This window comes from Syngnathus floridae, chromosome 22 (genome assembly GCF_059516105.1).
Source record: "Syngnathus floridae isolate MCC-2025c chromosome 22, RoL_Sflo_1.0, whole genome shotgun sequence".
Lineage (NCBI taxonomy): Eukaryota > Metazoa > Chordata > Actinopteri > Syngnathiformes > Syngnathidae > Syngnathus > Syngnathus floridae.
Genome location: NC_142434.1, coordinates 8,305,408 through 8,377,496, shown reverse-complemented (window position 1 = coordinate 8,377,496; position 72,089 = coordinate 8,305,408). Strand labels below are relative to the sequence as shown.

Below are 72,089 nucleotides of genomic sequence, written 5' to 3'. Positions count from 1 at the left end.
GAAGCAGCTGCAGGGAGACATGGCCATGAATTTTTTTTAATGGGTTCAGAGGACACACAACTCATAGATAAGACTATACTGGCAGATATGCAGGGCAATGCTCCAATGGTGGAGAAACGAATGTGGACGACAAAAGGTGCAATAGTGGATACAGATAATATCCACCGCATCAATGACAAACCTGTTTTACCAAAATCACTTTTTAAGGCAGCAGCGCTTGCGACACATGGGCTTTGCCATGTGTCGACAGGAGGGATGAAGACCATCATAGATCAACAATTCACTACCTTTGGTTTAGATGCTTACTTAAAAAATTTTTGTAAAGCATGTCCTGTTTGTGTGAAACATAATCCACAAGGAAACATGAGACCTAAGAGAGGCTCATTTCCAAAACCCTCTTATCCATTTCAAATCATGCATATGGATTTTATTGAACTCACACAAAGTGGACCTCACAAATACTGCCTAGTGATGATTGATGCATTTTCCAAATGGGTGGAAATAGTTCCATCCAAACGCGCAGATGCCTTAACAGTGGCAAAAGCCATCTGCAAAACCATCATACCAACTCATGGCATCCCTCAAACCATTTACAGTGACAATGGTCCACACTTTGTGAACCAAGTTGTGCAGAACATGGCTGTACACCTTGGAATAACGTTAAAAAACCACTGTGCTTGGCATCCTTCGAGCGCAGGCCTGGTTGAACGGGCAAATTTTACCATCAAAAGCAGGTTGAAAAAATGCATGGAAACAACAGGCAGACCTTGGCCAGAGTGCCTTGACTTAGTGAAGCTCTATATGAGAATTACTCCCACTTCAGAAGGACTAACACCTTTTGAAATCATACATGGGAGACCATATAGACTACCAGTGTTCCCTGCAGATTTGCAAAAAGCAGATGAAGAACAGACCTTGGCAGATTATCTAATCAGGACGCTCAAACTGAAAGATGTGTCAAATGCAAATTTACTGCCGCCTGATCTCTCTCCTTCACAGGTGGACAACCCCATCAATCCAGGAGACTGGGTCTACATCAAGGTCATCAAAAGAAAGAACTGGACCAGCCCACGGTGGGAGGGACCGTTTCAAGTCTTGCTTGCTACTCCCACGGCGATTAAAATTTCTCAACGGCCCAGTTGGATTCACCTCAGCCACTGCAAGTTGCAGAGAGTGCTGGACCCCTAATTCGGAGCGGTGGGGATGTCCCGGTGTCTCTGCCATCCTAGTAGCAACGGGGCTCCATATGCCAGATGGATCCTCTGCTGCGTTGTGGTTGGAGCGTGCTATGGTCTATTGACTCATCTGAACAGACCAAATGACAATGTTGCCCGTGGTAAACGATGGTCACATGATGAGAACTTTGAGGACTGGTCATGGGACCCCAGAAACCCATACGAAACCAACACTTGGTACCGGTATGTCAGGTTCACTGTGAGAGCTCACACACAGGAGGGATGCTATGTGTGTTCGAAACTCCCCCCTTCCTCCACGCAAGTTCGCTTGGAGGCCAGAGCAATGAATGTCACTGAAGCAAAATGTATGGCATCCATGGGAGGAGTTGGATATCAGCACCGTGCCGTCGCAGTCAAGGATGCCGACCCTTACCGCCCTGGGCTTGCTGACGGTGCCTGTGATCAGCTATTCTGGACAAATCTCAATGTGACTGTTAAAGGACGGACAATACCACAAGTGGCCTACACGGAGAGACCAGCCGGAGTGAACTACACATGTTACATCCAAGGTAACAAGACCCACGTCTGCATTAACGACGACTGCTCTCCAGGAGGAAACTGGATGGGAGCTCTGGACATCACCGATGAGTGTCAAGATAAGAGAGCCATTTCAGGTGGTGAGGGCTCTCCCACCAACATGGCTACACCATCGAACGGAACATACTTCATTCAGAATGGCTGGTGGCTTTGTGGTCACAAGGTTTATCCGATGCTGCCCGCCAACTGGACAGGAGTGTGTGCACCAGTGTGGGTGACAGACCACACCTACAGGATACGACACCATTTGTTGACAGGAGCACATAACTCTACTGGACGTCGACGCAGGGCAGTTGCAACCTTTGACCCTCATGACCCTGTCTGGGGTGCGAACGTTCCGGATGACCATAAAGTATGGTCCGTCGGAGACAAAGTCGTCCTTGCGCTCTTTCCTCAGATTGGGGTTGGGAAACTATCGCTCTTCATCGAGACACTGAACTATCGTTTTCAATCCTTTGTGAATCTCTCACTGCAAGTCAACGATGGACAAAACAGAGAGATTCAGGCTATTAGACTGATGGTCTTGCAAAACAGGATGGTTCTGGACTTGTTGACGGCAGCACAAGGTGGTGTGTGCCACATCATTGGGACTTCCTGTTGCACATACATACCAGGAGAAAATGACACCCACATCAACGACGCCATGAATTCGCTGAAGAACTTACAGCAGGCCATGTCTAAAGACAAGGTCCCACATCAGTTTGATTTCTTTTCATGGCTGTTCTCTGGCAACTGGTGGCAACTGCTGTTGAAATTGCTGTCTCCTGTGCTTGTTGTGCTGGTGGTGTTGTGCTTGTTTACGACCTGCGTTATCCCATGTTTGAAGTCTGCTGTGTCGAAGTTTGTGTCCTCTACTGTAGCCCAGGTTCATATACAACTTCTTAGAGATGACGGATGTGATGACGATAATGAAACATGGATTGCGTAGATGCTGTTCTGTTGAGCATGTTTTACAGAAACTTGATGATTTGACCATCGAAAATGCTTCGCAAGTGATGGATACAATGATGTACTGTTTCTGTGTTTTTCTTTTTATTTTTTTTATTATTGATAGCATTCTGGTCGCCTAGGCCAAAGGGACCGTGTAAGAATTTTCCTGCTAATAAAGTCTGGCCAGCAGGTTTTTCGCTTACACATTAAGTTTGATTTGGGGTATTGAGGTAATGCCTCATCTTCACTGGAAGGTGTTGCTATCATTGTTTCTTGTTTTTATTTTTACCATTCTGCCTTCTTCATTATACGTATATATGTTTTCTTGCTTGTCTTTGTTGTTTGGGGTGACATAATCATATGATAAATCAGGAGGGAGATGTTAGGGTTTTCTGGTTAGTTTGATCCTATGATTATGTTGGAATGTAACCTGTAATAATTAAACTCGCTTGTCCTGTCTTAACAAAAGTAGTAGAACAAAGTGCTAAGATCTTTTGAACTGATTGACTAGCTGCAGAGGAAGCAACCAAAGTGTTTTGTTCACACAACATCGTGAAGGACCCCCTGCTGTGCTTTGATCAGTCAGGGGCTTCGACCATTTGTCTACTCTGTCCCCCACTCTGTGCTTTGATCAGCCAGGGGCTTCGGCCATTTGCCCACTCTCAACCCCCACTCTGTTTCTCTTAATAAATATCCCCTCGCAGGAACAAGGGTTCAGACTTCATTCTGGAGTGAGTGAACTCTCCACCTGCAGGTGTCAAAAAGGACTTACTTGTCTCCGTGTGGTTCTTGCAAGATATTGTTTGAGTGAACAAATCTCTAACAGTGCGCATAGTAAAAAGTGCTCTTGGCAGCTAGAGAGTGCCGCGTTGACCACTGCGCATGAAGAAATAACCACCTGCAACGTTTGGTTTAGGTTTTAGGTGCATTTTTAATGTATTGCTTAAATCACATTTTCTCGACGAGCTGAGCACGTTTTCTGAAATGTGCTCCTCCCGTCACTCTGGTTGGGTGTGCATAGTAAAAAGTGCTCTTGGCAGCTAGAGAGTGCCGCGTTGACCACTGCGCATGAAGAAATAAGCACCTGCAACGTTTGGTTTAGGTTTTAGGTGCATTTTTAATTTTATTACTTAAATCGCATTTTCTCGACGAGCAGCGCACGTTTTCTGAAATGTGCTCCTCCCGTCACTCTGGTTGGGTGCGCATAGTAAAAAGTGCTCTTGGCAGCTAGAGAGTGCTGCGTTGACCACTGCGCATGAAGAAATAACCACCTGCAACGTTTGGTTTAGGTTTTAGGTGCATTTTTAATTTTATTGCTTAAATCGCATTTTCTCGACGAGCTGAGCACGTTTTCTGAAATGTGCTCCTCCCGTCACTCTGGTTGGGTGTGCACAGTAAAAAATGCTCTTGACAGCTAGAGAGTGCCGCGTTGACCACTGCGCATGAAGAAATAACCACCTGCAACGTTTGGTTTAGGTTTTAGGTGCATTTTTAATTTTATTGCTTAAATCGCATTTTCTCGACGAGCTGAGCACGTTTTCTGAAATGTGCTCCTCCCGTCACTCTGGTTGGGTGCGCATAGTAAAAAGTGCTCTTGGCAGCTAGAGAGTTCCGCGTTAACCACTACGCATGAAGAAATAAGCACCTGCAACGTTTGGTTTAGGTTTTAGGTGCATTTTTAATTTTATTGCTTAAATCGCATTTTCTCGACGAGCTGAGCACGTTTTCTGAAATGTGCTCCTCCCGTCACTCTGGTTGGGTGCGCATAGTAAAAAGTGCTCTTGGCAGCTAGAGAGTGCCGCGTTGACCACTGCGCTTGAAGAAATAAGCACCTGCAACGTTTGGTTTAGGTTTTAGGTGCATTTTTAATTTTATTGCTTAAATCGCATTTTCTCGACGCATTTGACAACTCGTGGTCTTTAGCCAAGACACCGGACAGTGTCAGGGACACTGTCTCCCGGTCGGCGAACCGTTTGGAATAAGCGCACAACGTTGAGCTGGTACGACGTCTCCTCAACCCTGAGCTCATCACCGATAAGGTAAGCAGAATACCTGTTACTTACTATAAGTCGAAATGCTGCAAATTGAAAGAGGAAATTTAAGAGGAGACTGTCGTTCAGATCAAATAAGGTGTGCATGAAGTTAAGATACATACGGTGAATAAGTTTGGAACTTACGTGTGTAACGTGTACGGTAAAGTCAGGGACTTACGCGTACTACGGATAGGTCAGGGACCTGGTGGTTCGTCGTGGCGGACAAGGGTGCGGTGACGATCGTATTCAAATAGCTGGGTTTTTTTAGAGATCCCCGAGGGGAAGTGAGGCCTCCTCAAAAAATATCCGGTGGTAACAGTTCCTCCTGTGAGAGATCAGACCGCTAAAATATCCAAAATAAACCAAATTGGGGAGAGAGTGTGTGTGCGCGCAGAGGATCCTCATGAGTGGGTGTTTATATGAGTGTGTGTGAGTGAGATGTGTGTTCTATAGAAGAAATCAGTAATGGAGAATGTTTAGGAGGCTTTTGAGCGCTAATAGGGAAATTGAGAAGTGGACAATGGTGTGTTTAAATTGGTTAGAGAAACTAAGATGAGCAAAGTGTGGCAGTAGAGAAAATAAGGCGTGTGACAGAAAGTTACTAGAACGGTGGCTTGATAGGATGAGAATAAGAGACAACAAATGTTGTGTAGAAGACATTGAAAGATGTCGAATGTGAACATGATGAAGGGCGCAACAGCAAAGTTGGCCTGCCCTTTGAGAGGTCGAGACTGATGAGCGTGCCTGCACTCGCGCGTAGTCGCGGGTCTGGGCTGTGCGCGTGGGCCTGTGCTATGCTCGTGCGGGCTGTAGGCCGGCATCATGATTGTTGCAGGAAATGGCCAGCCTGTAACCGGTCAACAGTGATGCCGCGCCCCCCTCGCACGGGGGGTGCTATGGCTGCGGGCGGGGCAGGGACAGTGTGAGTTTCTCAGTGAATGTTTGAAGCAGTGAGATTGAGCGGTTGTGTGCGCGCTCGGTGTGTGCGTTTATGTGCACACCCTGTGTGGGTGCGGGCGTGTGAGGAGGGAGACGGCATGGATCAGAGAATGTTCAAGAAAGAGGGGCCCACTCGTAAATAATGATAAAGATAGGTTAGCAACACGAGTAATTTAGAGGTTCAAAAGAAAGACAATTAAAAGAAAATAGCATTTTTGATTTGGACAATTGCAGGCTAACAGGAGCATTAGAAAGAAGAGCTGAGAAGCGGGATCCAATTTGATCGGAGAGATTGGAAATTAACAACACCATATTCTAAGGCACATTTTTGAGTAAGCATGACACAGGTAATAACGTTTGAGAGGTCAAGACATAGATCAGGGCTAGATGTAGAACGCAGACCTTGATGAGTTAATTTTGAATAATGATACTGAAGACACAATGTACTGTTGCATTACATTGGAACTATAGACTAAACGTAGCTCGGAAATAGGATGAGTTGCAGGACTTACAATATAAAGACGAGATCGCTGATACTAGGAGAATTTGACATTTGGTAAACAAACGTTACTAGTGAATTAATGGCAGCAGCTACATTTGGAAATAGTCTTACAAGTTTGATGTCCCAGTCTGTCACTCTCAGTGCCAGGATCCCTGAAACTCGATCCCGAGACTCCGCCTGCAGCCGTGGACGACTACAAAACGGTGCCTGGCTTTGAGGCACCTTTGACCTTTGGCAAGGACAAAGAAAGACTGTTGTTGTGCTTGGAGGGGGCAAGTACACCCCGGAGGAAAGACAACATCCTCGGGGACGAGAAAAGACAGTGAGAAACGGAGGAACTCACAATGATGAAAATGGACTCATTTGAACAATGGACTCATTCGAGAGTGATGGATGGGTTTGGTCTGAAGCAACCACAAAAGAACACCAACTTGAGAGTGTGAGGTGCTGCAAAAGAAGTGTCCGACGGCCAAATCGCACTCCTTGCTGTGGCGTTACCAAACTGGGTGGAGCTTGGGTCAAGGTGGACAGGAGCTTCATTGTGCACTGAGTTTGACAGAACTGAGGAGATTTGATAAAAAATTGAATAATGCGTAGAGCTACAGAGAAAAGCATCATAGTCAGAGATTGAACAGATTTGGATAATACAAATAGGCTAAAAAGGTAAGAAACAAGAGCGAGATCTGATATTTTGGCTCGTCAGGCTTAAGAAGTAGAAGTCGAGTTAGATACATTTTAGAATAGGACATTTGGACTAAAGTGGATTCAGTCAAGAGGAACAGGGGCATTTTGGCATTTTAAGAGGGGTTGACAGCAAAGGAGATTGAGGATAGAAGATCTGGACAGCAATGACGTAAATTACATTAAAAACTGCCCATTCTAGGGAGAGGGCTTGGCGCTCCCTGTGTGGAGCTGCAGCTTTGCAGAGGGGGGCAGACCGCGTGAGGGAGTGGATGAAAGGAGTGGAAATAGGTGACGACTTAAGGAAGCAGGGAGAGGTGCTGGATGGTGTGACAGGCAGGATTTTTAGGAAGAGGAAAAAGGGGGGAGTGAGACTCGCCAAGAGGGGCAATAAAGAGAAGCAGACTGAGAAACATATTTGAGCTAGACAACAGGAAAAAGGGGGAGAGCCAAATGATGACGTAAAAATCCAGAGGGAATAGTCGGACCCATCTTTATTGAATTTAATTAGGATAAGTAATAGAGGTCGAGTTTGTAGGAGCAATCTGAGGTTATGGAGGCTCCCCTGACACGCGGGTCTCACAGTCGGACCCCCAGATAGACATATATGACAATTTGCGATGAATCTGATGGGCGAGTTTATGGAAAATTGAATTGGAGATTTTACAATAGGTCATGTTGACAAGTATGTCCAAATGTGAAGAGTTACTATTAGGAGTCAATGTTTGCCTGCACACTAACATACTAACTTTGAGTGTGTGTGCGCAGTATGATTGGCCAGAGAGGTCTGAAGTTGGGGTGATGTGTTTGCAATTGAGGATAAAATTCCTCTCACCTGAAGGGGTGGTACAGACTGGAGGGTCTGGAACTGGTAAGTGATGAGTTCTGACCGGAACCATGGCTCAATGATCAATCAGGGGCCCCATCGACAACAAAACGGTGTGATGGAGAAGGCCCATTTCAGTGATATGGTCAGACAAGACAGAACTAGTATCGAACAGCAAGACTTTGGACGATTTGATGTGTGACGACTTTGAGCTCACCCGACGGGGTGACGGACTAGGTGGACAGTGACCAATTGTTTGACGCTTGAACGTGTTTGCGACAATAGCACGCTCTGCTTTGTTTTACTGTGTGACTTGATTTTTTTTGCAGCATCAGCCACCAGCCAAGGAGCGGATTGCGCGTTGCTTGCATAACTTGTTTTCATTCTTGCAGGTTGTCGATTGCGTTCGTGGAAAGTTTGTGTTGGATTTACAAGAATATGTTAACCCTTGCCCTTTTGGTTTTTATAATGAACTTGTTGATGACGTGGTTTTCAGGACATGATTCGCGGGCGCCGGGATTCATTTTATGACTGTTTTTGTTTTTATACTTGATGTCTGTTTTTGTTTTTGTGTGTACAAATGTCCGCTGTCAGCAGGGCTATAAGCTCACTGACAGGAGTGCGATGATTTTTGTTTGTGTTGCCGAGTGTGTGGTGGACAGTCAAGTTTCAAGGACTTGGGGTAATGGTCCCGGGGCCCAGATGGGAGCTAGAGGTTCCGCGGGCCTGGCTACAATGAGAATGGTGATGAGGGGGGACGCCTCCTTTTGATACGTAATGACACATTGGGTGAATGTGTCAAACGGGGAGTGGTAAAATAGAAATGGGTGAGTAGGTTTCAATTTGTAATTGTGATATACAAAGTTTTTTCCAAATTCACTTTTTTTCAAGCTTTAACAGGACATGCCAGTATTCACCCAGCAGTGATGGAAGGAGCAGAGGAAGACCAGTGACATCTGGTTGTGGTGTGGTGATGACAAATTATAGGATCGCTTGCCGAAGAATGCATCAGGTATCTGTGCCCTCGTGTCTTTGATAATGCCTATGGTGGTTGTCCCCATTGAAATACAGAATCTCAATTGGAACCTAGAGTCCCCACTGGCGGGGCTCCTGAAGCGAGCCAAAAGAGACGCTTTGCCCCCGTGGTTGAGCGACGACGATCCAACATAAATTGACACTATAGGAGTGCCCCGGGGTGTGCCAGATAAGTATAAACTCGTTAATCAAGTGTTCTCGGGATTCGAAAGTATCTTCCTATGGATCACCCCCAATAAAAATGTAGACCGTACTAATTACTTTCATTACAATGTCCAACGACTGGGTAATTATACAGCCGAATCATTTGCCGCAGTTCATAAACAATTGGCTGCAACGTCGTTAATGGCGTTCCAAAATAGAATTGCGTTGGACAGGCTATTGACTAAGGAACATGGTGTGTGTGGAATGTTTGGTGATGCATGTTGTACTTTCATCCCAAACAACACGGCACCAGGAGGCCGACTGACCAAGGCGTTGGAAGGACTGAGGACACTGAACAAAAAGATGAAAGATCATTCAGGTGTACACACCGATATTTGGTCTGATTGGATGAAAACGTTCGGAAGCTGGAAAGGCCTCATCATGTCTGTGCTTGTTGCTGTGGCTATTTTTACTACAGTTATGATTTTATGCAGTTGTTGTTGTATTCCATGTATTAGGTCACTCACTGTCCGGTTGATCGAGAAAACCGTTGGCCCGTTGCCACCGATGGGCCAATATACCCTGGTGACTCAACATGAGCAGCGGGGGGAAGGAAGGACCGACAGTGCGCTGGTAGCTGTTTGCTAGAGTAACGGGTGATGACCTCATAAATGAGGTCATGAGAGGGAATAAAGGGAAATGTGCTTTCGGGAGTTTGCAAACATATTTTTTAAGGTTGTGTTAAACTTATAATCATATTAATATCTAGTATTGGAGTGCTCGTGTGGATTGGTGGGTGGTGAAGAATGTGCAGGCAAACTGCATGAACTTGTTTTCTTCGAAGTGTTGTGGAATAGGCCCAGATAGGGAGGACCGGACGAGAACACCTCAAGGTCGGTGAGAAATGAGAACAACAGCACGTCTATGTAGCCAGGCTTCGCGGGGAAAACCCAACCGTCTGACCTCAGCAACACCTGGACGGGGAGGAGATGGCCATCGACCAATCATCTCACAATGTTTTGCATGCTTTAATATTCATATTGTGTTTCTTCAAAACTGGGCAACCCGGAAGAATGTGTCGTCTTTTGGTGGTCACAAAAACGCACGAGCTTTAGTGTGAGGGACCCGGGACCCAGGCCTGTATTAGTGCGCTTTGTCAGGAATAAACAATTGGTAAATTTGGTCTGATTGATCTACTGGTTCCCCGGCTGCAGAAGCTGGCTCTTAGGACATGGAATGTCACCTCTCTGGCTGGAAAGGAGCCCGAGCTGGTGTGCGAGGCAGAAAAATTCCGACTAGATATAGTCGGACTAGCCTCCACGCACAGTTTGGGTTCCGGTACAAGCCCTCTCGAGAGGGGCTGGACTCTCTTCCACTCTGGAGTTGCCCACGGTGAGAGGCGTCGAGCAGGTGTGGGTATACCTATTGCCCCCCGGCTGGGCGCCTGCACATTGGGGTTCACCCCGGTGAACGAGAGGGTAGCCTCCCTCAGCCTTCGGGTGGGGGGACGGGTCCTGACTGTTGTTTGTGTCTATGCACCAAACGGCAGCTCAGAGTACCCACCCTTCTTGGGGTCCCTGGAGGAAGTGCTGGAGAGCGCTCCTTCTGGGGACTCCATCGTTCTACTGGGTGACTTCATAGCTCACGTGGGCAATGACAGTGAGACCTGGAAGGGCGTGATTGGGAGGAACACCCCCCCCGATCTGAACCCGAGCGGTGTTCTATTGTTGGACTTCTGTGCTCGACACGGATTTTCAATAATGAACACCATGTTCAAGCATAAGGGTGTCCATGTGTGCACTTGGCACCAGGACACCCTAGGCCGCAGTTCGATGATCGACTTGTAGTCGTGTCGTCGGATTTGCGGCCGCATGTTTTGGACACTCGGGTGAAGAGAGGGGCGGAGCTGTCAACTGATCACCACCTGGTGGTGGGTTGGCTCCGATGGTGGGGGAAGATGCCGGTCCGACCTGGCAGACCCAAACGCTCTGTGAGGGTCTGCTGGGAACGTCTGGCAGAATCTCCTGTCAGGAAGAGCTTCAACTCCCACCTCCGGCAGAGCTTTTCCCACATCCCGGGGGAGGCGGGGAACATTGAGTCTGAGTGGACCATGTTCCGCGCCTCCATTGTTGAGGCGGCCGACCGGAGCTGTGGCCGTAAGGTCGTTGGTGCCTGTCGTGGCGGCAATCCCCGAACCCGCTGGTGGACACCGGCGGTAAGGGATGCCATCAAGCTGAAGAAGGAGTCCTATCGGGCCGTTTTGGCCTGCGGGACTCCGGAGGCAGCTAACAGGTACCGGATGGCCAAGCGGAGCGCGGCTTCGGCGGTTGCTGAGGCAAAAACCCGGGCGTGGGAGGAGTTTGGTGAGGCCATGGAGAATGACTTTCGGATGGCTTCGAGGAAATTCTGGTCCACCATCCGGCGTCTCAGGAGGGGGAAGCAGTGCAACGTCAACACTGTTTACAGTGGGGATGGCGTGCTGCTTACCTCGACTCGGGACGTCGTGAGTCGGTGGGGAGAATACTTCGAAGACCTCCTCAATTCCACCTACACGCCTTCCATTGAGGAAGCAGGGCCTAGAGACTCTGAGGCGGATTCTCCAATCTTTGGGGTCGAAGTCACTGAGGTAGTTAAACAACTCCTCGGTGGCAAGGGGGTGGATGAGATCCGCCCGGAGTTCTTAAAGGCTCTGGATGTTGTGGGGCTGTCATGGCTGACACGCCTCTACAACGTTGCGTGGACATCGGGGACAGTGCCTCTGGATTGGCAGACTGGGATGGTGTTTTCCCTCTTTAAGAAGGGGGACCGGAGGGTGTGTTCCAATTACAGGGGAATCACACTCCTCAGCCTCCCTGGTAAGTTCTATTCAGGGGTGCTGGAGAGGAGGGTCCGTCGGGAGGTCGAACCTCGGATTCAGGAGGAGCAGTGTGGCTTTCGTCCTGGCCGTGGAACAGTGGCCCAGCTCTACACCCTCGGCAGGATCCTCGAGGGTGCATGGGAGTTCGCCCAACCAGTCCACATGTGTTTTGTGGACTTGGAGAAGGCGTTCGACCGTGTCCCTCGGGAGGTTCTGTGGAGGATGCTTCGGGAGTACGGGGTGCCGAGCCAACTGATAAGGGCGGTTCGGTCCCTGTATCACCGATGCCAGAGTCTGGTCCGCATTTCCGGCAGTAAGTCGGATTCGTTCCCAGTGAGGGTTGGACTCCGCCAAGGCTGCCCTTTGTCACCGATTCTGTTCATAATTTTTATGGACAGAACTTCTAGGCGCAGCCGAGGCGTTGAGGGTGTCCGGTTTGGGAGCCTCAGGATCGCGTCTCTGCTTTTTGCAGATGACGTGGTGCTGTTGGCTTCTTCAGGCCGTGATCTCCAGCTCTCGCTGGAACGGTTCGCAGCCGAGTGTGAAGCGGTCGGGATGAGGGTCAGCACCTCCAAATCCGAGTCCATGGTCCTTGATCGGAAAAGGGTGGAATGCCCTCTCCGGATCGGGGATGAGATCCTGCCCCAAGTGGAGGAGTTCAAGTATCTTGGAGTCTTGTTCACGAGTGAGGGGAGGATGGAGCGTGAGATCGACAGGCGGATCGGTGCAGCGTCGGCAGTAATGCGGACCCTGTACCGGTCCCTTGTGGTGAAGAGAGAGCTGAGCCAAAAGGCAAAGCTCTCAATTTACCCGTCGATATACGCTCCTACCCTCACCTATGGTCACGAGCTATGGGTCGTGACCGAAAGAACGAGATCTCGGATACAAGCAGCCGAAATGAGTTTTCTCCGCAGGATGTCCGGGCTCTCCCTTAGAGATAGGGTGAGAAGCTCGGTCATCCGGGAGAGACTCGGAGTAGAGTCGCTACTCCTCCACGTTGAGAGGAGCCAGATGAGGTGGCTCGGACATCTTATCAGGATGCCTCCTGGACGCCTCCCTGGGGAGGTGTTCCGGGCATGTCCCACCGGTAGGAGACCCCGGGGACGACCCAGGACGCGCTGGAGAGACTATGTCTCTCAGCTGGCCTGGGAACGCATTGGGATCCCCCGGGATGAGCTGGACGAAGTGGCTGGGGAGAGGGAAGTCTCGGAGTCCCTCCTAAAGCTGCTGCCTTCGCGACCCGACCCCAGATAAGCGGAAGAAGATGGATGGATGGATGGATGGATGGATGGATGGATGGATGGATGGATGGATGGATGGATGGATGATCTACTGGTCTTCTCTTTGACAGAATGAACTCGCAAAATTGTTAGGTGCGCCAGTGTGTGGATTAGGACATACCAATTTATGTGTTAAGTGTTGATCGCAATTTGGAGTCAGATCAATAACTAAAATCCGTAACCGAGCACCCCCCACCTCTGTCCAAAATGTGCATTTGACCGTTTGGCCCAAACTTTAGAGCCGCACCCTTTTGAAAACAAAAATGGTTACAGTTTAACCCCACCACACAATGGGATATAACCTTCATGCTAATTAAATATACTATATTCTTTATCAAATTCTTGTTAAGCCATTTTTCTGACTCCAACTCTCATGCGAAATCAAAATAAAATCAACAATTTTATACAAATCAACTTATTGTTCTTCATGAACCACAAATCATCACTTCCATCCCATGAACAGCACCACAACTAATCACTCACTTCTTCAGCTGCGCCGCTGTCCCATCTGACAGCCAAGCCTGCTTTCCACACAATATCATCATCGACACACTTCAACAATTAAAGTTAAAGTTAAAATCCCAATGATTGTCACACACAACTGGGTGCGGTGAAATTTGTCTCTGTATTTAACTCATCCCCGAAGGGAGCAGTGGGCAGCAGCGGTGCCGCGCCCGGGAATCATTTTGGTGATTTAACCCCCCAATTCCAACCCTTAATGCTGAGTGCCAAGCAGGGAGGCAATGGGTCCCATTTTTATAGTCTTTGGTATGACCCGGCCGGGGTTTGAACCCACAACCTTCCAGTCTCAGGGCGGACACTCTACTACTAGGCCACTGAGCTGGTTATGTAGCAACCTGGTCAACCCAGTTACCGTTTGCGCTAGACAACGATATAAGTCTCTAAGGTCGCACTATTGAGGTCGCCAGGCATCCGTCCTGCGATATCAGCGATGCCTTCACCATTTTTTTTCTTTTTTTTTTTTCTTTTCACGAGTCCCCGACTCATATTGGTGGCCTGGCCGAGCCAATCGACCCCAACCTTAGGCAACAGTATAAGTTCCTAAGTGTCTACTATTGAGGCCACTCAGTTGCCCATATGCTAGTCACTGGCATCCCACAAGTTCCAGCGGTGTGAGCGCCCTTTGCTGGTCAGACAAAGTCCTCACCACCTTTCTCTTAATTCACCACGACTCGGACATCCCAGATGTCCCTCGCCTTAGACAGCCCTATAATGTTCTAAGGTCACACTATTGGAGTCGCTCGGCATCCGTCCTGCTATATCAGCGACGCCTTCACCTGTTTTTGTATTTTTAATTTTTTACCACAAATCACTTTTACCAAGTTCAACACAAACACACACTTCTATACAACCACCATTCCTGAACAAAGAGCTGAAATTATTAATTTTTGTATTCCGCTTTCACTCCACAACATTGCTGCACTGGGAGAGAGAAAAAAGGTTCCCCTTACCTTTTGTGCCGATCGGACTGCAATATTGTTGAGCAAGAGCGGAGAAGGAAGAATCCTTTGTGCAGCATGCACTTTCCCTTCTGAAGAAATCACGTCGGATGGTCACCATTTGCTGGATTCTGTCCACAATTTAGGGAGCGCGTTATCTGCGCCTCACGGCAAAAGCCATTGCCAATCACCTCTTATCCAATTTACTCACTGCAGAGAGATGATCAATATATATTATATATATATTTGATGTCTATTCATATGCAAATGAGCTAGGGGTCATAAAATTTTATGATCCATTGATGTTAAGATTTATGGCGTTTTTTTATTTGGGTTCATAAATTCTTTAGTCCTTTTATGTTAAGATTTATGGTAGTTTTTATTGGGGGTCATAAATTCTTTAGTCCTTTTATGTTAAGATTTATGGTATTTTTTATTTGAGGGGTTATAAAATCTTATGATCAATTGATGTTAAGATTTATGACGTTTTTTATTTGGGGTGGGGCAGGGTTGGGGGCATCAAGATGGCGCCAGTCGTGACGGCGCCATCTTTGACTGTCGCCATTTTGGTTTGCTGGCGCCATTTTTAGATGTGGATATGTATGGGCATGTATTTTTATGAATCAAAACAGGTGCAGCATCTGAGCTAGCTTTGCTACCACCCCTCTGAGCTAGCTTTGCTACCAGCCCGTACGTGTGGGTTGAAGGGGCCCGTTTTGTTGAGAAGGCGAAGGGGAGGGGGTTTGTGTCAATGTGTCAATGTGGGGGGTCATCATTATTGGTGTAAATGTTGTCTGGAAGAGAGTCGCATGTAATTTGTAAAACAATAGTTTAGCCAAAGCTATCTGAAAGAGAGAGAGACGCGTGTAATTTGGCAAACATTAGTTTGGAGGATCAAGGGGGTTTTGTTGAGAAAATGTGTCATCAGCATGGCGCCAAAGTTATCTGAAATGTAATTTGATAAACAATAGTGGAGTCGGTATTATTGGTGCCAAAGATATGAGCTAGAGCCTTTGATGCGCCATCAACGTATGTTATCTGATTTCCCGCGACACGTGATCCCATAGGCGTGGTCTTATCCCCGCCGAATTTAAAGTTTCGTGTGGACGAGCATCATTTTGGAGAAGACAAGACAAGACAAGCCATCGCTCTGAGCAACAGAGTCGAAGCGCGTCAAAAAGCTGTTTCGAGAATGGTTAAAGGTAAGTCATTTTACTACATTTCTCACAATAATGATAATAATAATAACAAATAATAATAATAATAACAAATAATAATAATAGGTTATTTTATAAAACAAGATGTAATGTTTATATAATATTTGCAGACATCATCGTTTTTGCCGATGTCCACGCATCTTTTGACGACGATTTTAGCGACGTTTACCTAACACAATCAGACTACGGTGAGTCAATCGCGCATCTAAGATAGTTAATATAGAGGGTATTAGTTGCTGATTTTATTTTATGTATGTAATAGATCCCGTGGCCGCGGCCACTAGGAAAAACAATCAGCCGACACAAGCTGCCTTCGACCGCCATATTGGAGCAGTCGAAACGACAGAGCCAGCGAGACCAGCAACATCAGAGTCACGTGCTACTGTTGAAACCAATCCAATTGCATCCCACACCGCTCAGCCGGAAGCAACGACGGACTTCGAGCTAGTTGAAGCTCTATCTACTTACGAGGGTTTAAACCATCACCATCAAGAGTCGACAAACAAAGTTGGAGGTATTCCTATTTTTTCTCTCTTTGTGTGCTATTATCCGACTTGCTATTTTCTGTATTATAAACGATTAACTTGCAGGTGAACATCGTGACACGGAGGCACAGAGAGAGAGGAAGAGGAGGAGGAGGAGGGGGCAGCCCTTCTACAACACGCGCCACTCAACCAGCAGGGGGCCTGTAAAGTGCTGTGGTAACTGTATCTACAAAAGACGGTTACAAGAATGTTTTAAGATTGTTCGTATCCTTACAGATTTAGCCGAATCAAAATAGGTTTGTGTTGTTTCTGCTGTGTTTTGTAAAAGAAAATATAATGGATCATTCAAACCTTACGTCAACGGAGTCAGATTTCTTAGCAAACATTGATGAAATAGATTTGCTACCATTTAGCGAAACAAGCCAAAGAAGTGACACACCAGAGCTAGATTTATCAAACGTTAACAATACGTCTACGCGTCAAGTAACAGATTTGCTCAACAATGTGAGCACGGCTTTGTTAGAGGGGGAAAGACCAGACAGTCCTGCTATTCTTACACATTTACAAGCTGTCATAGATGAATTGAACAATCAAAGTCCGAATGAGGGGAGACAGAGTCCTACACAAATCCCGTCACAATTGCTAAATATGATAGCAGAATTAAACAACCAACCTAATGACAGCAACGGACGTATCAGTCCTGATATTCCTGTCCAGTTGCTAAACATTATCCAAAATCTAAATACACAGCCTCTGGTTGACCCGTTGACCGTTAACTCTGCCGATTCATCACCGGTTGCTATTGATGACGTTCCGCCGATATTTCAGCCTAACAACTGCTCTGTTATAATTGATCACGAAATAGATGTTATTGATGACAACACACCAGCATTTCAACACACGCCCCAGCAATCTAACAGCGGTTCTGTATTAGCTGATCAGCGCGGTGGTTCTGTTGTAATCAATAGGCCGCATTTCAATAATGTAGAGGTAAGGTGACAGCTAAATATACCATCGCAACAGAACATTAACATTTTGCAACCTTCTACCTCCAGATTGAAGATAAAATAGATGATGTCATGCAAGAGGTAGCTAGCAGGGCACAAACAGGTGATGTAATTCAGATCGAGCTAGCTGGTGGTAACGATCGAGCTCACATCTACCAGCAAACTAGCGATATAAACTCTATCAGAGATAATGTATCAGACATGCTTGAACGTTTAGCCCAATCAAATACAGAGCTTCTGGCTGATGAGGGCTTAGAGCTCATTGTACAAATAGTCACTCCATTGCGTGGTGGAATGCGCCGCAGGCTGTTGAACACTACCAACAGAGAGATTTTGAGGTTGAAAAAACGACACCTACACATACTAAAGACAACAATATTTGTTTCGCTCTCTTACTAACCTATCTGCTAAATGACACACTCACAACAAAACAGGCCACAAGACAGGCACGGCTCTTACATGAGAGTGTAGGATTGGATTGTCAAACACCTGTGAGTCTGGGCGAGGTCCATAAATTTGAGAAAGTCCTCAAACGGAAAACAACTGTAATGTATCGAAAAGAGGACTGCCGCCCCATGACCTTTTTCGACACGCGTTATCCCAAAACAGATAACGACACTTTATTTGTCTTACACCTCGAGGGTCATTATTACGGCGTGAAGGCGATAGAGGCATTCGTTGGTAATGCATTCTTTTGCAGGCTTGTTACAAAGGGCACGAGAATTGGCAACAGCATCAGTGTGAAGGACACTGTACCGTTTGTCCCGATCCATGCTGTAAACGGCGACGGATTAAACCTGTCATCTGCCCCGACTGTAACAAAACTTGTCGCAATGAGGAATGCTTTACCAAACATAGAGAGTTTCGATCAATGAGTCGTGTGAGCAACTGCGCTTCATACAAAAAATGCTTGCAGTGTGGTCTTCACTATTATGTGAAAGCTGATGGTACCGGTGCTAAACATCGTTGCCCAGTTAAAAAGTGCACAGTGTCTGATGAGATCTTAAATCAAGATGACGCCTTGCTGAACCCCCACATGTGCTACATTCAGCCCATCAAGCCTCAACCACCGTGCAAAAATGTAGTCTACTACGACTTCGAAACCTATGTAGATACAGACGGCCAATGGTTTGGCACAGATTGTGTTGACGAATTTCTCAGATTTTTTCGAAGGCCACGGTTTAAACAAACTACGTTTGTTGCACATTATGCGAGAGGTTTTGATTCATACATACTGATAAGGAGAATGCTTGAATTAGGTCTCAAACTTGACATTCTGATGGAAGGGAGTAAAGTTCTATCATTTGTCGATTTAGACACAAAATCACGATTCATAAACTCTCTCTCATTCTTGACGATGCCTCTAAGTGCAATGCCTAAGGCCCTGGGGTTTGAAGACAAATCAAAGGGTTACTTCCCACACAAATTCAGCTCTTTAAAGCATCTAAACTACGTAGGGTCTCACCCTGACCCCGCGTGCTAGGGTACCGAGCGAATGTCACCCTCCCAACGATCAAAGTTTGACGAGTGGTATGCCAAAGAAGCTAACAATGTGTTTGATTTTGCTAAATAGGCAATAGCCTACTGCGAGAACGATGTTGATCTGTTAATGCAAGGGTGTGAAAAATTCAGGAGCGAGTTTTTTGAGGCCACCGGAACAGATCCATTCAATGCGGTAACAATTGCGTCGGCGTGCATGAAAGTTTTTCGCACTAATTTTCTAACCCCACAAACGCTAGCCATTACACCATCAGACAATTATATGCGTCAGCACAAAGCTTTCTCGCATGATTCTATTCAGTACATGCAATGGATCATGCACAGCCAAAATATCCAAATTAGACATGCATTGAACGGGGGCGAAGTTACATTAGACAACTACACTGTAGACGGCTATTCTGAAATTGGGGGTGTAAAAATAGTGTTTGAGTATTTTGGTTGTTATCACCACGGCTGCGCAGAATGCTTCAACCTCTCTAAAATATGCCCGACAACCAAACGCCCTTTTCAGGAGAGGTTTGATAAAACACAAAAGAAAATTCAGGATCTACAGCTTAGACAGGATGTGTACCTTGTAATTATGTGGGAGCATGAATGGTTGCAAATGAAAAAGATGGACATAGAGGCGAAGGAATTCCTTAAAAAAAAACAGATTTTCTACACCACTCAAACCGAGGAAGGCTCTTTTTGGGGGCCGAACAAACGCATTCGTTTTAAGATACACGGCAGAGCCAAACGAGCGTGTGTTGTATGTTGATGTGACGTCATTATATCCTTTCATCAACAGTACAGGTACCTACCCTATCGGTCATCCAATGATTATCCACGGTGATTTTAAAAACCCTAGGTCGTATTTCGGTTTCATCAGTGCCACAGTCAACCCACCCCGTGGTTTGTATTTCCCCGTTCTACCCTTCAAAACAGCTAAAGGTAAACTCGTCTTCACACTGTGCCGTACATGTGCCGAGTGTAACAACCAGCAAACTGATTGTACACATAATGATGAGCAAAGATCGTTAACAGGTGTTTGGACAACCCCTGAATTTGTTAAGGCACTTGATCTCGGGTACACGGTTGCAGGAATTACAGAAGTGTGGCATTACACAAGAACGAGCGACACAATTTTCCGTGATTACATGCGAACATTTCTAAAAGGTAAACAGGAATTTTCAGGTTATCCGGCTCACATGGTCAACCAGGCTGATAGAGAAAGATATATACAGGAGTACGCCATTCATCAGGGTATCCAACTAGACCCTTCCAAAATTGCTGTAAACCCTGGCAAAAGGCAAGTGTCAAAACTCTGTCTTAAGTCAAAGTCAGCTTTATTGTCAATTTCTCCACATGCCAAAGACACACAAAGAAACCGAAATTTCGTTTCCCCCTATCCCACGGTGACAAGACATGGCTCACAACAGACAAACAGTAAACAAGTATAACAAAAGCGTGCTGAATAAATAATGAATAAATAACACAACAATAAATAAATAAATAAATAATTAAGAGGAGCACAAAAAGAAAAAAAACAAAAAAGAGCAAGCGCGCGTACAGCAGACATTCCCGAAAATAGCGCAACAGTGCCGCACGCTACGCAGAAGGGGGTAGCGAGTTCAGGGCCCTAACAGCCTGGAGAAAGAAGCTGTGGGGAAAACTCGCGCAACGTGACAACATGGCAAACACAAAAATTGTGACAAAATCTGAGGATTTTTTTGAACTTCTGTTTTCAGGTCTGTACAATGTGAAATTCTTCCATTTTATCAGTGAGAAGCTTTCAATTGTGCAGTATTGTATCAACATAAACAATGAGATCCCCGCCTCAAAAACATCAAACGTGGGTGCAGCGTGTTTCACAACAGCCTATGCACGCCTAAAAATGTACAGCTATTTAGAAATTTTAGAGAGGCGTGTCCTTTACACCGATACAGACAGCCTTGTGTACACGGTTAAACCGGGCGAAAATGTTCTCCCTCTAGGGGATTATCTGGATGATTTGACAGATGAGCTTTCGAATGACAGCATTTTAGAATTTGTCTCAGCCGGCCCCAAAACATACGCTTACAAAACACGACGATCATCTCAGACGGTCATGAAGGTAAAGGGGATCACACAAAGTCACGGAAGCGGTCAGAGCATCAATCTCGATAGCATGCTCAGTTTGGTTCAAGGGTACATCGATACAGCAGGTGCAACCTCAAATGTGCTATACGCTCCTCAACATAATATCGTTCGCGATAAGAGAGGGTTTCATCTCAGAAACATGTCATTTTCCAAGCGGCTTCGTGTGGTGTACGATAAAAGAAGGCTGCTAGAGCGAGGCACCACTGAACCGTTTGGCTACTGATATTTCTATCTATCTATCCATACGTGTGTCTGTGTGTGTGTGTGGAAATGGCTTTTAACCAGATTGAATTTGACCCTAGATTAGAACTTCCTTTTTCATCTCTAGTAGCAGGGCCTTCAGGTTGTGGCAAGACTTTCTTTGTAAAAAATGTATTGGAAAATCCTGAACATGTTATGAGAAAAAAAACCTGATAATATTGTCTGGGTTTATACTTCATATCAACCAATGTACGATGAGCTCAAACACCTGAATAAAGACATTGTTTTTAATCAAGGGGCTGCCTGAAGCTTTTGATGACGAGAAGCTGTTCCCGCCACAGCAGCAGCATCTACTGATTTTGGATGACATCATCTTCCAAGCTTCGGATAACCCAGAAGTGGTCCGAATATTCACCCAATATAGACATCATAAAAATTTAAGCGTTATAATGCTAACGCAGAATGTATTCCATCAGGGCAAATTCAGCCGTACTATTAGTTTAAACAGTAATTATTTGATTTTGTTCAAAAACCCCCGCGATAAACTACAGGTGAGTGTCCTGGCAAATCAAATTTCACCCAGCAACCGGACGTTTTTCCTGGAATGCTTTGAAGATGCTACAAGAGAGCCGCATGGGTATTTACTGGTAGATTTGACACCTTCATGCCCAGAACAATATAGACTACGTACAGGTGTACTACATAACCAGTGGCCTGTCGTTTATATACCCAAACAATAAAACGGTGACGAAGCTGTTAAAAACAAATGCACCGTTACTCAAATCTCTGTTTACATCCAAACTGGCCAAACGTAAGCATTTGCTACTCAGAGGCCCCAATAGTTTAGTGAAAGCATTATGTGAGATTGCTCTAAATCTTCTTAAAGGACATGTACCCTTAAAATCAAAACTTTACAAGAGACTTAAAAAGCAAAAGAAAATATCCGCTTTTTGGCTGATATGAAAAATACTTTGAAGAAGAAAAGAGCTGTGTTAGTTCAGAAAGGTGGTTTTATATTGCCGTTACTGGCCGCTTTCACACCTGTTCTCGGAAGTGTCATTAGTGGCTTTATGAACAAATCATAAAATGAGTTTGAAAACGGCTCAGAAAATGTTCCTGATTTCACCTTATCAGCTCGAGAGGCTGAATCGACCCGCTCCGACCATCCGTGATACAGCAGAGCATTCTTTGGATCAAGAGATGAAACAGGTTTTGGATAATAAAAGTTTAAATCAATATGAAAAGATTAAAATTTATCAAACCTTAATGCAGCGTTACATGGGGTTGGTCAAACAAAAAGACTCCGAGCAAATTCCTATTACAATTCGCAACGAAGCCAATGAGGGGTGTGAAAGAAAGACCGCAGATGAGACCGCAATTGAGGTGACAGGTAGACGCTATGAGGATATTTTGGACGCCATAGGTCCACGTTTCCGCCGCAACGCCAACTATGTGCTGAAAAGACTGTCGGCAGAAGATGTAAGCTGGACGCCGTTAAGGGAATTTATTTTTAGAGGAAAAACTATCAAAGGTTCCCATATGAGCGATTTGTTGAGACATTTGTGTGCGAGTGGGAAAAAAATCAACGAGAAACCGGTAGGATGGAGTGAATTTCTTCGGACGCTAGCCCGGTTAAACTTACCGGAAACAAGCATCTCCAACCCCTTGGCTCGCGCAGATTTTAAACGTTTAAAATACGCTACAGGTGAAGATGAGGATGTTTCTTATGTAGAAGATGTAAGCGTGATGAATAAAAAAAAAAGAAAGAGGACATCGCCGGTTGTAAAATGGGTTAGTTATTAGATGATACTCTATTGTTGTTAGTGGAAAAAAAAACCGCATGACTCTGTAACTCTCTTTAACAATGTTTATTGAATAAAAGAGATTTTTATAAAACATTAACACGGTTTCAGACAATGACATTTTTTAAATTTATGCAATGAACATGATGTTTGCCCGCCGCACATCCGGTCTGGCCTTCGACATTTTTTGACAAACTCACTAACCATGGCGTTGTTATGGAGAGGATCGGAATTGTAATGAGTCAGCACTTCACGATAGATGAGCCCCCACCCACGTTGACTTAGATAATACACACAGTGTTGACCACAGGTGTCTGTCAGCTCGTGTTACAGTTGGCCGTTCTGGTATTCTACCCGATTCGAATGCTTCTTTAAAAATTTGTATATACTCGATGGGTAGTACGGGCTGTCCGGTGGCAGACCAAAAGGATCGAAGAATGTGGCCGAACCGTCCGATTCTAAAGTCAAAGCGAGCCAGTGCTCTCCGGGTAGATGTCTTGGGTGCGTATTGACAATGTAATATTTTGGAGGCGGGTCTTTGACGGCAGCTAACTCATCCGATGCGAAAACACCTCCAAATAAGGTTCTCTGCATCCGAGTCATAATCATGTCCAATTCACGACCGTTCATAGCGTTAATAATAGTCCATCAATACTTCCCTCTTAGCATTAATCTCAATAAGCGAATCGTATGCAGCGTGTACGATGAGTGTTGCTGTGTGTGGCAGCGGCGCACGGAAACGCAAATCTAGTCTTAAAACCCCATTGTTTATGGGCGTTAATGCGCCAGAATCATCTGCCTGATTTAAATTGAAAACAAAAAGTGAGTAGCCTTGACTAAAATCTTGTTGATCGATACAAAGAGGTAGATCTTTCAAGAAACGCCCTGTTGCTGTGTATAAATTATGAAATTCACGTGTACATATCCCAGCTTCGAAATTGGGCTGAAAAGCTTTGGCAGGTATCTGTCGACCTTCGTGGCTGAGAGCTAAATACTCTATGTTATAATGCAAAGAATTAAACGGGTTTAAATCTCTCCGTCCCATGCAACTGTTGTGGTTTACTAGGGCTATTACATTTTGTTTAGGGATACGTCCGAGGAAGAGCTTATCCTGATGACAAATCCGTGAGTTTTGTGGGATCGAGAAAGTCTTCATGTTTATTCGAGTTAACGGATATAGTGCATTACCTTTCTGTAAAGCGGCGGCGTGACCTATTGCTATGGCCGGTGAGACTGTTACTTTTTTCACAAATAAGGATGCTCCTAGTATTTTGAGACACAAATCGCTGTCTGGAGCGCTCATGAGACAGAAATCATCAGAAGCTCTAGTTAACTTTAGACGCAGATCCACATTATTCAATAGATGGCGTTCGGAAAAGAAAATATCTCCATAAAGCGGTCCCGTAAGGTGGAATTCACGTGAGCCTGCAATCTGCTGTGCGCGCTGCACAAAACCATCGTTGGCCCCACCCCTTCGAGAGCGATGGAGTCCATGCGCCCCCTAGTGTCTTTTGCGAACATTCCTGCTGTGAATTGTGACTCCAAAGAATCGTTTGAAAAGTTTAACAGCAGCTCGATGATGGATCTGTATGGATCTAGTGTGTAACTAGATTGTGAGATTAGCCGCCCGCCCAACGAAATATCTAATTGACTAAAAATTGTGTTTATAGGGAAATTCACGATGCCAACTTGTTCTTGCGGTGGAATATATGTCCCATCCCTACGCGTCACCTTTAAACGGAGATGTAGTAAAGTGTCGGATAAATCTAAATATTTTGAGCCGTCCCCAGGTATAAAGAAATTCTATGGGTCCCTGGTCCACGATTGCGGACAAAGGTTGAAATTCGACATATGAACTATCTTCTATGGAGAATTGCGTCAAAGGGGCCGAAAACAAATTGAGACTTGATAAAGTTGCCTCTTGACTTTTAAAATGTAGAAGGGCCATTTTTTTTAAGAGAAAATATCTGCCTAGCGTCTTCGCTTTTTCTTAACAACTGACCTGAGACCGGCCGAGCGCCTTTGCCTTTTAATGCTCCTTTTTCTCCGCCCACCAGGATGGAGCCCCCCACGTGACAATACAGCTAGCCCGGAACCTTGTTGCTCGGGGCCTTGTTTCTGGTGGATTTTTTGAATGACGCGCCCTGCTGCATCCGTTGCTATGTTTTTAGCGGCGGCTTGAAGATGCGGCTTCGCCAAGTTAAACCCGTTTTTGAACATAGGCATCACGAAACGGAATAATTTTGCAAAAATAGACCCCAGGCCACGCCCATATTGCACTGGGCTTCCGGAAAAACCCTGTAAATTCCCGCCAACTTGTGTTTCATAATAATCGATAAAACGATACAAGTCGGGATGTGTTGCTGATGTCGTCATTTTATTTTATTATTATTTCAATCTAAAATGCAGAATGAGAATGACCTTCCCGTATTCGAAATCTATCGGATTGTTCTGGTCTGTTCGCAGGTAAACCGAAATGGTTTCAATATGGCTTCTGCATACATCTAAATAGTAAACAGGATTAAAAGTTTTGTTTATAAGGTCGCCATAGCTATCCTCAAGAGGCAGGGTCCTAAGCATTGGAGCGTAGGCGTCACCAACTGTCTGATGATGTATGACGTCAGCGTAGATGAACATGAAATATGATCCGGCTCGTCTGTCGGCAGGATGTTGTGCGTTTACGCCTTCCGGCTTGAGTGAGAGCCAATGTTCAGGGTCCATTCCAACAATGTACGCTAGGGGGCTCTTGAACATAATTCTCAATCCTTCTTCGCCCGAAAACATGAACCTCTGTTTATGTTGATCAAATTGGACGTCAATCATTTTGTTACTCGCTTTAGTTAATAGAGTTTGAATGTCCACAGCTAACGAGTCATGATTTTGATAGACCCCTCCTTTCGTTTTGAGCATGGTTCGAACTTCTGAGTCATCTTGAAACGTGTCCCCTCTAGGAACCGGATGCTTAGGCTGTTTCAGGTAGAAATTCCGTTTTTTTCTCAGGAATGGTGGGTATTGAGTTGATGTATGAAATCTCACATAAACCGACCTCCCACGAACCTTTTAAATCGATATGTTGAGCCAGTTCGGTTTTAAATTCTGTGAGGCTGTTTGTGCTAAATAGATGTATACTAGCCTTTGACGCTAATGTTACATAGAATTCTCTCTGGCCATCACCCATCTTGTAATTTTCGCAGAATGGCCGTTTTACCGATCGTCAGATGTTTTTAATACTCTTTGCGGGTACCCAACTGTCGAATTTGGCTGGCCAGCCCACCCAGTGGACGAGGGATTCGCGTTTGCCTGACACGGTGCGTGATTTAAGAATTTTCTGTATGCGAATTTTTTTTTTTTTTTTTTTACTTTTTGTAATTCCGCTTCGTAAAAGCTGCCTTCTATAGGCATACCATCCAAGTCCGATATTTTATAGACGGTCTATTTTATAGACAATATTCTTATTCTCTTCGTTAACGGCGTTCGGTGTCATTTTTATACTGCTGTGAAAACTGTCATTATAACTGGCAATAAAATCCTGAATTACATCCACGTATCGTTGTGTGTTCTTAGCTGTGAAATAGCGCCACAGTCGTGATTTTAGAGTTCGGTTAAATCTTTCAACGGTTTGCGCCTTGGTGTCGGACTGGGGGGGGGGATGTGTAATGTTGTATTTTCTCATTAATTTCTGGAAATGTTTGTTAAAAAACTCTGCCCCTTTATCTGTTTGAAGGCGTAATGGTGAACCGCTAACTGATAGGATATCTTCAAATGCTTTGGTGACCTCCGTACCTGTTCTAGCTTTCAAAACGCGTACATATGCACATTTTGAGAAAATCTCAATTACGGTTAGTAAATATTTATATCCATCGTTGTAGCATGCTAGTGATTGCATATCGCATAAATCTGCTTGGAATTGTCTCATAGGACCTCGAACAAAAACTTTATTTCTAGGAAAAGTTATTCTGGCTGGTTTGTGTAAAGTGTAAGCATCTTGATCGGATAAAAAAGCTTTCACTTTTTTAATGTTAGTGTTTTTACAGCTAATAGCCGCTGTTCTGTGTAGGCGTGTCTCTCCAGCAAAACTAGCTGGATTCTTAGCACAATAATAGAGTCTCTGAAGACATCTCTCGCCACCCATTGTTAGGTAAATTCTGCTGGATATCAGAGTGTGACGCTGTTAATAAAACAAGCAGGTATGACATCTTGTGATTTTAAATTGAATAAACACAGAGAAACAATTGCTTTTCCGGTCACAATAGTTTATTACAGAAAAAAATCAAACTAATTCTTAAAAACATTACTAATAAACAGAAACAAGTATAAAACATGGTAAAAATAAAAACATGGTAAAAAAAAGTTTTTCTATAAACCCTAAGGTTTAACATAACACATGAATGAAGATAACATAGATGGTGTTACTTTGGACCCTATTAGAGTTTTAAATTTCTTTAGCTGCTCCCCTGTTAAATCTAGAAGTACTGTTAGGAAAGTCATCAATTGGCCCCACATTTTTTTCACAATACCTCCCATTGTGTCTTTCCAAACGTTCTAAATAATAGAGCGACTTCGTTGCTACTCAACACAGTGTCACGCGCTTCTTGTTTTATCGCACGGAGCCGCGTAAAGATCTTGCACTTGTGAGCTAGGTCATGTAGAATGGCAGAAACAGAATTGCGAATGTTTATAAGAGATGCAGAGGTTTTAAAATAGAAAAGCATTGTCGACAACGTGTGGAGGAAGTCAGCATTGCGCATCTCAGCCGTCACTGCTTCATAATTCACGTAGAAATAAAAGTTTCGATCCTCAACATACAAACACGTATGATGCATCTGGCTGAGATCATCAAGAGCACATCCGTCACACTTAAATTTAGCATGCTTCATTAAGGCATCATACAAAAGATGAACCACCATCAACTTCAGGCATGTATAATCTTCGATCACCAACCATTTAAGAGGCTCCACCGTCATATTATACTCTGCGTCCTGCTGTGTGTTGATTCTCACAGGTGTCGACGTCACCGTAGGAACGATGCCATACTCAAGGTCCAGCGGAGGGTCGTTGTCAACGACTGTATCGTCAGCCTCCTCAAAATCACCGGGCACCTGTGCCTCTGTCTCTCTGAGCATGACTCTAATGTCAGCAGCAGACAAGCAGGGCAAATCCATGCCATTTTCAGGATAGCGTGCGCAGGCATCGTCAAACAATTCGATGGCTCGTGACGAGGACCATGGTTCATGTTGTTGCGGCCTCTGCTGCTGCTCCTGCTGCTGTTGGTGCCCCGTCGTGCTTGCTAGGCTGTACCCCGACGTTTCAGGGGTTTCAAACACGTCAAAAGTTGATGACAAAGCTCCATAGAGAGAATCGGGTTGCAGATCGTTGAGGCAGATCGGTGACATGCGTTCGGTCGGGTCGGGAGTAGGCAGTGGAAGAATCTCAAACCTTTCCGCCCTTGTCTCAGGCCCTGCTGGCGTTGGTTCCGGTTGTTCAGCCGCCGTGCTTGGCCGTGGTGTTGCTATGAAGGCTGTATTCGCATCACCATCATCTGTCTCTGCATCAGAGTTGTCAGGGCTGGACCAGAATGTGATGCCTGGCTCATTGCCCATAGGTACAAAACGTGGTAAAAGTCTTCTGGCAAGCATTTGACTTTGACTTTGACTTTTTGAGCCATCTTCTTTCTCTCTTGTGCGTGTGTGTGAAAAAGGCGTCTGCAAGTCCGCTCTTATACATTTTAGATAGTTATGCTAATGACTACAACCCCACCTTTCTGTGACTGCAGGTGAGAAAAAGAAGGGGGCTAGGAGGGGGGGTAGGGGGAACACAGTCTAGTGTGTTGAGAAGGGGGTAGTTTAAAGTTAATTTTTTAATAAGGGTTAATCTAAAGCCAGTTTACGTTTCACTCCGACGACGTTTGTCCAGACACGGCTTGATAGAAAAAGTCCCGTAATACTCTCACCATATTCTTGCATCCTTCCATACCACGCTGTCAATGGTATATTCAGTATTGTCTGGAAAACGCCACACTCGCTGTTAAACACTTCAAGTTTTAGAAACTTTAGATCGATTAGCTCTCCATCTTCTGCCCCATCAACAGTTTGAGGAGAAACTTTAAGCCGCAAAAAACATCTTCCGCTGGCTGTGATTTTTGAAATCCAAGTTGCATTCAGCTCCCCTTCTAACCCGTATTCATTGAGAAATTCAGTCAAAACCTCTGGCAGGAGTTGATTTAAAACACCCCAGTCATTTGAGTTCAACGTACCATACGCCTGCTCATAGTTGCTGTTGTTTGATCCAGAGCTCTCTTGGTTTCTCATAAAGAAAGACAACTCACCAGTCTCGTAAAAAAAAAAAAATCCCCATAGACTCTCTGGTGTTAGATGCCAGCTCCGCTCAAGTTTTTCTGTAGGCCTTTGTTGCATACGCCTTAGATACATTTGTTTCTTCCTAGGGGCATCTAGCAAACCATCAGGGCCTTTACGGCAAAGATGGATACTGACCGGTGTTTCTGCTATCATGATTTGAGCTTCAGGTTTGCAGTTTAACACCACAGCTTTAGCTTAGCTCTTTTCTGTGAACTAGCAGCACAATACTCTGGCGTAATATTGCAATATAGGTCCAGCCCCTCTCTCAAACCACACCTCTGTGTATCACGTGTATCACGTGTTTTTTTAAATCAGGATATGTTTTAAACTTTGACAACTTTCATAAAAACAGAGGCCTTTGTCTATCTCCCTCCAAAAATAAACGATTCCAGCCGGCTCTACCTCACGTGTCGCGGGAAATCAGATAACTTTGGCCGTATGTTGATGGCGCATCAAAAGCTCTACCTCATATCTTTGGCACCAATAATACCGACTCCACTATTGTTTATCAAATTACATTTCAGATAACTTTGGCGCCATGCTGACGACACATTTTCTCAACAAAACCCCCTTTGTTGGAAATGATATACTTTTTATCATTGGATTCTATGTAACTACTTTTGTGTGCAAGATTCTCCGCAGTATGTGACCATCTGGCCTCGTGAAAATGACTTGGGGGCATATGGCAGTCATTAGCCGCGCTATACAATAAGCCCCACAGTTAGCTAGACATGTGCAGATCATGTGATTGTCATGGGACGGCTGAAGCAGACAAAGGTCTTACTTAAGTCATGAGTACGGCACAGCAATGTATTCCCAGAGGCACTAAAGACTACATCTTTGTTGAGCTAATGGTCATGAGACGTCCATACTGCCCCGTCCATAAGAGTACCCCCTGTGTCCTGTGGTAATGGGATATAGCTATGGAATGTTTTTCTGTCTGGAAACCTACTCGACCATGCCCCTTTGTTTCTCTCTCAATAAAAGGCACGGCAGAACTCACAGCAGCGCGCGCGGGGTCTCAGTCACACTTGCTGTGTGTCTGGACTGCGCCCTTCTGCGCAGAAGAAAACGCCAAGCCAAAAAGACCTACCGTCTCTGAGATTGATTTCTGTTAAATGTTGTCAACCCAACACCCTTGATCCTCTAAACTAATGTTTGCCAAATTACATGCGTCTCTCTCTCTTTCAGATAGCTTTGGCTAAACTATTGTTTCACAAATTACATGCGACTCTCTTCCAGACAACTTTGACACCAATAATGATGACCTCCCACATTGACACATTGACACAAACCCCCTCCCCTTCGCCTTCTCAACAAAACGGGCCCCTTCAACCCACACGTACGGGCTGGTAGCAAAGCTAGCTCAGAGGGGTGGTAGCAAAGCTAGCTCAGATGCTGCACCTGTTTTGATTCATAAAAATACATGCCCATACATATCCACATCTAAAAATAGCGCCAGCAAACCAAAATGGCGACAGTCAAAGATGGCGCCGTCACGACTGGCGCCATCTTGATGCCCCCAACCCCGCCCCACCCCAAATAAAAAACGTCATAAATCTTAACATCAATGGATCATAAGATTTTATAACCCCTCAAATAAAAAATATCGTAAATCTTAACATAAAAGGACTAAAGAATTTATGACCCCCAATAAAAACTACCATAAATCTTAACATAAAAGGACTAAAGAATTTATGACCCCCAATAAAAAAACGCCATAAATCTTAACATCAATGGATCATAAAATGTTATGACCCCTAACTCATTTGCATATGAATATACATCAAAGTCTTATACATTGATCATCTCTCTCACTGCGTGCTTGTTTGATTTCTTCAGATTTAGGAAAATGCTAAGACACTGAAGCACAAATTAGACTTACACAAATTGGTTGAGTTCAATCACAATTCTTATTTAGACAGCTCTGTTTTCAGGAGAGTACAATACAGCGCTGGGCCCTTCAAGAGCGGAAAGTCTCCATTCAGAAAAGGCAACGTCCAAGGTTCTCTGGTTAGTTTATATCAGCTGCACATGCCAGTGTGGGCCGAGTTTGATGGGTGATGAGTCTTTGGGGTGGGGCAAGTTTGCCATGGGAGTGGGTGCTGGTTATGGGCGATTCGGTGTGTTTGGGGGCTGTTGTCTTCCATCCCGTCTTTCGGCCTTGGCGATCATCTTTGGCCGAGTCCTTGGCTGGCTCCCTCTGGCACCTGCTGGTTTTATCTCCACGTGACCTTCCTGTGAACATTCTTCTCCAATCTTGGACATACACTGTCGTACCTCATCCTTTCAATTTTGTCATTTTGTACGAAATTATGTTACCTTTAGGCTGTGACGTCATTAATCTATTGCTGTTCTTTTGATACATCAAGTCTTTGCTTATTCTTAGTTTAATCATGCTTCCAACCATATCTTTTCTTTGTTAGGCAAACTATTTCCCTCTGTGCAGAACAATCTTAAAACATTCTTGTAACCGTCTTTTGTAGATACAGTTACCACAGCACTTTACAGGCCCCCTGCTGGTTGAGTGGCGCGTGTTGTAGAAGGGCTGCCCCCTCCTCCTCCTCCTCTTCCTCTCTCTCTGTGCCTCCGTGTCACGATGTTCACCTGCAAGTTAATCGTTTATAATACAGAAAATAGCAAGTCGGATAATAGCACACAAAGAGAGAAAAAATAGGAATACCTCCAACTTTGTTTGTCGACTCTTGATGGTGATGGTTTAAACCCTCGTAAGTAGATAGAGCTTCAACTAGCTCGAAGTCCGTCGTTGCTTCCGGCTGAGCGGTGTGGGATGCAATTGGATTGGTTTCAACAGTAGCACGTGACTCTGATGTTGCTGGTCTCGCTGGCTCTGTCGTTTCGACTGCTCCAATATGGCGGTCGAAGGCAGCTTGTGTCGGCTGATTGTTTTTCCTAGTGGCCGCGGCCACGGGATCTATTACATACATAAAATAAAATCAGCAACTAATACCCTCTATATTAACTATCTTAGATGCGCGATTGACTCACCGTAGTCTGATTGTGTTAGGTAAACGTCGCTAAAATCGTCGTCAAAAGATGCGTGGACATCGGCAAAAACGATGATGTCTGCAAATATTATATAAACATTACATCTTGTTTTATAAAATAACCTATTATTATTATTTGTTATTATTATTATTATTTGTTATTATTATTATCATTATTGTGAGAAATGTAGTAAAATGACTTACCTTTAACCATTCTCGAAACAGCTTTTTGACGCGCTTCGACTCTGTTGCTCAGAGCGATGGCTTGTCTTGTCTTGTCTTCTCCAAAATGATGCTCGTCCACACGAAACTTTAAATTCGGCGGGGATAAGACCACGCCTATGGGATCACGTGTCGCGGGAAATCAGATAACATACGTTGATGGCGCATCAAAGGCTCTAGCTCATATCTTTGGCACCAATAATACCGACTCCACTATTGTTTATCAAATTACATTTCAGATAACTTTGGCGCCATGCTGATGACACATTTTCTCAACAAAACCCCCTTGATCCTCCAAACTAATGTTTGCCAAATTACACGCGTCTCTCTCTCTTTCAGATAGCTTTGGCTAAACTATTGTTTTACAAATTACATGCGACTCTCTTCCAGACAACATTTACACCAATAATGATGACCCCCCACATTGACACATTGACACAAACCCCCTCCCCTTCGCCTTCTCAACAAAACGGGCCCCTTCAACCCACACGTACGGGCTGGTAGCAAAGCTAGCTCAGAGGGGTGGTAGCAAAGCTAGCTCAGATGCTGCACCTGTTTTGATTCATAAAAATACATGCCCATACATATCCACATCTAAAAATAGCGCCAGCAAACCAAAATGGCGACAGTCAAAGATGGCGCCGTCACGACTGGCGCCATCTTGATGCCCCCAACCCCGCCCCACCCCAAATAAAAAACGTCATAAATCTTAACATCAATGGATCATAAGATTTTATAACCCCTCAAATAAAAAATATCGTAAATCTTAACATAAAAGGACTAAAGAATTTATGACCCCCAATAAAAACTACCATAAATCTTAACATAAAAGGACTAAAGAATTTATGACCCCCAATAAAAAAACGCCATAAATCTTAACATCAATGGATCATAAAATGTTATGACCCCTAACTCATTTGCATATGAATATACATCAAAGTCTTATACATTGATCATCTCTCTCACTGCGTGCTTGTTTGATTTCTTCAGATTTAGGAAAATGCTAAGACACTGAAGCACAAATTAGACTTACACAAATTGGTTGAGTTCAATCACAATTCTTATTTAGACAGCTCTGTTTTCAGGAGAGTACAATACAGCGCTGGGCCCTTCAAGAGCGGAAAGTCTCCATTCAGAAAAGGCAACGTCCAAGGTTCTCTGGTTAGTTTATATCAGCTGCACATGCCAGTGTGGGCCGAGTTTGATGGGTGATGAGTCTTTGGGGTGGGGCAAGTTTGCCATGGGAGTGGGTGCTGGTTATGGGCGATTCGGTGTGTTTGGGGGCTGTTGTCTTCCATCCCGTCTTTCGGCCTTGGCGATCATCTTTGGCCGAGTCCTTGGCTGGCTCCCTCTGGCACCTGCTGGTTTTATCTCCACGTGACCGTCTAGCATTAGTCAAAACATAAGATACAATCAAGTACTGAACGGTCAAGACGACTCTGGCCGTGTCCATGATTTAGAGAAAAAACATAAGGCATACATTACACAGTTCCTTAAGGGTCATTAAGCTATTAAGGCAATATATCAAAAGTCATTTGTTACTTCAAAGTGCCCAGAAATATATATCAGATCATAAAGTTATAAAAACCTTTGTCATCACCACTTATCAAAAATGTCTAGTTATGTCCTCTTTATTGATTTGGTGTGTAGGTATAATTATATGCTTAAAATCTTTCTTTTATTTATTTAATATGTGAATATACTTGTCTGCTTATGTATTTTATTCAATGAGGTTTGAGCATATCTGTTTTTGTAGCTAAGCAGGACTTATTTTGACCCCAGTTCCTGCACTCCCTCTGTTGACCTCAGTTTAACTGAGGTCACCAAAATCGTTGATGCCACCAGGGTCCTTCTGTTGGCACACCACGTCCCTCTGTGGAGCCGCTACAAGTCCCTCTGTGGGGCCGCCAATGAGTGAAAAAAATAAATATAGATACATTTCATACCCAGACATTTGTAAAAGATAGCGAGTGGAAAGGCAATTGGCCTAGACGACATCCCAGTGACAGCATGGAACTATCAAGGAGAGATGGCAGGGGAGATTCTTAAAAAGCGAGAAGTTCCCCGGAAAGCTGTTGACTTCTATTTCTTATTTCAGACCACGGCGATGCGCAGAACTGTAGTAGCTACAGAGGTGTTGTTATGTTGATTAAGCAAAGCATGAAGTTATCGGAAAGAATGTTAGAAGCGAGGCTTGGAAATCTACTGGCCAAAATAATGGAGAGTGTGACAGAGACAAAGATAGGGCATGCAGATGGTTGGTGGCACAGAAAGATATGGAAAGGATCGCTCTGCAGTCGCAGCCCCTAACAGGAGCAGCCGAAAGAAGTGGAAGATGAGAAAGAAAACGTGAAAGAGAAATACATAAACAAATAACAAAATACATATATAGTACATACATATAGACAGACAGACATCGAACGATTGCCCATTCGGTCACTCAGCCCTTCAGTCAGTCACTCAATGAATCACTTAATCAATCAATAAACCAATCAATCAATCAATCAATCAATCAATCACACAGGTGTTAACTAATTTGTAATTGTATTGCAAGCAATTATAATTATAATTATATTTATAATATAATTATATGCTTAAAATGTTTCTTTTATTTATTTAATATCTGAATATACTTGTTTGCCAATGTACTTTATTCAATGAGGTTTGAGCATATCTGTTTTTGTAGCTAGGCAGGACTTTTTGTATTTTGACCCCAGTTCCTGCACAACCTAACCAGAGGGACGGGAGGGGCACAATTCAGAAAACGTGCTCAGCTCGTTGATAAAATGCGATTTAAGCAATTAAATTAAAAAAGCGCAAAAAACCTAAACCAAACGTTGCAGGTGGTCATTTCTTCATGTGCCGTGGTCAATTCGGCAATCTAAAGCCCTGTGAGAACCTAACCACAGTTACGGGAGAGGCACAATTCGGAAAACGTGCTCAGCTCGTCGAGAAAATGCGATTTAAGCAATAAAATTAAAAATACTTATAAAACCTAAACAGAACGTTGCAGGTGGTCATTTCTTCATGTGCCGAGGTCAGATCGGCACTCTAAAGACCCCAAGAGTACTTTTTACTATGCCAACCTAACCAGAGTGACGGGAGGGGCACAATTTAGAAAACGTGCTCATCTCGTCGAGAAAATGCGATTTAATCAATAAAATTAAAAAAGCGCAAAAAACCTAAACCAAACGTTTCAAGTGGTAATTTCTTAAGGCGCCGTGGTCAACTCCGCACTCTAAAGCCTCAGAGACCACATTTTACTATGCCCACCTAACTGGAGTGACGGGAGGGGCACAATTCAGAAAACGTGCTCAGCTCGTCGAGAAAATGCGATTTAAGCAATAAAATAAAAAATGCGGCTAAAACCTAAACCAAACGTTGCAGGTGGTTATTTCTTCATGTGCCGTGGTCAACTCGGCACTCTAAAGCCCCCAAGAGTACTTTGTACTATGCCAACCTAACCAGAGTGACGGGAGGGGCACAATTTAGAAAACGTGCTCAGCTCGTCGAGAAAATGCGATTTAATCAATAAAATTAAAAAAGCGCAAAAAACCTAAACCAAACGTTTCAGGTGGTAATTTCTTAAGGCGCCGTGGTCAACTCCGCACTCTAAAGCCCCAGAGACCACTTTTTACTATGCCCACCTAACTGGAGTGACGGGAGGGGCACAATTCAGAAAACGTGCTCAGCTCGTCGAGAAAATGCGATTTAAGCAATAAAATAAAAAATGCGGCTAAAACCTAAACCAAACGTTGCAGGTGGTCATTTCTTCATGTGCCGTGGTCAACTCGGCACTCTAAAGCCCCCAGAGAACTTTTTAGTATGCCAACCTAACCAGAGTGACGGGAGGGGCACAATTCAAAAAACGTGCTCAGCTCGTCAAGAAAATGCAATAAAAGCAGAAAAATAAAAATTGCGCCTAAAACCTAAACAAAACGCTGCAGATGGTCATTTCTTCATGCGCAATGGTAAACCCCGCACTCTATAGCCCCCTAGAGAACCCTTTACGATGCCAACCTAACCAGAGTGATAGGAGAGGCACAATTCAGAAATTGTGCTCAGCTCGTCGAAAAAATGTGATTTAAGCATTAAAATTAAAAATGCTTATAAAACCTAAACCAAACGTTGCAGGTGATCATTTCTTCATGTGCCAAGGTCAACTCGGCACTCTAAAGCCCCCAAGAGTACTTTTTACTATGCCAACCTAACCAGAGTGATGGGAGGGGCACAATTCAGAAAACGTGCTCAGCTCGTCGAGAAAATGCGAGTTAAGCAATAAAATCAGAAATGTGCCTAAAACCTAAACCAAACGCTGCAGATGGTCATTTCTTAATGCGCAGTGGTCAACTCGGCACTCTAAAGCCCTCTAGAGTACTTTTTACTATGCGAGCCTAACCAGAGTGACGGGAGGGAAACAATTCAGAAAACGTGCTCAGCTCGTTGAGAAAATGCGATTTAAGCAATAATAAAAAATGCGGCTAAAACCTAAACCAAACGTTGCAGGTGGTCATTTCTTCATGTGCCGTGGTCAACTCGGCACTCTAAAGCCCCCAAGAGCACTTTTTACACTGCCAACCTAACCAGAGTGACGGGAGGGGCAAAATTCAGAAAACGTGCTCAGCTCGTCAAGAAAATGCAATAAAAGCAATAAAATAAAAACTGCGCCTAAAACCTAAACCAAACGCTGCAGATAGTCATTTCTTCATGCGCAGTGGTCAACATGACACTCTATAGCCCCCTAGAGAACTTTTTACTATGCCAACCTAACCAGACTGACGGGACAGGCACAATTCAGAAAACGTGCTCAGCTCGTCGAAAAAATGCGATTTAAGCATTAAAATTAAAAATGCTTATAAAACCTAAACCAAACGTTGCAGGTGGCCATTTCTTCATGTGCCAAGGTCAACTCGGCACTCTAAAGCCCCCAAGAGTACTTTTTACTATGCCAACCTAACCAAAGTGATGGGAGGGGCACAATTCAGAAAACGTGCTCAGCTCATCGAGGAAATGCGATTTAAGCAATAAAATCAGAAATGCGCCTAAAACCTTAACCAAACGCTGCAGATGGTCATTTATTAATGCGCAGTGGTCAACTCGGCACTCTAAAACCCCCTAGAGTACTTTTTACTATGCCAACCTAACCAGAGTGACGGGAGGGAAACAATTCAGAAAACGTGCTCAGCTCGTTGAGAAAATGCGATTTAAGCATTTAAAAAAAAGCGTAAAAACCTAAACAAAACGTTGCAGGTGGTCATTTCTTAATGTGCCGTGGTCAACTCGGCACTCTAAAGCCCCCAAGAGCACTTTTTACAATGCCAACCTAAGCAGAGTGACGGGAGGGGCACAATTCAGAAAACGTGCTCAGCTCGTCAAGAAAATGCAATATAAGCAATAAAATTAAAAAAAATGCTCCTAAAACCTAAACCAAACGCTGCAGATGGTCATTTCTTCATGCGCAGTGGTCAACTTGACACTCTATAGCCCCCTAGAGAACTTTTTACTATGCCAACCTAACAAGAGTGACGGGAGGGAAACAATTTACATAACGGGCTCAGCTCGTCGAGAAATTGCGATTTAAGCAATAAAATCAAAAATGTGCCTAAAACCTAAACCAAACGCTGCAGATGGTCATTTCTTAATGCGCAGTGGTCAACTCGACACTCTAAAGCCCCCTAGAATACTTTTTACAATGCCAACCTAACCAGAGTGACGGGAGGGGCACAATTCAGAAAACGTGCTCAGCTCATCGAGAAAATGCAATTTAAGCAATAAAATCAAAAATGTGCCTAAAACCTAAACCAAACGTTGCAGGTGTTCAGTTCTTCATGTGCCATGGTCAACTCGGCACTCTAAAGCCCCCGAGAGTACTTTTTACAGTGCCAACCTAACCAGAGCGAAGGGAGGGGTACAATTCAGAAAATGTGCTCAGCTCGTCGAGAAATTGCGATTTATGTTTGCAAAAAAATTAAAAAAGCGCAAAAAACTAAACCAAACGTTGCAGGTGGTCATTTCTTCATGTGCCATGTTCAACTCGGCACTCTTAGGCCCCCAAGAGCACGTTTTACTATGCCAACCTAACCAGAGTGACGGGAGGGCTCCGCAATCTCATCCGCGGTGGTTATAAAGTGCCGATTCGCTGAGCTATTTTCGGCCACCCGGCGTGTGCGCACGGCCTCCCGGTGGTCCCGGGCGGTGTGCGTGATTGCGCCGGCCGCCGGAAGTCGAATGAGGCTCCGCGATCTCATCCGGAGTGCTTATACAGTGCTGATCCGCTCGGCTGGAGCTATTTTTTGCCACCTGGCGTGTCCGCACGGCCTCCCGGTGGTCCCGGGTGGCGTGCGTGAGTGCGCCGGCCGCCGGAGTCGAATGAGGCTCCGCAATCTCACCCGAAGTGCTTATACAGTGCCGATCCGCTCGGCTGGAGCTATTTTCGGCCACCAGGCGCGTGCACACGGCCTTCAGGTGGTCCCGGGCGGTGTGCGTGAGTGCGCCGGCCGCCGGAAGTCGAATGAGGCTCCGCGATCTCATCCGCGGTGCTTACAAAGTGCTGATCCGCTCGGCTGGAGCTATTTTTGGCGGGGGAATTACCTCCCTCTTGCGGACATGGTGAAAAATTACACCACCTCTCGCACTTAGCGCACACTCGCATTGCTCCGCGTCCGATGAAACTTTAAGCGGCCAAACGGCGGGAGTAACTATTACTCTCATATAACGTTCATGCGCCAGGTGGCCGAAAACAGCTCCAGCCGAGTGGATCGGCACTTTATAAGCACCGCGGATGAGATCGCGGAGCCTCATTCGACTTCTGGCGGCCGGTGCACTCACGCACGCCGCCCGGGACCACCGGGAGGCCGTGCGCTCGCGCCGGGTGGCCAAAAATAGCTCCAGCCGAGCGGATCGGCACTTTATAAGCACCGTGGATGAGATTGCGGAGCCTCATTCGACTTCCGGCGGCCGGTGCACTCACGCACGTCAAGTTGCGCTTGAGAGACGGTAAAGGCCGCGTTGTGGATATATTCTTGATGGAGGCGCTCTATGTGCCATAATCATCTTTTCTGTTAAATCGGCTACAGCGTAAGGAGCGACAATCATATTCAAGGAGGGACAGAATCAGCTCATCTATAAAAATGGTACGGGTTTTGATATTCATATGAATTTGTTTGCTATGACCAAAACAGTTCAGCATATCTTATTTTCTATCCAGAGACAGAGAAAGTAACCAAAAATAGACTGGTGAAGTTTGTTACAAAAAGTTTTATTGAATGTGACACTCAGACAGATGACCTGTATGAACATTTTGAGTCTAGAAAGAGGGTGGAGACCCCACAACCAAAACCGGATGAGACACAACATATCCCACCTCATGTAAAAATAGAGTTTTGTGATTCAAACTTAAAATGTGATGGTGAGAGCAGCCAGAGTGGTCGTTATCCAAAGCGAGAGGAGAGGCCCTCAATATTATTCAGATTGTGATTGTGAGGTCAAATGTGATGAAGCATTCACAAGTATTGATTATTGTTATAGTGTGACTTGTGATGTCCCACGAACCCCAAAAGAAACTTTGAGCTCTTCTAAATCAAAGCAGTGGGCCACAGCTATGAAAGAGAAAATGGAGTCTCTAATCAAGAACGATACTTTTACTTTGACGAGCAGGTTACAGTCAAGTGGCAGGATTAGACTATAAGCAGTGGGCAAAAGCTATGAAAGAGGAAATGGACTCTGTAATAGAGAACGATACTTTGACGACTTTACCAGGTATGTAGCAAAAGGTTGTAGTCAAGTGGCAGGATTAGACTATAATGAAACCTTCTCACCAACTGCTGATATGACTTCTGTTCCTATTTTGATGCAGCTCGCAGTACAGTACAATTTAGTGCTACATCGGATGAATGTTAAAACAGAAGTTCTCCATGCTCTACAGACTGTGTGGTTTACATGGAGCAGCCTGAAGTGTTTGAGGTTAAATCTAAAACAGGAGAGAAACTAGTGTGTAAGCTCAATAAGTCTTGGTTTGAAACAGTCAAGACGAAACTGGAATAGGATGTTACACAATTTCCTTATTGAAAATGGTTTTATTCAAAATATTGTTTTTACAGTCAAAATGTTGGAAATGACAGAATCCTGTTGATTATTTGGGTTGACTATTTTCTTGGAGTGAGTAATGTGCAGTTTTGTTGTTGGTAAATTATCCTAATACTTGTCTGAACTTAAAGAACAGCACTGGGTGGCAGCCAAACATGTTCTGAGATGTTTGAAATCCACTCTGGACCAGGAGTTGTGCTATAAAAAGCAAAATGTAAACTTGAAGCTTGTTGCCTATATTGATGCAGACTGGACAGCTGACCAGAATGACCGGTGCAGTGTTACTGGTTACTGCTTTAGTTTGTCTGAGGCTGGGGCTATTGTTTCCTTGAAATCTCAGAAACAGCCCACAGTTGCCTTATCTACATATGAGGCCGAATACATGGCTCTGTCTGCAACAACTCAAGAACGCTTATATCTGGTTGACCTATTGAAAGGAATGGACAATACTTTGAACTTTATACGTGTGACTGTTTTTGAGGACAATCAGGGTGCTATTGCTCTCTCCAAAAACCCTGTGTGTCGACAGCGATGCAAACATATTGACATCAGATAGATTTTTTTTCGCTCTGTTATTTCAGAAGGCAAAATTCTTCTTCTCTATTGCCCTACGGGTGACAAAGTGGCCGATGTTTTTACTAAGTCTGTTGATAAAGTCAGGATGGAGAAATTTGTATGTTTTCTATTTGGTAACAGAACTATGGACTATGGATATGTCATGTCCCTAAATGACCCTGTGACCCAGTGAGTGTGGGTGTGGTTACACACCTGTGTGCAATCCATAAATGGCAGGAGCTCATTCACAAAGGTGATCACATGCAGGTCAAACCAAATTCATGTCTATGCCTTATATTTGTCCTCCGTATCTATCCGTCTGCACCGGCTCTTACCGCGATGGCTGGGCCAAAAATAGTTCATGTATTATGTGCTTATAAAAAGCATTTAGATTTTTGATGCTCCAGACAGTTATTTCTTTTTTCTGGAGAGGGGCGGCGGGGGTCAATATGGCTCTTTAAACATTTTGGGTTGCCGACCACTGATCAATGCGGTCAAAGACACGCTCCAGACAGACAGGTCCGCCAGGAAGTTAACCCAGAATGAAGCCAAACAGTACCACATCCATCAAGGTTTTGTGGTTTAATGCAGAATGTGCACAATATCAGAGCAAATCTTTAAAGAAAATGACTGGAGAACAGCAGCAGCAAGACGCACCAGCGTTCGCTCACATCCAGTTCGCTCCAATATATTTACTGTTACAGTCAAACCTCGGTTTTGGAATGTCCCGGTTCTCGAACAAATCGGAATTCGAACGAAAAATTCGAGATTTCTTTGCTTCGGTTGTCAAACAAAATTCGGCGGTCGAAACTCGCGAGATGAGCTGAAAGGACCCGTGAAAATCGGACTGCACGGCCCCGATGCAGACTGACTCCGCACGTTATTGTATTTTCTTTACTTTGAGGATTGTATTAAACCCCAATCATGCCTCTAAAGAAAGCAAGTGGGAGCAGTAAAGCCATCCTGAAACACAAAGATGCTCTTAAAGCAATGCGACAGATAGTGCCCGGCGCACTGCAGTTGCCTGATCAGACAAAATTAAGCTCCCTGCACCCTGAGGTCCACTTAAATTTTGGTTTGTACATCAGGACTTTAAGAATATTTTTCTTATTTACTTCTTTAATAATGCAGTGTTGCCGTCGGCGGCGTCCTAAGGTTGCGCGTTTGGTGGTGCGCTGCAGTTGCATGATCGGACAAAACAGCGCAACTTAAAAAATGCTTAAAAAAGGTGTTTTGTTTTAGTCTTGGAACGGATTAAATCTTTTTCCATTATTTGTAATGGGAAAAAAAGATTCGGAATTTGACCGATTCACTTCTCGAACCGCCTTCTGGAACGGATTGTGCTGCGCTGAGACGGCGCTGCGCCGAGTTGGCCATCTCAGCGCAACGCCGACTCGGCGCAGCGCCGTCTCAGCGGCGCCCTGTCGGCGGAGCGCGCGGGCCGTTTTGGCGCAGCGCGCGCACCCTCTCGGCACAGGGCCCTCTTGGCACTGCGTCTTCTCGGTGCCGGGAGGGTGCGCGTGCGTGCTGCGCCGAGGCGGCTCAGTGCCGAGTTGGCGTTGCGCCGAGAAGGCGGAGAGGATTCCGCAAGGGCGCCCCGATGGTGCTGCAAAGCCTGGAGGGCGCCCCAAATGTGCGACACCCTCATGGTGCAGCACCTTCATTGCGCGTAGTCCTCTCGGCGGAGCGCCAACTCGGCGCGGCGCCTTGTCGGCGGAGTGCGCAGGCCCTTTTGGCACAGCGCGCGCGCCCTCTCGGCGCGGGGCCCTCCTAGCAATAGGTTCTCTCGGCACCGAGAGGGCGCGCGCGCGTGCTGCGCCGAGACGGTGCTGCGCCGAGTTGGCGCTGTGCAGAGACGGAGATGGTGCCACGAGGGTGCTGCAAAGGGTGCCGTGAGTGCACCGCGAGGGCGCCCCAAACGGGCAGCGCCCTCATGGCGCAGCACCCTCATGGCGCGTAGTCCTCTCACCGCAGCGGCAACTCGGCGCGGCGCCCTGTTGGCGGAGCGTGTGTGCCCTTTTGGCGCATCATCTTCTCGGCGGAGCACGCGAGCTCTCTCGGCGCAGTGCCCACTTGGCGAAGCTCCCTCTCGGTGCTGTGCCAAGAGCGCTACGCCGAGTGGGCAATGAGCCGAGAGGGCACATGGGCTGCACCGAGAGGATAATGTGCCGGGTCTCGCCGCGGCGTCCTCTTGGCGCAGTGTGACGCGGTGTCTTTTCGGCGTGGCGCTGCAAGCTCGTGCTCCCTCTCGCCGCAGTGCCGAGAGGGCCCTGCGTTGAGAGGGTGCACGCGCTGCGAGCGCTGACCTGCAAGCGCTGCGCCGAAATGGCACTGCGCGGCGCCGAGAGGGCGCAGCAACTAGAGGGCCCGAGCGGTGCGCTGAGGGGGTTCGCGTCGAGAGGTCGCCATGCCGCACCGAGAATGAGCCGCACCGTGGCGATGGGCCTTGGGGCGAGAGACGCCGCAAATAGAGGCCGCGCGACGTGAGGGCGCCACGCTGAGAGGACGCTGCATCCAGAGGGCCCTGCACCAAGAGGGTGCTGGACCGAGAGGGTGCGCATGCTGTTAGCGCTGCGCCTAGAGGGCGGGCCCAGGGTGCGCCAAGATGGCGCACGCGTGCTGCACCCAGAGAACGTGCGTGCGCTGCGCCGGGAGGGCACAGTGTCTAGAGGGCGCCGTGCCGCACCAGGAAGGCGCCACGCTGCTCCGACAGGGCACCGTGTCACGCCGCGCCAAGAAGGCGCCATGTTGCGTCAAGGGTGCGCCGCTCTGGTTGGACACTGCGCTGAGAGGACGCCGCACCGAGAGGGTGCCGCACCGACAGGGTGCGAACTGCACCGAGAAGACACGAGCGTTGCACGCGCTCCGCGCGCTGCGCCGGCAGAGTGGGCCGAGGGTGTGACGCGCCGAGAGGGCGTTGCGCTTTGAAAATACCTGAGTAATAAAATGGATGGTTAAATGATGATCACAATTAAGTATAAAGTCTCCTTTGTAATATATACTCCTTGTAGCATGTAACGGTACCTAAAAGGAGGAGTTTCTTTGCATCGAGGTTTAAGCAAAGAGCTCACGTAATTATATCGTTGCTTTTTGGTGAAGTGAGTGAGTGTTCCGTCTGTACGACTGGTCTTTGAATGCACCCCGCTTCAATGGCAGAACGCGAATGAATTTAAAGACATCAAATGAGAATAATCCTTTATAAAAATTAAAATTGACTGACGCAAACGTGAATTCTTCATGTTTTTATTGAAAACAGCATAGTGCTGACGCCGTACGACGCCGTACGGCATCGGTTTTTCGCTTTCCAAACAAGGCGTGCGCGCTCCCGCGGCAGGGGGAACAAAATCTCACGGGGGAACCAAATCGAGCACAACCTGTTCCGCTGTAGCGGGGAACTGCCTCCCTCTGGCGGACACGTCGAGAAATTACACCACCGGCCAAACGGTGGGAGTAACTCTGACTCCTCTTAAGGTAGGCTCACTCGACATCTTTTTAACGGTTCGTGGAGGACCCATGGGACTTCCAGCCGGTGTGCGTGTTGGCTTCACTTGAGTTCAATTTGGTATTTTCGTCAAAAGCGCATGTGGTGAAATTCCACAAAGTAGGATGGGCAAACACATTCCAGTAAACTATTAGTGTCAATTGGGCTCTCAAAATGGCAGGGAAAAGATGCACAGCAAAACGAAAATATGCAGATGAACACAGGACGTTTTTATCGGAGTGGGAAAGTTTCTATTTTTTGTTGAACGTGATGGCAAAGCCATTCTACCTGATACGTCAGACCTCAGCGCATTTCAAAGATTCAAATCTTCAGCGCCATGCACTTCAGCTCAATCCATTCGGACATTGATCAGGCGTCGAACCTGCAACATCATGCTTAAGAGGTGGACATGCTAACCAGTGCGCCATTATGTCAACGCATAATAACTAAGTCTGCTGATCAAAACAGCGGTTACTCTATGACGTCGCTACGTCGTGGTCACGTGACGCAGACAAGACGTCAATGGGCGGAACTTCCGCCGAAATTCAAATCCGTGGGAAGTGTTAACTTGTTTAAAAGGGAGTGGGCAGAAGAAATATTTAATTTATTTATGTCTATTTTGAGTGCACACCATAATGTCAATGCATAAAAACTGTAAATCTACTAAACAAAACAGCGGTTGCTATATGACATCTGTCACGTTGTGGTCACGTGACAGACGTGACGTCGATGGGCGGAACTTCCGCCGGAATTCAAATCCGCGGGGAGAGTTAACTTGTTTAAAAGGGAGTGGGCAGAAGAATTATTTAATTTATTTAAATCTATTTGGAGTGTGCGCCATTATGTCAATAATAACTGCAAGTCTACTAAACAAAACAGCGGTTGCTATATGACGTCTGCCACGTCGTGGTCACGTGACGCGGACGTGACGTAGGCGCCTACTTTACATCCCACCGATCACAGGACCCCTCGGCTGCATTACTGCGCCCCCTTCCCAACCAATCGGATTTCATTCTCATTGCCGCACCCACTTTCTGATGCGTCAGCGAATCATGAAGCAGTATTTAACAAGCAAATTGAAAAAAAAAAAAAACAAACAAAAAAAAAAACAGTTACAAACTGCAGAAGTGAGAGAAAATTGACTCAGTACAGCCCAAGAGCAGGTCTCGAACACTTGTTCCATCGTACCAGAGCTACTAACGTTACCACTCGACCAAAGACTCGTGACTATGGCAGTGACAGAACAGCAACGCACGCTCACCTCAAGAGTGAAAAGTGCCTTCAAAAACTAAAACCTAAGTGCCACTTTGCCCGCCTCCTACCTCAGCCCAAATTCAGTCTGACCAATCAGAGCGCAGCTGAACTTGGCCTGACAACGCTAATCGGAAGGCAGCATTTCAAATCGACGACACCGTGCACACTTTTCATCCCACTGATCAAAGGGACCCCTCAGCTGCATAACCGCGCCCCCTTCCCAACCAATCGGATTTGCTATGCGCGACAACGACGCCAATGGGCGGAATTTCCACCAAAATTTAAATCCGTGGGCGTGGCTCGCAACAGGAAGTAGGAAAACGACGACGTTGACAAACAAGACACAGCGGATGGTAACACGACGACTAACAAGATAAATATTTTTATTTTCTGCTTGCAACTGGACCGTCCAGAGCGTACACGGTAAGTAACACTCATTGTGTTTAAGGAAATTTACATTTGACTAAAGTTGTCGATGTTGTTAGGGTTTTCCAGGTTATCTTTATCATAGGATTATGTTGGAATGCAACAGGTAATATATACCTTACCTTGTCCTCCTTATCACAAGGTCGTAAAACATCCCCTGACATGTTTAGACTAGAGGACAAGGGCTTTAGCCAGTTTACCCAAACCCCCACTCTGTTTCTCTTAATAAATATCCCCTCGCAGGAACGAGGGTTCAGACTTCATTCTGGAGCGAGTGAACTCTCCACCTGCAGGTGTCCCAAAAGAACTTGCTTGTCTCCCGTGTGGTTCTTGCAAAATAAGTTGGAGTGAGCAAATCTCTAACATTTTGGTGCCGAAACCCGGGATCCCTCATACCCGCTATCTGGCTGACGAAGGAGGACGTGCTGCATTGTCGACAAGCCAGTGTCCATTAGGAGGACCTGGAGAAGAAAGTCCTGGGAAGAGAATTCTTCGCTGGGCCAGCATCTTAGGTCTGCCTTCGTCTGACAGAGGTGGATTGACGGGACCCGGCAGTGCAACGAACCAGGTGACAAGTAAGTTAAAGGCCTGAAGTTGTGTTGTGTTGTTAAACGCGTAACACGTAGAGGTGCACGAGAGCCAGCTTGGGTTCGAGTCCCAGTGGAAGAAACAGGCTAAGAAAAGCAGAGCTTCTTTTTCGTTCATCGAAGAAGTGTGTAGACTCTTCTTTGTCTGTTTTTCCGAGCTGAAGGATCTGGCTTGGGTTAGAGTCCCAGTGGAAGGAACGTGCTAAGAAACACAGAGCTTCTTTTTTGTTAATCAAAGAAGGGCGTAGATTTTTCTTTGTATGTTTTTCCAAGCCAAAGAATAGCTTGGGTTCAAGTCCCAGTGGAAGAAACGGGCTAAGAAAAACAGAGCTTCTTTTTCTTAATTGAAGAAGGGCGTAGATTTTTTCTTTTGTCCGTTTTTCCAAAGCCGTTTGGGAGGCTTTTGCACCCATCCGTGGATAGGCCTAAAAAAGCGCTGGAGTTTGTGTGATTGAGTGTGTGACTGGTAGAATAAATTGACTAAATAGCAGTTCTAGTGTTGATCCACGGCATTAATACAGGCTAATAATTTGTTGAAAGGTCAATTTAAACCTGCATTGAGGATCCTCAAAGAAAAAAAATTTGAAAAAAAAAAAATTGTAAAACCTTAAACTACTAAAATTAAGATGGGAAATAAGAACGGTAAATCTCTTGCTCTGCTCTTCTTTGAGATGAGAAGTTCATGGCAAGTAGATTTCTTAATTGTATGCAATACATGCTGAAGTGGAAGAAAATGTATGGAGTACAAGAAAATTTGAAATGTGGAAGAAGTAGTAGAAGTGCTAGAGTGTGGTTGAAATCTTCACAAAGAGATGAGAACAAATTCAAGAGACAAAAGCTAGAAAGATGAAAACTGATGAGGTCATAAGTGTTCGTCAGACCAGGACACAATAAGGCCCCTGTGAGCGGGTGCAAGGCCGCAGCTCAAGCCGCGGCTCAAGCGAGGGGCAAGAGGAGTTTAATAATAACTAGAAAATGCAATTTCTGGAGAAATTGCGTGTGAAGGCGAATACTTTGAATCACTTCTTGGGGAATGATGCCGAATGATGTTGAAATGAGTTGAATTTCTTGAGAAATGTGGAAAATAGAAGTGTAATACTAAATTTTGGAGAAATTGGTTGAATTTCAAATGTGAAAGTTTGGAATTTTTGGTAAGTGGGAGGTTGTGGAATAGGTAGGCAAAAGATGAACAGTTGAAAGTTGGAACGGGTTGAAACGGTTAAATAATGTAGAAGTTAGACTAAATCTTGAATCCCCATAGAGAATGAGTGGGAATTAAAAGAAAAAGCTATTGCGCCAAAATTTTTTGAAATTTGGAAAAAACGAAAAAAAACGGATTCAGGAGGTTCACTTTTGGGGTTAAAATGTTGAAACGGGTTCAATCGGACAAAAAATGCAAAAGTTAGCGCCTAATGTAGCTATTTAGGGCAGTTAATGTTGAAATAAGGTCACTTCCGGTCTATTAGGGTCACTTCCGGTTTGATTAAAGGCACTTCCGGTCTAGCTGAGGTCACTTCTGGTTTAAAAAGGTCACTTCCGGTTTAAAAAGGTCACTTCCGGTTTGATTTGGGGTCACTTCCGGTTTACCTGTGGTCACTTCCGGTTCATTTGGGGTCACTTCCAGTTTGATTAGGGTCACTTCCGGTCTATTTGAGTCACTTCCGGTTTGAGTAGAGGCACTTCCGGTCTAGCTGAGGTCACTTCCGGTTTATTTGGGGTCACTTCCGGTTTAAAAAGGTCACTTCCTGTTTAAAAAGTTCACTTCCGGTTTGATTTGGGGTCACTTCCGGTTTACCTGAGGTCACTTCCTGTTTACCTAAGGTCACTTCCGGTTCGAATTGGGGCACTTCCGGTTCATTCTAGGTTCATTGGGAGCACTTCAGGGTCAATCCAAGATGGCCGCCACACTGGAAGTGGGGGTCAAGGGTTGAATTGCGTAAGCATAGTGGAAGTGGGGGTGAAGGGGGTGAATACGGTAAGGATGAGGTAACCAAAGTGAATAAAGTTGGAATGGGTTGAATCGGTTGAAAAATGTAGAAATTAGAGTAGAAAAACGAAATTTTGTGAAATTTTGTCGAAATTTTTAACGTGAAAACGTGAAATTTTTGAATTTGGGAATTTTGGGAATGTCGAGAATCATTCCGAATGTGGTTTGAATGTGCTGAATGAGGTGAATTTAAAAGGGGAATGACGTAAATGTGAAATGTCGAATCTGCCATTGAGAATGAATGGGGAAAAATTTGTCGTAAATTCGCGAATTTTGCGAAATCGGAAAATTTTCGGAATGAGAAAAATGGAAGCGCTCATCTCGTGAATATTTGGAATACGTCAAAAGTGGAACGGAGTGAATCGGATGAATTATGTGGAAGAAGAAGCGGGACAAAAAATTGGCGGGAATAAAATAGAATAATAATAATAATAGAGAATGGTGTAGAATAACATGTGTGAAGGCCATCGCCTTCACACAATAATAATAGAGAATGGTGTAGAATAACATATGTGTGAAGGCCATCGCCTTCACACAATAATAATAGAGAATGGTGTAGAATAACATATGTGTGAAGGCCATCGCCTTCACACAATAATAGAGAATGGTGTAGAATAACATATGTGTGAAGGCCATCGCCTTCACACAATAATAATAATAATAAGGTGGCAAATTACAAATGACTAGAGATTAATTTGTGTTACACTAAAGTTAAAATATGCAAATCAAGTGGTAAAGAAATGCAACTTGCTTCTAGAAGATAAATAAATAAAATTAGAATGTGCTGTCCTCGTGTGCATGGGAGGGACCAGCTCATGATCAACCACAGGAAATGGCCAGCCTGTGACGAATCATTGTTGCTGAGACCTACCTTCCGCACACGAGAGCTGTGCATGTGTGTGCGTATGTGTTAAAGTTAAAGTTAAAGTCCCAAATTGATGAAGATTGGCTAAACTTTTAGTATGAAGAAATTTGCTAGACTGTTGTCTATTCAATTTACACCGCAGAACAGAAACAATTTGACGAAAAAAAAAAATGAGAGGAAAAGAGAGAAGTCTGTTTGCGAGCAGAAACTAATCCACACTAGTGCATGTTAAGTGTCTGTTAAGGATCGGACAGTACAGCCAAGTGCGTGACGACGGACTTTATTGGAAGGGGATGATGGGAACAGCCCGCGCTGGAGCGGCGATCAGGCTGGAGAGGACAAACGGTTCTGCGGGGGTGTCGAATAGTCAAGCGAGTCAAGTTTCTCCGGGACTGATGAGCGAAGCAGCATCAAGGGACAGACTGGCACTCGGTTCTGCGCTGTCGGCGCTGATATAGCGCTGTCCATGAACCCGTGGCAGGTGACGGTGATTCCACTGACAGGGGGGGCGTGGCACCAGCACGTGACAGAACCCCCCCCACAAGGGACGGCTCCCGACGTCCCCAGGAACCGAAAACAACAAAACAACAACAACAAAAAAAAAAGGAAGGCAATACCCCGGGCGGCCAGGTGGAGGGGTCAGCACACCGCTGAAACGTCCGACACCTCGCCAGACGCAGGATCGACGGGCGCGGGGGCAGAAGACCCCGGTACCGGTGGGCAAGACCTCCCCGGACCCTCACCCCTGGTCCCCTCGTCCCTCCTCGGGCGCCCGCGCCGAGGACCCGGTTGGTCCGGATGACAGCGATGGAACTCCGTGATGAGCGAACGGTCGAGTATCCAGCGGCTCGGAACCCAGGAGCGGTGCGCGTCGTCATAACCCTCCCAGTCCACGAGATATTGTAGGCCCCGACCACGCCGCTGCGATCGGAGCAGGGAGCGGACAGCGTAAGCCGGGCCCCCATCGACGAGCTGGGGCGGCGGCGGCGGAACGGGCGCCGGCGCCAACGCGCTCTCATGGATGGGCCGCACACGGGACACGTGGAACGTGGGATGAACCTTCATGGAGTCTGGAAGGAGCAGACGGACTGCGGCCGGGCCAATCACCCTCTGGATAGGGAACGGTCCAACAAAGCGGGGCGCCAGTTTGCGGGATCCCGCTCGCAGCGGCAAATCCCGCGTCGAGAGCCACACACGCTGCCCCACTCTGTACTCCGGAGCCGGCGTCCGGTGCTTGTTCGCCTGGCGGGCGTAGCCTGAAACAGAGCGGAGAAGAGTGACCCGGCCCCTCGCCCAGGCACAATGACAACGGCGGACACAAGCCTGGGCCGACGGGCACGCCGCACCACGCTCCTGGTGGGCGAACAAGGGTGGCTGGTACCCGAAGACGCAGTGGAAAGGCGAAAGTCCCGTGGCCGAGCTGGGAAGGGAATTGTGAGCATACTCTACCCAGAGAAGCTGTTGAACCCACCCGCGCTGGTCCCCGGCGGCCATGCATCGGAGAGACCTGCCCAGTTCCTGGTTCAGGCGCTCCGCTTGACCGTTGGACTGAGGGTGAAACCCCGAGGAGAGGCTGGCCGTGGCGCCGAGGAGTCGGCAGAACTCCATCCAGAAGGTGGAGGCGAATTGAGGTCCTCGGTCTGACACGATGTCTTGTGGAAGACCGTGGTGACGAAACACCTCCCGCACCATGATGGACGCCGTCTGCTTCGCAGATGGGAGCTTAGGCAGAGGGATGAAATGTGTCATCTTGCTGAAATGGTCCACCACCGTGAGGACCACCGTGTTTCCCTCTGAGGGGGGGAGGCCCGTGACAAAGTCAATTGACAGGTGAGACCAGGGACGCTGGGGAACCGGCAAGGGTTGAAGCAGCCCGGCCGGAGGACGAGTAGACGTCTTGTAGCGGTTACAGATTGAGCAGGCTCTGACGTAATCGCTGGTGTCCACTTGCCAGGTGGGCCACCAGAAACGCTGTGCCACCACGTACCTCGTGCGTGCAGCGCCGGGATGACAGGCCAGGCGTGAGTCGTGCGCCCATTGCAGCACGGCCGATCGCAGGCCTTCAGAGACAAACAGGCGACCCTCCGGGCAGTTGCTGGGGCCGGGTTGATCGCGTGATGCGGCTTCCACTTGGCGTTCGATCTCCCATGTGAGAGCCGCCACCCGAACCGAGCTCGGGAGGATAGTGGGAGGCGGGCCCTGTCCCTCCTCCTCACCAGGAAACAAACGCGACAGGGCGTCCGCCTTCGCGTTACGGGAACCCGGTCTGTAGGAAAGAGAGAACTCAAACCGGTCAAAGAACAGAGCCCACCGTGCTTGTCTCGCGTTCAGTCTCTTGGCCGATCTCAGATACTCCAAGTTGCGGTGGTCGGTCCAGACAATGAACGGAGTGGTGGCGCCCTCCAGCCAATGTCGCCACTCCTCCAAAGCCAACTTGACGGTGAGGAGCTCCCGATTACCGATGTCATAGTTCCGTTCTGAGGCTGACAAACGGCGAGAAAAGAAGGCGCACGGGTGGAGACGATCGTCTTGGCGGCTACGTTGAGACAACACTGCCCCGACACCCACGTCCGAGGCGTCCACTTCGACCACGAACTGTCTGTCGGGATGGGGAACTCTGAGGATGGGAGCGGATGTGAACCTCCTCTTAAGCTCCTGAAATGCCTGTTCCGCCCGTTCTGTCCATTTGTATGGGGAGGCGGGGCTGGTAAGGGCGGTGAGTGGCGCGGCCACCGTGCTGTATCCACGGATAAAACGTCGATAAAAGTTTGCGAAACCTAAGAATTGTTGCAGCCGCTTGCGTGTCTCGGGAACAGGCCATGACGTGACCGCCTCCACCTTCCCAGGGTCCATTTCGATGGATCCCTCACGCACCACGTAGCAGAGGAATTTGACAGAGGAGGCGTGGAACTCGCACTTCTCTGCCTTCACGTAGAGCGAATTCTCTAGGAGGCGTCGCAGCACCGCCCGAACATGCTTGATGTGCTCAGGAAGCGAGCGGGAGAAGATGAGGATGTCGTCCAAATAAACGAACACAAATTTGTCCAGCATGTCTCGTAACACGTCGTTGATCAGGGACTGGAAAACTGCTGGGGCGTTGGTGAGCCCAAACGGAACCACCAAGTACTCGTAGTGTCCGCTCGGGGTGTTGAAAGCCGTCTTCCACTCGTCTCCCTCCCGGATGCGGATCAGGTGGTAGGCGTTGCGAAGATCCAGCTTTGTGAAGATGGTGGCACCCTGAAGGCTCTCAAAGGCGGAAGAAAGAAGAGGCAGAGGGTATCTGTTCTTAACGGTGATCTCGTTTATTCCCCGGTAGTCGATACACGGGCGGAGCGTGCCCTCCTTCTTCTTCACGAAGAAAAACCCCGCTCCCGCAGGTGAAGAGGACGGCCGTATGATACCGGCTGCCAGGGACTCCCGGATGTATTCCTCCATAGCCCGGCGCTCAGGAGCGGACAGGGAGTAGACGCGTCCCTTGGGAGGGAAGGTGCCGGGCAACAGGTCGATGGCGCAATCGTAGGACCGGTGTGGAGGAAGAGAAACGGCCCTGGCTTTACTAAAAGCCTCCTTGAGTTCGTGATAAACTGCTGGGACATTGGAGATGTCGGGACTGTACTTGGGCGGGTGGTGTGGTTGACGGGTCCCCAGCAGACGGAGGAATGTGGCCACGCGGATTCCGCGGGGACCTCCTCTCCCGATCGCGCCGCCGCGTCCGGATCCGCCGGTCTACTCGGGCCGCCAAGTCCATCGCGCCCTTCAGGGTTCGCGGGCGATCGTAAGACACCAGTTCGTCTTTCATATACTCGGCGAGGCCGTTTAGGAATGTGCTAACGAGCGCTGGCGCGTTCCATCCGCTGCTGCCGGCCAACGTCTGGAACTTAAGGGCGTACTCCGCGACCGATCGGCTACCCTGACGCAGCGTCACCAGTTCCTCGGTGGCGTCTTCGGCGGCGGATCCCAGGTCGAACAGGCAGAGCAATTCCTCTGCGAAGGCGTCGAGGGAATCGCATGCCGGGGCCATCCTTTCATACTCTGCCAAACCCCATAGCCGCGCCTCGCCCGTGAGGTGGGTTAGAACGAACCCGACCTTGGCTGATTCTGACGCAAACGTGACGGGCTGGAGGCTGAACATTATGCGACAGTTGGTCACAAACGCCCTCACGTGCTTGGGATCGCCGTTGAACTTTTCGATGTTGCTGAGGCGGGGCTCCGAGACGTCCACGAGCCTCCTGGCCTCGGCAGACGGGCGGTGCTGGGGTGCCGTGACAGCCGGGGACGCAGCCACCGACAGTCTGTGGAGGGCTTGGGCCATCTCCTGCTGCTGCAGCTGTTGTTGCTGACCCACCTTGATCAGGTTCCGGATGTCGGCGGACAGGCTGCTCGCTCCAGTCGGCTCAATGCCGTCTCGTCGTTCGCTGACTGCATAGCGTGGCCAGTCTGTACTGTTAAGGATCGGACAGTACAGCCAAGTGCGTGACGACGGACTTTATTGGAAGGGGATGATGGGAACAGCCGGCGCTGGAGCGGCGATCGGGCTGGAGAGGACAAACGGTTCTGCGGGGGTGTCGAATAGTCAAGCGAGTCAAGTTTCTCCGGGACTGATGAGCCAAGCAGCATCAAGGGACAGACTGGCACTCGGTTCTGCGCTGTCGGCGCTGATATAGCGCTGTCCATGAACCCGTGGCAGGTGACGGTGATTCCACTGACAGGGGGGGCGTGGCACCAGCACGTGACAGTGTCAAGCCCACATGAGAAAACAGAACATGCTTTCAGGAATTGGAAGGAGCTAAATTGTGAATTTAAGATTTTGCAATGCTACATTTAATAGGAATAATTGATTGGTTGTGTTATAAGATTATACAAAATTCTAAATGCAAGCTAAATCTGAGAGATTGAGTTTTTCAAATGTAAAAACAAAGAAAAAATTCAGATTAATTTGCCAGTTGTTTTTTTTAGTTAAGTTTTTTTTGGACTGGTGGATTGTTCTACCAGGAAACATGAGTTGAAAATGATATATGAATGTTGTGTGGTGAGCTTGGATGAATTGGGACCAATGTGATAGTATGACTCCTTTTTGGAGACTGTGTGAGATGCATATGATGAGCATTGATGAATGATTGCCTGAATGAGAGGTTGAATGGTTGAAGTCGTTGGCGACTACTATAGAAAATTAGTAGAGCGACTTTGATGAAAGAGTGATTTTGAGCAGGTTGAATGTTAGAAAGAAACACGTAGCTTTTGGATTGATAAATAACTAGAGAAAAACTGGAGAACCAGTAACACATGTTGAAGGTGTGAACTGAGAAATTGAGAAGCGTTTTGGAAAGGAAGTCAAACTAAATGATGATGGAATCGTATGTAGTACAGAATGCATTCTCCCAAAAAGTTTGTCAAGGTGTGAGGCATGGGCGTTGCCAAGCCTCAAAAGGAGGGAGTGAGTAGGACAGATAGTGGAAGATAGTAAGAATACAACACTTTATGACAATGAATTTTCGAATACATTTGGTGTTATACTGTGGTAATTTTTTTGTTCTGGTGTAGATAGATTAGCAACACGAGAGATTTAGAGGTTCAAAAGAAAGACAGTTAGAAGAAAACATTTTTGATTTGGACAATTGCAGGCTAACAGGAACATGAGAACGATAAGAACTACGAGGTGGGATCCAATTTCATTGGGGAGATTGAGAATTCACAGCACCATACTCTAAGTCACATTTTTGAGCAAGCATGACAATAATATGTGAGAGGTCAAGACATACAGATCAGGGCTTGATGTGGAATGCAAACCTCGATGAGTTGATTTTCAATAATGATACTGAAGACAACATACTGTCCGATTAAATTGGAACTATAGATAAAATGTAGCTCAAAAATAGGATGAGTTGCAGGATTCACAATATAAAAACGAGACCGCTGTTATTCGAAGAATTTGAAGTTTGGTAAACAAATGTTACCAGCAAATTGATGGAAGCAGCTACATTTGGAGATAGTCTTACAAGTTTGATGTCCCAGCCTGTCATTCTCAGTGTCAGGGTCCCTGAAACTCAATCCGAGACTTCGCCTGCAGCCGTGAACAACTACAAAATGGTGCCTGGCTCTGAAGCACCTTTGACCTTTGGCGAAGGACAAGAAAAGACTGCTGTTGTGCTTGGAGGGCGACAAGTACACTCCGGAGGACAGCCAACATCCTCGGGGAGGGAAAAGACATTGAAAAGCGGAGGAACTCACAATGATGAAAATTGACTCATTTGAACAATGGACTCATTCAAGAGTGATGGATGGGGTCGCTCAGAAGCAACAACAAAAGAACACCAACTTGAGAGGGTGAAGTGCGGCAAAAAGATATGGACTTGGAGTGTCCAACAACCAAATCGCACTCCTTGGTACGGCGTTACCAAATTTGGTGAAGCTTGGTTCAAAGTGGAAGGGAGGTTCATTGTCCACTGAGTTTGACAGAACTGAGGAGATTTGATAAATAAATAAATAAAAATTTGAAAAATACGTAGGGCTACAGAGAAAAGCATTATAATCAGAGATTGAACGGATTTGGATAAAACAAATAGGCTAAAACGGTAGGAAACAAGAGCTAGATTTGATATTTTGGCTCATCAACCTTCAGACGTAGAGGTCGAGTTATATACATTTTAGAACAGGACATTTGGCAGTCAGGAGGAAGCTAGGTTGCTCAATGTACCTACTCAATACAATAGTAAGTTTTTTTGTACCACAGTGGAGGTTGGATGGTCAGAAAGTTAGGTACGTTCAATTTTTGACATTCACACAATCATGCATAGGAGTCACACGGCGACAGTTAACAAGACAATGACTGCAATAGGGACCACCTACGACTGCACCGACATGAAAAAGTAGAAGCGAGAGAGCAGAGTATGGGATTATATGCTAAAACGTCTGCTATACAGTTACCGATAGGAGATTCTATCAAAAGAAGCTACATGAGAGATGGATTAGAATCCCTTTGTCTGTGTGTTCTGTTTGTGAGTAATCTCTGTAAAATTGTGACAGTCTTGTTGTCGTTCGTCTGAACTTTGTATGCCGTTTTGTGTATGTGTGCGTGCAGATGTGTGTGTGTGTGTGTGTGTGTTCACACCCTGTGTGGGTGCGAGCGTGTGAGGAGAAAGAAGGCATGGGTAAGACAATCTCTTTCAAACCAGGAGGCAATAAATGGGAACGCCCCTGTCATAAATAGTTTTTGGTTAAAGGGAATCATTAGGAGGTGTTCAAACTCTTCCCGCAAACACTCCTATTTACCAGTTAAATGGGCACTACAATTGACTACGAGAGTTGCAAGCAACAGATAAAGAGCAGTCCTTGGCAGATTATATGATCAGGACGCTCAAACTGTGTCAAAGACAAATTTACTGCCGCTTGATCTTTCCTCCTCACAGGTCGACAAGCCCATCAATCCAGGAGACTGGGTCTACATCGAGGTCATCAAAAGAAGGAACTGGGCCAGCCACGACGGGAGGGACCATTCCAAGTCTTGCTGACTACACATCTTGCATCCAAGGTTGCAGCACCCACAAATGCATTAACGACGACTGCTCTCCAGGAGGAAACTGGATGGGAGCTTTGGACATCACCGCTGTGTGCCAGGATGAGAGAGCCGTTGTCAAGGTGTAAGGGCTCTACTACCAACATGGCTGCACCATCGGACGGGACCTACTTCATCCAGAAGTTCAGAGGCACTGCCTCACCTGCATCCTATGAGTGCACGTGCCTGTTCAGTACGGATCATGGTTTTGTGGTCACAAGGTTTATCCGATGCTGCCCGCCAACTGGACACGAGTGTGTGCGCCAGACCTCACCTACAGACTAGAACATCATCAGCTGACGAAAACACGAACACATATACAACTTCTTAGACGTGACAGATGTGATGATGATAATGAGACGTGGATTGCGTAGATGCTGTTCTGTTGAGCATGTGTTACGGAAACTTGTTGATTTGACCATCAAATATGCTTCGCAAGTAATGGATACACTGATGTGCTGTTTCTGTGTTTTTCTTTTTCTTTTTTATTGATAGCATTCTGGTCGCCTAGGCCAAAGGGACCGTGTAAGAATTTTCCTGCTAATAACATCTGGCCAGCAGGTTTTTCGCTTACACAATAAGTTTGATCTGGGGTATTAAGGTAATGCCTCATCTTCACTGGAAAGTGTTGCTATCATTGTTGTTTTTTTTATTTTTCCTATTCTTCTTTCTTCATTATACATATATATGTGTTTTTTTTCTTGCTTGTCTTTGTTATTTGGGGTAGCATAATCATGATAAAACAGGAGGGAGATGTTAGGGTTTTCCAGGTTATCTTTATCATAGGATTATGTTGGAATGCAACAGGTAATAAATACCTTACCTTGTCCTCCTTATCACAAGGTCGTAAAACATCCCCTGACATGTTTAGACTAGAGGACAAGGGCTTTAGCCAGTTTACCCAAACCCCCACTCTGTTTCTCTTAATAAATATCCCCTCGCAGGAACGAGGGTTCAGACTTCATTCTGGAGCGAGTGAACTCTCCACCTGCAGGTGTCCAAAAAGAACTTGCTTGTCTCCCGTGTGGTTCTTGCAAAATAAGTTGGAGTGAGCAAATCTCTAACAGATGTTGCTAGCGTTTGCTGTAATAGCAACATTTAGCTGAGCGCTAACACTAGCAGAAATGTAGCCGCGTTGCGTTGTACGTGTGAATATTGGTCGAGGCGAAATGTTAATGTTTAATTTCATTCCTTTAGGTTCCACGGTGTTTGTTGGCTGTAAGTTTTCCACTGTAGATTGAGTGTGGGCACTCTCAAGTTAACATATGTGATTATACTGCCTAATCTATTCCAGCGTATGTTGTTGCCAAGTAATGTAGAATAGATCCAAAGTAGTAATCCAGAATAGTTTTGAAAAGACCATTAGAATAATAAACAAATCTGATTACCTTGAACATAATGTTAGAGATTTGCTCACTCCAACTTATTTCGCAAGAACCACACGAGAGACAAGCAAGTTCTTTTAGACACCTGCAGGTGGAGAGTTCACACGTTGAAGGAGTGAACTCTCCCAACTGCACGGACATATTTATTAAGAGAAAGAGTGGGGGCAAAAGTAGACTGAATAGGAAGCCCTTGTGCTCTAGGTGTTTTACGACCTTGTGTAGAATGGGACAAGTTATCTTATTCATTACCGGTTGCATTCCAATACGATAAGGATACTCTGTAAAACCCTAACACATAATAACAAGCTAAGTGTTTAATATGTTTTATGAAGTCAAAATGGGCACCACCATGTGGTGAAATTTGGGATTGCATCACATCCAATTTTGCGCAGTGGACTCTCGGCGCACACTCGGCGCAGCTTCTCGCAGCAACGCTCGCAGCGCGGGATCCCTCTCGTCGCAGTGCTCTCTTGACGCAGCGTCCTCTTGGCGCAATACCCTCTCGGCGCAGCGCTCTTGCCGCACAGCTCCCTCTCGCCGCAAAGCACCCTCGTCCCGCCATCACAGCGCAGTGTGCGCAGTGCACGTATCTCACGCAGCGCATGCAGCGCGCGCGCCTCCTCGACGCAGAGCGGCACCCTCTCGGTGCGGCACTCTCTTGCCGTGCGCTCTCTCGACAAGGCGCCTTCTCGCGGCGGTGCCCACTATCCACGGCGACCTCGTGGCGCCGTGCCACACCCTTCCACCATGGCACGGCGCCCTATTGGCGCGGTTCTCTCTCGGCGCGGCGCAGCAGGGCGCCCTCTCGGCGCGGCAACCTTTCGGCATCCTCACGTCAATCTCTCGGTGCAACACAGCTTTCTCTCAGCGCGACACAGCGCTCTCTCTGCACGGTGCCCTCTCAGCGCAACGCCCTCTCGGCGCGTCACACCCTCGGCCCACTCTGCCGGCGCAGCGCGCGGAGTGCGTGCAACGCTCGTGTCTTCTCGGCGCAGTTCACACCCTGTCGGTGCAGCACCCTCTCGGTGCGGCGTCCTCTCAGCGCAGTGTCCAACCAGAGCGGCGCACCCTTGACGCAACACTGTCAGAGCAGCGTGGCGCCTTCCTGGTGCGGCACGGCGCCCTCTAGACACCGTGCCCTCCCGGCGCAGCGCACGCACGTTCTCTGGGTGCAGCGCACACTCTGCGCAGCACGCTTGACCTGTCAGCCAAGTGTCCTCTCGGCACAGCGTGCCTGTGCTGTCGACGCAGTGCACTCCTGGTGCAGCACGCGTGCGCCATCTTGGCGCACCCTGGGCCCGCCCTCTAGGCGCAGCGCTAACAGCACGCGCACCCTCTCGGTCCAGCACCCTCTTGGTGCAGGGCCCTCTGGATGCAGCGTCCTCTCAGCGTGGCGCCCTCACGGCGCGCGACCTCTAGGTGCGGTGTCTCTCGCCCCAAGGCCCATCGCCACGGTGCGGCTCAATCTCTGTGCGGCATGGCGACCCCCCGACGCGAACCCCCTCGGCACACCGCTCGGGCCCTCTAGCTGCTGCGCCCTCTCGGCGCCACGCAGTGCCGTTTCGGCGCAGCGCTTGCAGGTCAGCGCTCGCAGCGCGTGCACCCTCTCAACGCAGGGCCCTCTTAGCGCCGCGGCAAAAAGGCACCGCGTCACATCGCGCCAAGAGGACGCCGCGGCGAGACCCGGCACATTATCCTCTTGGTGCAGCCCACGTGCCCTCCCGGCGCATTGCCCACTCGGCGTAGCGCTCTTGGCACAGCGCCGAGAGGGAGCTTCGCCAAGTGGGCACTGCGCCGAGAGAGCTCGCGTGCTCCGCCGAGAGGATGATGCGCCAAAAGGGCCCACACGCTCCGCCAACAGGGCGCCGCGCTGAGTTGCCGCTGCGGTGAGAGGACTACGCGCCATGAGGGTGCTGCGCCATGAGGGCGCTGCCCGTTTGGGGCGGCCTCGCGGTGCACTCACGGCACCCTTTGCAGCAACCTCGTGGCACCATCTCCGTCTCTGCACAGCGCCAACTCGGCGCAGCACCGTCTCGGCGCAGCACGCGCGCGCGCCCTCTCGGTGCCGAGAGGACCTAGTGCTAGGAGGGCCCCGCGCCGAGAGGGCGCGCGCGCTGTGCCAAAAGGGCCTGCGCACTCCGCCGAAAAGGCGCCGCGCCAAGTTGGCGCTCCGCCGAAAGGACTACGCGCAATGAAGGTGCTGCACCATGAGGGTGTCGCCCATTTGGGGCGCCCTCCAGGCTTTGCAGCACCCTCGGGGCGCCCTTGCGGAATCCTCTCCGCCTTCTCGGCGCAGCGCCAACTCGGCACTGAGCCGCCTCGGCGCAGCACGCGCGCGCACCCTCCCGGCACCGAGAAGACGCAGTGCCAAGAGGGCCCTGTGCAGAGAGGGTGCGCGCGCTGCGCCAAAACGGCCCGCGCGCCCCGCCGACAGGGCGCCGCGCCGAGTTGGCCATCTCAGCGCAGCGCCGACTCGGCGCAGCGCCGTCTCAGCGGAGCACAATCCGTTCCAGAAGGCGGTTCGAGAAGTGAATTGGTCAAATTCCGAATCTTTTTTTCCAATTACAAATAGTGGGAAAAGATTTAATCCATTCCAAGACTGAAACAAAACACCTTTTTTAAGCATGTTTTAAGTTGGGCTATTTTGTCCGATCACGCAACTGCAGCGCACCACCAAATGCGCAACCTTAGGACGCCGCCGACGGCAGCACTGCATTATTTAAGAAGAAAATAAGACAAATATTTTTAATATTTATTTAATATTTTCCCCTCCCTGACGATGGCGAATTCCATGATTGTGTCGATGCTGCCCAACAGATCGCAAAGGCTCGGCCTGATTTGGAAGATACGCCTCTGCCAGATGGTCATGTGGTTTTTGTTGATGGGTCTTCTAAGAAGAATGAATCTGGTGTGACCCTTACTGGGTATGCCATTGTTACTGCCGACAAGGTTTTGGAGGCTGTCCAACTGCCATCCAATATGTTGGCACAGGCCGCTGAGCTCATTGCTTTGAGTGGGGCCTGCAAATTGTTTGCAAACAAGTCCGTCACTATCTGGACTGATAGTCAGTATGCCTTTGCTACAGTTCATGTGTTTGCTCAGCAGTGGAGCAACCGTGGCATGATAACGTCTACAGGGAAGCCCGTCTCCCATTCCGCGATACTAACTCAACTTTTGGATGCTGTCCAGCTGCCTTTAAAGGTAGCGGTTTGCAAGTGTGCTGCTCACACTGCGACCTCTGATCCTGTTTCTCTCGGTAATGCTTTTGCTGACAAATCCGCTAAGGCCGCTGCGGAAGGCCTGCTTCATGTCTTCTCGTCTCTCGCGGCTCATGATTCGATGTCACACATCTCCCCTGATGTGTTGCTTGACATGCAGTCTCAGTGCCCCTCCCAGGAACGACTCTCTTGGGAAAGGCGGGGTGCAACTAAAAACACCGATGTTTTTTTTGTGTGACCTTTGGGCAAGCCTGTCTTGCCTCGTAACTTGTTCAAGTGGGCTGCTATTTCGAGTCATGGGGTCACCCATGTCTCGGCGGGAGGTATGGTGAAACAAGTCGAGGCTATTTATACAACATACGGCTTTGCCGCTTTTTCGCAACGATTTTGCAGAGTGTGTTTGATCTGTGCTAAACATAACCCACAAGGCAATTTAAGACCTCAGAGAGGGAAATCCCCGACTCCATTGTACCCGTTTCAGACAATACATATGGATTATATCCAATTGCATAAATGTGAAGGGAAAGAATATTGATTGGTCATAATAGACGCATTTTCTAAATGGGTAGAAATATTTCCTACCAAACATGCAGATGCACTCACAGTGGCAAAGGCCTTATGCAAAGACATCATTCCAAGATACGGTATTCCAGAAACAATTTACAGCGACAATGGTCCGCATTTTGTAAATGAAATAGTGCATAACATTGGGAGAATGTTCCACATATATCTAAAGAACCATTGTTCATACAGACCACAGTCCGCTGGCCTGGTTGAGAGAGCGAACCAGTCTATAAAAAACAGATTAAAGAAATGTATGGAAGAAACGAAACGACCGTGGACTCAGTGTTTAGACCTGGTCAAAATGTACATAAATATTACAAGTACAACAGGGCTAAGTCCCTATGAAGCTATGTTTGGAAGACCTTACAGGCTTCCTCAGTTCAGAAACACATGGGAGATCCCCGAGGAAGCCACGTTAGCTGATTACATGAGAAAAATGTTGGAACGTCAAAAGAATCTAACCAATAACACTGATGATGAACCCATTTCTCCGCAGGAAGACCCCAAAGTGGTACCGGGAGACTGGGTTTTGGTCAAGAGTATCAAGAGGAAGAATTGGCATTCACCCAAGTGGGAAGGTCCCTTTTTGGTACGACTCACGACACCTAATGCTTTAAAAATAGCCGAACGCAACACGTGGATTCATTTATCTCATTGTAAAAAGGTGATCTCCGCAGACCCAACCTAAGTACGGAAGCTGAGCGAAGTCTGGTAATAGTGCCTGATCCTGGTGCCAAGATCCAGGGTTGACACGAAAGCTAGCAGAAGCCAATTTCCAAGACACCAACCCGAAGCTCAGGGTGTTGACTCTGAGGAGATCCAAAACATGAGCATTAGAGAGTCATTTGGTGAGTGCTTTAATCGGGCTGTAGCCTGCGCAAAGTCTACCATGTGCTTTTGGTTGCTTTTGCTGGTTTGTGTTACCATTATGTTTTCTTCGGGGGTTATTTTATTTGTATGGATACAGCACCATGAGCCTCGAACATTCTTCTCTCAGGCAACTGCCAACGCTAATTCTAATCAGTATGGCTCATGGGGAAGAATTGTTAGACATAGGCGCAACACTAAGTCCCCTTTTGATCATGTTGTTTGTAGCCCAGAAACCGTCCGCGTTCCAACTTGCGTACCATGGCTTTTGTCTTGGACGTACAATAACTCATTAATGTTTACTGTGGCTCCTAATACATCTTCTTCTATTATTTTACCTATGAAAAGTTTGAGAGGTTTTCATAATGGTCACCCCACTACTGGGGATAAATGGCTCGGATATTGGTGGTACTTAACTGGCCACCCGGTTAACACTGACTGGGGCACCCTTGTCACCACACAAATGCGAGAGTATTGGCCCTCTGGTTCTAGTGAGTAGGCTGTGTTCTTTGCCAAACGAGTGACTTTGAAAAATCAGGGCACAAGCCTCCTTTTGACTCTTACACTCCCTGGTGGTCAAATTCGTCCTCCAAATGCCACTTTGTTTAACACTTCTTGTTGGGGTTTTCAACTGTGGGCCTGGTCTTCTGGAATCGATCCTCACTTTCCTATTGCTGTTTGCATTAATAAAACAATGTCGATCGCAGACCGTCCCGTCACAAATAATTACACCCTGTCAGCAGGGGCAAAAGTCACAAGTGTGCTCCTCACTGATATAGACAGCTATTTTGTAGCCTCCACGGGAATAAGCGGTCAAACCAACAACTGGCTTCTTTTGGCTGAGAAAGCCGCGAGGATGGCTAACACCAGTTGCGTTGCATGCATGGGTCCCAGACCTCTTTTGAAAATCATACCTGCAAATGTAGGCCCTAAGTGTGCTGTTGTTTTAATGTTGAACTCGTCCATTTCACCCACACATGATTGTTTTCAATGGGATAAGGTTTACCCTGTTGCCTCTATGACAAAGTATAAACCCCTTTTTTCGTCTGATGTAGCTAAGGGTAATTTTACATGCATTAGATTGCCTGGTGCCGGTGAGAAGCTCGGCGCCCTACCTGCTCCATGGTGTGGGTCCGTGACCAATGTCACTGCCCCTTTTTTGCCCATTGCTCGTTGTGATATTTGGTTTTGGTGTAATAGTAACAAACTTTATGATAGGTTGCCTTTCAACAGCTCTGGAATTTGCGCTTTGGTAACCCTATTGCTACCTGTTCATTTGATACCAATGTCCTCTTATGATCTTGCGTCTTTTACTAGGTCCGTAGTGCCCGAATTCTGGCCGAGAACGAAACGAAACGCCGAATGGCGGGGCACAGCTAATCCAACCTACATCGACGCCATTGGTGTTCCTAGAGGAATACCGGATGAGTATAAGCTGGTGAATCAGATAGCAGCTCGTTTCGAATCCGCCCTGTGTTGGTGGTGTACTCTTAACAAAAATGTTGACAGGATTAACTACGTCCATTACAACGTGTAGAGGCTCGGAAACTGGACCGAGGCAGGTTTCAAGGCGGTCCACTCCCAACTGGCCGCTACTTCCCTCATGGCTTTCCAGAATCGAATGGCCCTTGACATGCTACTCTCAAAGGAGGGCGGTGTCTGTGCCATGTTCGGTGAGCAATGTTGCACGTTTATTCCAAATAATACTGCAGCCGGCGGAAGCCTGTCCCAGGCCCTTGAGGGCCTGCGGACCTTGAACGGGAAGATGAAGTAGCACAGTGGGGTGAACACAGAGGTTTGGACCGACTGGCTGAACGTGTTCGGAAAGTACCGCACCCTGGTTTCCTCTGCCATGGTCTCCGTTGCCGTTTTCTCTGCCATTTTTACCTTGTGTGGATGTTGTTGCATCCCTTGTCTCCGGTCCCTAATTAGCAGGCTAATTGCGACTGCTATCTCTCAACCAGCTGAGACTTTCCCGTTGCTCCAAGGGGATGACCTTTCGGTCGACGGGGATTCTTTCTCTAGTGACGACCCGGTCAGCGAATCTATTGTGGTAGACCTGTCCGGTCTGTTTTCTGACCCTGATTTTGCCGATTACGACTCAGTTTCCTCCCGGGTGTAAATTAGTTCCTGCGAAATGTGATCCCTGGGCTGAAAATCTTTTGGAAGTGGCCATATGGGTGATGGGTTGGTCTCCGGGAACTTATGATAAACAGGGGGGAATTGATAGGTAAATTGTATATATATGTTATCATGCGTTCCCTAATGAGTACTCATTAATAAAATTATTGCACAGTATGCTTGCTGTTTCGTTTTGCAGATGTCCACCAGTCATACGTTGCTGTCTGGAGCTTCCTGACCTTCTACGCCTCGGGGACTCCAAGAAGGCTGTTGATAGCTCAAACTGTTTTGTTTATGTCTGTGACTTCTTATTTCACATAGCATTTTGTCTTTTCACTCTTTTCTCATGGTGTTTTGTCTGTGACTTCTTATTTCACATAGACTCCTGTCCTTGCACCCTTTTTGGTTCTTATCTGTAACTTCTTTTTTCACATAGAATCTCTTTCCTTCCCTCATGAGACAAAGCCCAAGCTTTCCCCCACCTCAGGGGCTAGTCTCACACTGTGGGTAGGGCATTCCTAAATAAAAAGAGCGGGGGGTGCAAAAGACCTTTAGTGTATTTTCGATTGCTGTAAGTCTGGATGCACTCCTCGCGAGAAAAGACTCAATATTCTGCCTCACTGGTTTTTGTCTGCTGATCATTTTGATGAGTAAAAACCTGACAGTCCTTATGTACAAACCAAAATTTAAGTGGACCTCGGGGTGCAGGGAGCTTAATTTGGTCTGATCAGGCAACTGCAGTGCGCCGGGCACTATCTGTCGCATTGCTTTAAGAGCATCTTTGTGTTTCAGGATGGCTTTACTGCTCCCACTTGCTTTCTTGAGGATGTCACTCTAGCAAGGTGCAATACTGTAAACCCAGCTGAGTTTTTGCCAACTTCAGAGGATGGGGACCCCCACGATTGTTTGCATGAGTCAGAAAAATACTCTAGACTGCGGTCCGATTTGCAAGCCATCCCCCTGAGGGAAGCGGATCTCGAACTTTGGACAGACCGCTCTTGTTATCGAGTCGGAGAAAATTTATGCGCAGGCTATGCGGTCGTGCAAGCGCAGGGACCTGAGTTTGTAATGATCAAAGCCGAAGTGGTGCCACAACCGGCCTCGGCCCAACTTGCTGAACTGGTGGGGTTAACAGAAGCATGCCTGCTCGCAGAAGGGAAAAGAGTGACAATCTATACAGATTTGGCATATGCGCATAGCGTGTGCCACCTGTTTGGTGCTGTGTGGAGGAATCGGGGGTTCAAGAAGACTGACGGTTCCCCCATCCAGCATCATGCGCAGATAATGAAGCGGCTGGTGGCCATGATGAAACCTAGAGAAATAGCCATTGCAAAATGTGCTGCCCACAAGTCTGATGCGTCCAGAGTCACGCAGGGGAATAGAGTGGCGGACGAAGCAGCCAGGGATGTCACGAAAGGCAGCCAGAAAGGGAAAGTTTTGTTGGTTACGCATGAGGTCGACCTCGACGACAGGGTCACACTCAGGGATGTAATCTTAATGCAGGCAGCCATTAACCCGATGGATAAACACCTTTGGGAGCAAAGGGGGGCGAGTCAAGACCCTACTGGACTGTGGAGAAATCACGAAGGTCTGGTAGTGGCGCCGCCAGATTTGCTGGGACTGTTAATCCAGGAGGCACATGGGTTGGCCCATGTGTCAAGGGGGGAGGTAAAGAGAAAAATAACCGCAGAATACGGGTTTTGGGCGCCATATTTACTCGAACAAATCGACCAGGTAATTGGAAAATGTGCAATCTGTTTGAAAAACAATGTGAGAAGAGGGGTAGCCACCCCCACGGGTTACATCCCGACTCCTAATTGCCCCATGAGAGAACTAGTGGTGGACTTTGTCGACATGATACAACCTGTCGAAGGGAAAAGATACCTGTTGGTGGTCGTAGACCGGTTTTCTTTCAACGGAAAGATGCTCAGTCTGTGGCCAAGTTTCTGTGCCGCGAAGTTATCAGCAGATGGGGTCTGCCGGATAGGATTTCTTCAGATAACGGGAGAGAGTTTGTGGATAAAACGGTCAGAATCATAATGCAAAAATTGGGAATTAAACAGCGGCTCGGAGCAGTGTATCATCCACAAAGCCAAGGCATTTGTGAAAAAATGAACGGCGTCATAAAAAATCGAATTTCCAAAATTTGTCAACATACAGGCTTGAATTGGATAGCTGCCTTACCACTGGCACTGATGGTTTGCCGGTCGAGTGAACTCCGCGATTTGCATTTGACCCCACATGAATTGGTAACCGGTAGACGCATGCCTTCGCCGTGTTTGCGCACCAGTGGGAAAGGCCCAAGCCTGTCAATCTTGGAGGATGAAATGAAAGCCTATGTCAAACATTTAATCACGATACATAGGAATATTTCCACTTATGTTGTTGACAGGCAGAAACAAGAAGAAGCACAAGAGAGACTCGAAGCAAATACTAAAGACACGGTACAGCCAGGAGACATGGTGTATGTGAAAGTGTTCCGCCGCAAGTGGTACAACGAAAGACGGCAGGGGCCATTTGAAGTTGTCCGCTGTACCGGAACAGCGGTGCAAGTAAAAGGGTCGCCAACTTGGTACCATCTGACACACTGCGTCAAGGTGCCCAAAGATGAAGAACCCCAAAGAGGGAGTCGTGGCTGCGAGAACTCCGAACAACCGCCAGAACAAGAGTCGCCCAGGGGTCCAGATCGGGATGAAGACGGGCAAGGTCGAGCTGTGGTGGATAACGTGTCTGCTGTATCTGTTCCTGAGGACATCGGGGGCGACACAGCCGACGATCGAGGAAGCCAACAGTTCGACAATGTCAATCTTGACGACGCGCCCTCCCCAGATGCAGGTGACTCTCCCCAACACAGCGACACCGAACCAACTACCACCGGAGATGGTGTCCCCAATGGACACGGTCACACAACAGGACCCAGTGACGGACGCCCAGTCCGCCACAGAGTCCGGCCTGAGCGTTACATTGAGCAATGTTGAGGGAGTGTTGGGAAGAGCTGTCATACTGCCATGTAATTGCGCAAGGGCAGGAAGGTCCCTGTGCAGACACACCGCCAAATGGGAAGACAACACCGGTAACATCCTTGCCCTGGCTCAGCGAACACATGTGGACAATCTACTGTTACTAAATACATATAGGCGATTTGAGGTGTTAGGAGATTGCGCTCTATTTCTGACAAAAATTGGCATGACTGATTTCGGAAACTATACGTGTACCTGTTTCAAAATGGGAGTGGGAAAGGCAGAACGCATGGGCGACCAAACGACGGTAGACAGTGTTACTTTCGTGACATTGACGGAGAAAAAAGAAATTGATGACGAACAACCAGACAGCCCAGTCACGGAGTATGTTAAGACGGAGAAGGCAGTCACAATCAAAATTGACATTGTATCCATGACAACGATTGGCGACAACATTGAAACGCAGTCGGCCGCGTCAGGGACGCTCATGACAACGGCGGAGGCGGTAAAGCCGACGCCTGACGTTCCAGGACCTGCCCACGAAGCGTTTGCAGACTCGGACTGGTCCCCGGCGGAGGTGCGAACCAATTTGCATGCTATGGCAAGACGGGAAGCTGCTTGGAAGGCTTATGGGTTCGATGCTTTGGCATTACCGGGGGTTGATGAATGGGCAGGAAGAAACATGTGGTATCAACTGATGGTGCATTCCATCAAGTCGTCCAAGGCAGTGAGTGGGTCGTGCTTGGTAAGGGTAAAATCACCAAGTACGCTGAAAGCTGTTTTTCAGACTGTTCCGGTGCCGGTATCCGACGATTGCCAGCTTAGGCTACTGCTTTGGTTGGTGTACGAGCAGTCGTGGAAAGCACCTGAAACTGACGCTCAGATCAGGAAGATTTTTAAGCCCACAGGGGTGTGCGCGTGGATAAGTGAACTTCCCTATTTGGATATGCTCGCCGTGCATGAGGACATTCAAGTTGCGGTGCCAGAATCCATAGATGTGCCATCTATAAAGGTGCCCGCCTGTTTTTGCTCTAATGTGACTCACGGTGGGCCGGGGGTGCCTATGGGGGTGGCAGATTGCGACTATTACTCTATGCAATTCCCAGGTGTAGCATGGGGGGAAAGGGGAGCCATCCATCCGGTGACCTTTCCTCTACCCGACTCCTATAATGCGATTACGGTGATGGTGGAGAATCGCACGGTGCCTGGAAACACAACCATAGGTAGCCTTAGAGACATCTGGTGGGTATGTGGGACTAAAGCTTATTTGCTTTTGCCGTATGGATGGTTGGGTTGCTGCTATTCTGCTACCCTGAAGCTCCCGTTTGAGGTGATGACAATAAAGAGGGGCCACAAGCCAGAGGGGGAGACTTATCAGGCGGTCCCAAGCAGGGCCAAGAGGGAGATGGCGGCGTTTCACACTACGGATGCGTACCATTGGAGAATTAGCTTGGGAGAAAAATGGGGCCTTGGGATCTTTCCCTGGTATGGGGTGACATTTTTGGCAGATCACATTGATAATATTACGTATACCCTCCAGGGATTTGCGAATGAGACGATCAAGGGCTTCCGACAGTTGTCACTTACCCAAAAGAGCCATCGGTTGACCCTGCTTAAACATGACATGGCTTTGGATTATATCTTGGCGAGGCAAGGGGGGTTGTGCATAGCCCTAAACTTGACAGATGACGCTTGCTACACTTTGATCCCTGATAACACCGACAACATTACCAGTATCATCGACGCGCTTAAAGTTATCCGAGATTCTTTTGGACCGTCCGAGGGCGCTGGTTGATCAGCAACCAGCTGGATACAGGATAGACTGGGACCTATAGGGACGATAGTGGCGCAGGTGTTGGGGGCGCTCGGGATATCACTATGTGTGATGCTTTGTTTTTGCACTGTGATAATGACTTGCGCAAAGGCCATGATATTACGGTGGATAGGCGTGGTAATGCCAAGGGACCAGACCCAGATGCCGCTGCTCCCGATCGACTGTAAGACTGATCTGACGTACTCTGGTGAAATGATAGTGACTGACAGGTACTCGGATTAAACATAACAAAATGATAAGGGGAATGCCTGGGAGAGGAGAATTAATATCAGAAAAATACAAAAAATAGAGCTATACACGAAAATGAAAACCCAAAGTTAGGGGATGAAGGAGTGGGACCATCGGCGTAGCACCACTTCCTTGGGTTTTCATTTTCCTTTTTGTGTGACGTGTTGCATGATTCCACTGGAATGTGATCCACCGTATGTTGTTGCCCAGCCCGCGACCAGTTTACCATCGTTATTGTGTCAAAGTTGCATGTGTTTTGCGCTGAGTGCCATTGTCATCACACGATACTGGCAGGAGTTCTTATTCGTTCCAGAACCTCTGAATGCTGACCGGGGCCGTGCAAGGGACTCTATGGACAGTGACCTGGACATAAGGACTTTGTATGGACAGCAGGCCCTGGGCAGTGATACCCAGCACGTTCTATCGCTGAAGATTCGGGGAATGGACTCTGCCTCGGCACGCACTTACACATGAAGAAGGGGGGTGACATTTCGGGGGCTTGTTTTGATAGCATGTTTTGATACCTCATTACTATATACCTCATTGTTTATTCCAATATTATTTACCTCATTTTGTTACCTGCTGGCCTGCTGATCATGTGACGGTACAATTTCACTGTTTGGTGATAGGTGGACATGTCATTCATTTCCATACTGTTTGGTGAGCTCATACTGTTTTGTGGATTGTAATGTGCCAGGGCTCCTTACACCTGGGTGACACCAGGTGAGGGGAACCGTTGGGGTTAGTAGAAGGGGCCTTCCTCTTTTTCCTTGTCATTAGACTGGCGAGGTTTTTTCTTGAGGAAGGGCCGGCAGCTTTTTGGGGCTTCTAACGGGCCACACCAAATTTATTACTTCGCAATTTGTCACCGTTGTAGGGGTATTACCTAAGGGGGGTGGTATCGTCGTTTGAATAATGCGGACTTCAATTTTCTTTGCTTGTGGTTCCTGAGAGGCCTCAGATTGTTGTCAGGGAGCAATTGGCTAACTAAATAGTTTGAGCTTTCCTAGTTAAAATAACCTTACGTAGCATGCCTTGAGCGTGATTTAGGCTGAGGATTTTAGGGCCAAATTGTAGACGTGAGCATATATAAAATTTGGTTGGGGGAAGATGTTTCGACCTTTGCCGATGTCATCTTTTGTTAGTTCGTTTCCGCGACTATTACTTTGTCCCGGAAGGGGGGAATGAAGTGTAATTTGGAATTCCCTCTCTATTCCTGTAGGTGGCCTTAGAATGTCCACCTGGTGTCAGTGACACGATTCTATTCTATATTTGCTGGTCAGGGAGAATTCAGTTTCAGCAATGTGTGCAATCCTATAATAAGGTAAAGTGGCTGTTGCCGTCCATCACCAACAGCGCTGGTCAAGATCTCATTTTTAGTAAACTAGCAGATTGAAAACCACAGCTGGTGCACAAAGCCATGACATCAGCTCCTTGCCAGGTATAAAAGATACGGGCCTGACAGGGGTTGGGGGGCCACTCAACTTTTTGGAAATACTTCACTTTGACATCGGTTGAATAAAATCTTTTCCCAATCAGCCGTGGTCCCTGAATTGCTTATTTTTCTGAAAACAGCCACCGACCACCGAGTGTTTTTTGGAGACCAGCGAAGCAGCAAAAACCATATACCACAGCTGCACACGAACTCTCGGTTGAAACTGCAATGTCCGATCGGAATTGCTGAGCGCAACGACTGTGCGCAATGGCCGATCAGAATAGTCACTCGCAATGGCCAATCAAAACGG

At 47.0% G+C, this 72,089-nt stretch overlaps 1 protein-coding gene and 2 long non-coding RNA genes across 3 annotated transcripts; all 3 read left to right on the top strand.

The window, feature by feature from the left end:
• Positions 1 to 5,653: 5,653 nt before the first annotated feature.
• On the top strand, positions 5,654 to 10,054 carry LOC148379546 (uncharacterized). The gene is made up of 2 exons (XR_015855519.1): positions 5,654 to 8,695; positions 8,774 to 10,054. It is a non-coding gene; the product is annotated as an uncharacterized LOC148379546 (long non-coding RNA).
• A 34,126-nt stretch (positions 10,055 to 44,180) lies between these two features.
• LOC148379545 (uncharacterized) lies at positions 44,181 to 65,932 on the top strand. Its single transcript, XR_015855527.1, has 3 exons — positions 44,181 to 44,486; positions 62,831 to 62,923; positions 62,999 to 65,932. It is a non-coding gene; the product is annotated as an uncharacterized LOC148379545 (long non-coding RNA).
• Positions 65,933 to 68,715: 2,783 nt separating this feature from the next.
• Positions 68,716 to 71,234, top strand: LOC148379544 (uncharacterized). The gene is made up of 2 exons (XM_088367640.1): positions 68,716 to 69,560; positions 71,222 to 71,234. Exons 1-2 carry the CDS (start codon positions 68,716 to 68,718, stop codon positions 71,232 to 71,234), a joined length of 858 nt encoding a protein of 285 aa, XP_088223766.1.
• The last annotated feature ends 855 nt before the right edge of the window (positions 71,235 to 72,089 follow it).

Bases quoted from the DNA above. Each gene is read 5' to 3' on its own strand.
- LOC148379544 (XM_088367640.1), top strand. From the start codon at position 68,716: ATGACAACGATTGGCGACAACATTGAAACGCAGTCGGCCGCGTCAGGG.